The following is a 61,058-nucleotide window of genomic DNA, read 5'->3' as shown; positions in this document are numbered from 1 at the left end:
GATCCAGGTAGTAAGATCATGGACTTTTCTTCATCTTGAGTACTCTCAGAGGAGAATTTTTCATCCCCCCCAGCTCAAAATTAAGTAGAAATGGGTTTTTTATTTCTATAGGGTTGGATGGAGTAAGGATGTCAAGGCGTTTTCTTAGCATATCTCAACTGGACCTCCTCAGTCCTAGGCCAGAAGTATAAAAGCAAGGGGTGAAGTTGGATGTAGCATCAGGGCCAAAGCCTGGGTAGTAATGCCGGAAGGGAAGGGAAGTGTTGAGTGTTAATTGTAGTGGGAGATTGAAATTGAGACTGAAAAACAGCCCAGGAAGGTGCCTGATCTCTGAGACAGCTTCCTGGGCTACAAAGATCCTATGTTTGCAGGGAAGAATCATCAATTAATTGATTAATTACTACTACTGTTTGGCCTTTTCCATCCACTGAGCACGGTTGATCAGTTATAACTGGATTTTTGCTGTGTGATAATCAGCAATTGACAACTCGGGCTTTCCAGGATCTGGGACTCAGCATTTTCATAGGTGGATTATCACAGTCCAGACCCAGGGGCTCAGCTCATTAAGAGAATTCATTTCTCTTCCTTGTTATACCAGCCTCAGTCCTTAGGTAAGCTATTTACTGTGTTGGATGTGACCTGGTCCATCCACTTGCTCAGGCTCGAAATGATAATGGTCATTACTCGGTTCAATTTTCCTGTCCTAGTTCTGCAGGTATTTGTACTCTGTAAAAAAGTATGAAGTTGAGTCAAATGACCTGGGTTTGAGTTCTAGCTATTATGACCTGCCTGATAGTGGGCAAGTGGCTTGCAGTCTCTGTGTTTCAGTTTCTCTCTTACGTTAAATAAAAGGGATAGACTAGATCTTCCAAAGCTCCTTCTAGCTCTGAAATTGTTCGAAGGTTCTTTCCACATCTGACTTGCTCTGATCCTATATTTCATGGAAAGAACATTCACCACTGGATTTTCCTGAGGGAACCAAATCCTCTCCTCCCTATTTAGCACCTTAGGTGACTTCCTGGTATGGGCCACTGTCCTTCCCAGCTGCTTGTCTATGAGTCAGAAATCCAGACAGAGAAGTATCAATTTAAAGAAAAATTCAGACATTCAGTGGTAAACTCGTTACAACAACTTTGGCTTTACTGACCAAATTCATTATAATAATCAGTAGTTGGAGTAGGAGTCTTGTGGATATGACTAGAGCTTGGAAATTCTTGGCACTGTTTGACCTTGGGTGAATTCCCCTCTTTTCTTCTCTTAGAAATGGGTGAAATGGTCTCTGAGTCTCTTTGCAGTCTTAATGCTTTATAACTGAGTATCCTCTGTGTCCTTGGAATCACTGCTTATTAGAGCCAAGTTCACCAGGCTGACATCTTGCTTTCCTCTGTTGTGTTGGTCTTGCTAATTTTCTCTACGTAGGTTCTCAGAGAAGTTTTGCTGTTGGGATGGAGGACTTTACCACCCCTGGCAGGTAAGGTTCAGGATCTAAAATAATAGGGATGATCCTAAAGGACAATTCTGAGAATTCAGGAGAAGAGAGAGGTTTTCACCATAGGTGGGAGCCTTTCAGACCATGATGCAAGTCTATTTATTGTTCCATATTTAGTTCAAGACATAGACCATTGGTGGTTTATGAGAGGCATCATCATAGCATAATGGATTTAAGACTGGAAGGGACTTTAGAAATTATCTAATTATGGTGTAGTAGACCCGAGACTGGAGAGTTAGACTCAATTCCTGACTCTGCTATTTGCTGTTTATTGCTCTTTTATTTTTGCAAGTTACTTTTCCTCTGTTTGTTTCTTTCTCTGGAAAATGACACAATTAAACTAAAAGATCTCTAAGTTCCTGAATCGGCCACTTAAGATTTGAAACCTGAGCATATAATATTATTATAATAGTCATATGTTTAATTTTTAAAAATGTTTTAGTATCTTTTGTTTTTATACCACCTTCATTTTTGAAAATGTGCCTCCCCTACCTTTCCCAGTGGGCCATCCCTTGGAAGAAAGAATAACAGACAAAAAAAGCAAAACTAACCACACACCAACCAAGTCTGGCAGAGTATTCCATGTCTACAGTCTCCCACCTCTGCAAAGAAGGAAAGTGCAAAACATTTTTGATACATTTTGTTTTGACATATCACTTCTCAGCCATTCTGATCCAGTAGTTGTGTCATTTCAGTTTTGTTTGTGACCCCATTTGGGGTTTTCTTGGCAGAGATACTGGAGTGGTTTGTCATATCCTTCTCTAGCTCGATTTACAGATGAGGAAACTGAGCCAAACAGGGTAAAGTGACTTGCCCAGGGTCACACAGCTAGGAAGTTGTCTGAGGATGGATTTGAACTCAGGAAAATGAGTCTTCCTGATTCCAAGCCCAGCAGTGCTCTATCCACTGCACCACCCAGCTGCCCTTTTCTCTATTGCCTTTTCAGTTATTGCAAATTTAATACTTGAGAGATTATGCTATTCCATGATAGCCATATAACATTACAGAAAGATTTTTTCTTTGGAGGGGGAAGGATATACGCCTGTGACTTCACTGGTGTAAGGAATCCCTCAGGAGGAGCCTCCTTCGAACTCTGCAGAACAGTGACCCTTCTGAAATTTATAGTCTTTAGAGAGTTGTCTATAGACACAAAGGTTTAGTGACTTGTCCAGAATCACACAGCATGTGTTAGAGATGGGACTTGAACCTAGATCTTCCTGACTTTTCAGGTCAGCTTTTTTTCCACTAAACTGTGTTGCTTCCTTTTTGGGGGTGGGATGGATCTGGACCTATGATTTCATTGGTGGGGTGAATGCCTAGTGAGGAAACTTCCCCTTCTTTACCCATGAAGAGGCAGCTCTGGTGTTGTGAATAAATGGCCAGCTCTGGAGTCAGGAAAACTTCGGTTAAAGTTTTCTCTCTGACACATGATGTCTGTGTAACCCTAGGTAAGTCATTTAACATCTTAGTAACTCAGGCAACTATAAATTGTAGGTCTGCACCAAAATAATACTGATCTTAAAAAGTGGGACCACTTCAGAAGATGCTTGGGATTATTAAGAGCACTGTGCGGGGATGGGAGTGGGGGGCTGAGGTGGGGGTACAATGACTGTAGAAAACTGCATGCTCTGTTAGGCATAGTGCTGAACTACTTCTTTAAAAAAATCTTTGTTACAAGGAATTGGCCCAGAGCCATCCCTTTAGTCCTTTCTAGTCTTTTTGTCCTTCGTAAATGAATGTGCTATAAAAACAACAGGTATCCATACACTGTTTTGAAAGCACAGTGTAGTTTTCCAAAGGTAACCTAAGCCATTCTCTTCATCCTGTTCTCTCTGGGCCCATCTAAGACGTACATACTAAAAGACCAGCCCTATGAGCTCTCCACCCAACTGCATATAATCCTTGCCACACTATTTTCAGAACTTCCTGCAGTGTATTTGGTGTTTTATGCCTTCCACTTTATCAGCCTCTTACTCTGCCCTGCAGAATCCTCTCTCCAGGCTGACCTGGTGCACCAGCTCTAGGAGGTAAACGATCTGAGACAAAGCTTCCAGGCTTCATCTGCACCTGCTGATTCACTGCCAGTGTAGCCAGAGGCTGGTGGCTGTCTATGACCTGGCTCTCTAACAAGAGCTGCCAAAAAAAATTTCAGTTTGGTCTAAAACCAAGCTAATCAACTGGGTCAAGGGCACCTGTGTGTCCCCTGGGAGAAAAGCTTCAGCTGTAGTGCCAGTTGAGAAGCCCTTCTATCCACAGTGGAGCAAACATGTCATTGTCTTCTCCCATCTGCTGACCCACTAAGGTAGCTGTAAAGCAACCAGCCCTTATCCTACCTTGACACCATCCAGAACTTCAAAGTCAGTTTCAACCTGGCCACTCACAATCAAGGAGACCACAGATTGAGGAGGGAACTAAGTTAAGTACATAAACCAAGGTATCAGTACTTCTTGAAAGCACACATGGAGGGCTAAAAACAGTCCTCTTGGGCCATAGTGAACGGCTAATGAGCTGTGGGTTGGGGGTCCTTGGGGCAAGTGAGGGAAGGAATCCCTGCTACCTCAACTGAGACTGACTTTTGAGGTCAAGGGAATGAGCAGCATAGGCTAAAGAGAGAGGAAAAGACAGAATTTTCACCAAAATTCACTATCCTCAATAAGCAACATTCCCACAGTTGCTCTTTTGATTCAGTCACTCAAACTTGGTACCTAAGACTTGGCTAGGAAAGAGAAGGATAAGGAAAACATTAGCTGTAAAGCCATGGAGGCTGGAAAAAAGAGCAGGGTTGGATAGGGGAGAACAAGAGAGAGGGCCATTTTTGTTCTGGGACTGGGAGGCTGGTGCTATAGCATTTACTGAGCAAAACAGTGAGGGCATGTGTCACCAGGGTGAGGTGGGGTTGGTCTCTCTGACAATCTCCCTTCTCTAAACCTAGGTCTTCTTTGGCGTCCGATTTTCCTGAGGTGTTGGTAGACGTTCTAGATGGGCTAATGAGAGAGGAATCTGGCTTTGAATTTAAGAGTACTGCCCTCCTCCCCGGGCTATAACCTTGGCCTATTTCTGGGGGAATGGAGCTCAGGGTGTGTGAGATGGTTGTTTAAGCTATACAAGTATTGGGAGGGGGCTTATTACCCTCCATGACCTCTGTTGGTTTCTTTCCATTCATGAGCAAAGACACAGAGGGTGAATGTTGCTTTGGTTGGAAAGCATAAGGGACTAAGGTGAAGAAGTATCTACAAATGTACAGGACCTTGAATACCAGGGTGGGAAATTTGGGGTTTATCTCCTAATGGTTTCTCCTAGGCTCTCGAAGTTTTCTTCTCTTTCTACACTCTCCCTTGACGCCTTCATTTATTCCCAAAGGCGGGTGATTCCCAAATCTTCCTCATCATTCCTAATAAACTTTCCCCTGAACTCCACTCCCACATCACTATGTATCTAAAGGACACTTCCCTATTGGCACATCTAGCTCAGAATGTCAAACTAAAACAATCACCACCCCAACCAAAATCCAGGTTGAGTTCATAACTTGTGCCCCCTCTGACTCCTCAGGAAGTTGTCAGGGATAGCCCGGATAGCCCATAAGAGTGCTACCTTCTCCTAAATTAGGGGGTGCCTTTCGAGGCTCAGCTCAGATGCTACTGCCTTCACCAAACTTTCCTATCACTCCAGCCAAAGGTATTCTTGCCCTGCTTCTCTCCTTTGCCGTCGTCACTACCCACATTGTAAATACTTCTGGGCACACTTGTCAGGTTATCGCCAGCATCAAGCACAATTACTTGCACCTGGTGGGGCACCTCAGAAGAGTTACTGATTTCTGAGCATTTGAGTGGCCTGATCAGACCTTTGCCTTTCCAAGATTATTTGGGCAGCCCTGTGAGAGGGATAGAGACTAGAGGTGGGAAGGCCAACTAGGAGGCTCCTGTAATAGTCCAGTTGTGAGATGGGTTGGTTTAAGGTGGCTGCAGTGCAAACGAAAAGCATGAGGACATAGAATCAATATCTAGGGGAGAACAAGCCCGGAGACTCTGTTTAAGGGATCTGTCTAAAGCCACACTCGTTCTGCCTTTGTTAACTCTCATATTCCTAAGCTCTTGGTTCAGGACACTTTGCATAGACTAAGATGAAAAGAATTGGTTTGAGTTTGGAGAAGAGAAGGCTAAGGAGTCTCTAGGGCCCAAACAGCTTATGAAAATGATTCTATTTTTCCAAAACACAGAACTATATCTAGTATTTGAATTACTCACATCAATATGATCTCCAGGGAAAGGTTTAATGTTTATTCTTCACAACAAATATCAGCCATACAAGAAATCTAACACACAGGACATCTGGAACCAAGCATTATAGGACCTTGAAAAATGAATCTTGCCCCTCCTTGGTGATGAAGTCATGAGATAAGATGTTGGTGGGAGAGGTGTAGAGAGAAGAATGAGGATGGAAGTTGAACATGAGGAGGAATCAGATGGGACTCAGATATGAAAATTTGTTACTGGAAAATCTTTTCGGCTATGTTGTTGTTTTCCACCATAGTCGTCTCTTAATTTCTCTAGTTACTTCTTCTCTTCCTTCTAAGAACTAATCCCTGCTTCATTTGTAATCATCAGATGGAAGAAGTGGGCCTGGAGTAACTGGGGCTCTGAGATGAGGGGGCTCAGGGAAAGCCCGAGGGGCCAACTAAACCTAAAGCCTTGGTTCCATCTCTAGCATATGGGACTCCCAGATCCTGCAGGACAACCAAGAAGGCCAGAGCTGAAGGCTAGAGCTTTTGAAGGAGAGAGAAATGGGGTCTGGATAGCAAATGCACAGTGGACCAAAGCTCCTAGGCAGAGGATTTCTGGAAAATGCAGAGCAATGGGACACCTGACCCTTGTCACAAAGGGAGCAAAGGCTTTGCCGGGGGGGGGGGCAGTTTCAGTTGCACTGGATCCCGGAGACCCTCACCATTCTGAGAGAGATCCTCCTCCTGACCTGAGGATAGTCCCAGCCTCATCCAGTAATACTGGCCCCAGAGTGAAAAGACCCAAGTATACCAGGTTCAGAAGGATTTGGCAGCTCCTTACAAAGAAAAGAGACAGAAAGCAATAGAGAGAGAGAGAGAGAGTGAGAGTGAGTGACCCTTCATGGGTCACCCAACAGGGGAAAGATTTCCCTCTCAGACCTAAGAAGATGAGATGACTCCCCTTGGTGCCTGGCCCAGCTCCCCCAATAGTAGAGAAGGCACCTGGTGGGGCCAGCCCCTGATCCAGATGCAGCTACTACAAGTACTTTGGAGGGCTCCTCAAGGTGGAGGTTAATACGGGAAATCTTACTCTGGGAATGAGACTGAAGTTGTAATGCCTCCTGACGCACCCTGTTAGGCGAAAGGAAATTTCCTAGGAAGCCAGGCTGATTAATAAGGAGAACAGTCCCAAAGGGATGAATGCCAGAGAGCTTTTGGAAGTGAGGCAACAAGGGAAAGGGGATGAAGGGAGAAGAAAAAACTGTGGATGAGGCCTGGCTACAGACCAGAATCATAGAGAGCTTTCCCTGTGGACTGACATTAATGTGGCAGAAAATAACTCTCCTCCCCAAAATCAGCCTTCAGAGGGGCAAGTTCACCTAAGCTCAGGCAGACCAGACTACAGAATCACCTTCCCCTGCCAGGCTGGGTCCAGATAAGGCCAAATGGAGAAAGGCAACCTTTTCCAAAGTGAGCCACTTCCTGTGACACCAGAGCAGAGGGTGCTTTCACCAGGAGAGTCCAATCTTGGAGGTGAGTTGTGGGGCTCAGGATGCCTGGGTTCTGAACCAGAAAAATCAAGATCTGAGGGTATGGCTGGATAAACTCACACATGCCAAATGGGTGAAGTGTTTGAGGGCTGGATGGCCAAGGTCCGAAGCAAAAAGGAAGAGAGGCTTGGAGGCATGACTCCTGAGGTCTAGGCTCAGTTGACAGCACCATGGAAACCATGCAGGCCTTGGTCCTCCAACCCTGTAGCTCAACCAACAGACTGTAGAAGTTGAGGAATTTGGATGCAAGCTGCCTCTCAGCTAATATAGACACGGTGGAAGTCATGAGCCCCAAAAGCAGCATTACACTTTGGGCATTTTCTCTGGCGGGCCTCATAGCGGCCCCGTACACACTCAAAGCAGAAGACATGAAAGCACTTGGTGAGGACAGCATCTTTCTTCCGGGTGTTACAGCAGGGACAGGTCAACCGGGCCTGAGACACAGGGCATGAAGAAGGGATAGGTTCAGTCAGTCCATCACTCTATTTTAACCTTCCCTAGGCCCAAAGCCTCTCCTCCTCACCTAGTTAGAACTTTTGGACCCCGCCCTGTCTCATTCAATCCCACCCTGCATGCTCACCTTGTACTCCTTTATCTCCTCCTGTAGAATCTCATCAGCATCGGCATAGACCTCTACCTTCTTCTGCTTCTCCAGCTTCCGCCGGAGTCGAGAAATGTCCTCCTAGGTAAGATTCCTAAGGATTAGTACCTAGAACCCTTGCTCCTAACACCATCCGGCTGAGGCCCCTTCTCCTTCCTTAGCCCTGTCCTCACCTGGGCCCTCTTGAGGTTGAAGCTCTCCTTCTCTCGAGCTGCTCGGCTCTCGGCCAGGCAGGGCTGGATTTCCCGAAGCCGGCTTTGCACGTGTTCCAGCTGCACCTTGAGGTCCTCAGCCAGCTGTGCTGCTTCCACTGCCTAGAGGTCAGAGGGCAAATGATGAGTGAACTGGGGAGGCCTGGGAGAACTCTGGAATGTCTACTCACTCAGCCCATGTTCTCACCTTCCTCTTATTAAGCTCCAGGGCTTGGCTCCGTAGGGTCAGCTCCTTCTCTACGCTCGCTCCCCAGGCTGCCCTGAAGAACTCGTTCCTTCTCTTCCAGCTTCTGTACCACCAAGAGCTGAGCATCCACCTAGGGCATGAGGGGAGGGGATGGTACCTGAGGGTTTGGTGGCTTCTTTGTCTCACTTGTGGTCCCCCCTCCTTACCCCTTGCCAGTGTCTGCACCTGAGACTTGAGGCCCAGGACCTGCTCCCCCAGCTCATCTTTCTCTTCCCGGAGGAGCTTATGTATCTGGTTGGACTTGATTCTCTCTGACATTAGCTTGAAATTGGCATCATCCTTTTCCCTCAGCTGTTGTATAAGGCGACCATTTTGCTCCTGCATATCCTCAAAAGCCTGACCAGTCACGTCCATCTCTGAGAGCAGCGCTTCCTCCTCCTGGGGGAATATGTCTGTGGTTGGTGGGGGTAAGGAGGAGGTATGGGAAGGAGAGGAACAAAGGGACAGCTTGGCCTCACACCTGCTTGGTGGCCCCGAGCTTGCGCTGCAGGTGCTCAATCTGTTCCTCTGCCAGTCGGATCCTTCGAAGAGCATCCTCATCGGCCAACTTCTTACTTTCTTTCCTTTCCTTTTCCTCCAGATCCCGGATGCGGCCCCGAAGCTCATCCACCTGTGGCAGGCACAGGGACTAAGTCTGGGGGAAAGATCGTTGCTGGCCTGTCCCTTCCACCACCACTTGTGGAGCTTTCGGAACTCAGCCCAGCCCATGTCCCAGAAGTGGCTGTTACTCCTGACCCGAGTTATTCTTGCTCTTTTTCAGACATAATTCAGAACCCAGGTGAGACCATCTACTCTCAGGACAGTCCCATGACTGACCCTACTGTCCTTCTCTAGCTTGACCAGGAAAGCCTCAGCTGCTCACTCTAACCCCACTCAGAATCTGGAATCTAGTCAAAGCAGCTGCACCCCCTCCATCCCAGAAGCCATTCCTGTGCCCCTTGCTTCTCCAGCCCAAGCACAAAGCCCACCCCATCTACAAGTCTGTCTTTCTGCCTTCCTGGAGGCTAAAAAGGCCTTTCTCCCTTCAATCACTAGTCAGCACCTTTATCCTTTATCTCCTGCTGCTGCTACCACAACCTTCTTAGAATCATTACTCAAACTCAGAGCTGGAATAGGGCTCAGAGGTAGTCCAGTGTAGCCCTTGCCTGAAATCAAAATCCCTCTGCACAAGTGATTTATCTAGCCATTGACTGAAGACCTCAAGTGATACAAAACTCACAAGCTACCGTCCACTCCAATACTGTACTGCTCTAATTCGAAAAAGTTTGCAAAATATGTGAATATAATTTCTAATGAGTGTCCCATGAGGTCCAACAGAATAAGAATTCTCCCTCTTCTACATAACAGCCTTTTGACGATGTGAAGCCATTATCTGTCCTCTCTAAGTATTCAGTACTCCAGGTTAAACATCCATAATTCTTCCAACTGGTCCTTGTCTGCTACGGTTTTGAGTCTTATCACCATCCTGGCTGCTTGCCTATGGTATGGACACACCTCAGCTTGGGGCCCACAAATGAACACTGAGACTATGAAAGCCATGGTTCTCTATCCCATATTGCTACTCATACAGCCTGAGATCCCATGAGCTTTTTTGCCTGTCAAATCACAGTGCTTCTAAGCTCAAACAAGAAGGACTCACAAAATGATGCCTATGTAGCACTGATCCTGAACATGCCCCTATTCTCCCTTCCCAAAGGACAGAATGGCTTTACATCGATATCACCTCAGCCTTGGCCTTGCGTTCTGCAGCCATGAGCTGCACCTTGTCCCTCTGCTCCTTGGGGGCAGACTTGTACATGTCTAGCAGCAGTTTCATCTCCTTCTGACTTTCTTGGGCCTTCCTGGGCAGAGAAGAAGCCAAGTTGGAGAGCAAAGTAGATTTTGTGAGAAGGTTGGGGGAGCGGGGAAGAAGGGGTCAGAGGAAGAGACTGCAGTATGCTAAAGATTATAAGAAAGGGGAAAGGGGAGGTCATAAAGAAGGAGCAATCAATAGGTACAACACATGGCAAGCAGGAACTGAGGCCATCTTGGAATACTGTAGTGACTATGAGAGCTGGAAAAGATCATCTATTCCAACTCCCCCTCAGTTGGTAGATGTGGGAAATGTGGCCTGTAGTGGGCAGGTGACTTACTCAAAGTCATATAGTGAGTGATAGAATCAGAACTAGAACCTAGAAGAAGCCAGGGTTGACTCTGAGCACAATTCTTCAACTGTTGCACATTTATTTGCCTTTTAGCTGATAAGGGTGACAGAGCAAATGTAGAAGAAAATGGTAAGGAAGAGACCCAGAAAGAGGGAAAGGGATGAGAGGGAGAGGAGTTGGGATAAGGAAGTAAGGGGTCAAGGCTGGTTCTCACTTGAGCTCCCCTCGAAGTCCCTTGAGTAATTCTGATTCTTTCCTCTTGCTCTCCTCAGCCTTGGCCTTGTCTCGATCTCCCCTTGAGGAAGAGGATGTTGGGGTCCCAGAACCTGGCCCTTCCCGGTCTCGGGGCTCTCGTTTTCCTCGAGGCTCAGCCTCTCGGCTTCTGGAAGCAGGTGTTTGGGGTATAGTGTGTGGGGTTTGGGCCTGGGTAAGAGGCACCTCCTCTTCAAAAGGGGGCTCTTCTTTCTTCACCACGCTGGCCATGGAAGCTGTGGGGGTAACTGGGGCTGAGACTGACTCTTTTTTGATTTCCTGGAGGGCAGCTAGCCCTGACCCAGAACTCTCCTCTTCTTTCACTGGGGCCAATGTTCCTCCTCCTGATCCCTGATCCTCAGAGGCAGTTTGGGATGGGGCTGAAGGGCCTGAGCCGACAGTCTGTGCCCGGAGCTATGAGAACCCAGAAAGGAAAGAAGTGTCAGGGCTCTGAAGTCCCTGGCAGCACTGAACACTCTCATCAAAGCCTGGTTCATTTAAGACTTTCCAGCCCATCCTGCCACATGTTCCAGTCCACAGACTTCTAAGCAATACTCTGCTGGCCCCATCTACAAAATTATATGACACAATAAACGATTATTTAGTGTCTATGGTGTGCCAGGCTCTGTGCTACCCCACATCTCAATAACAAATCACATTTCCAAAGCTCTTTCCTCACTACCACCCTATGAGTAGTGAAAATATCATCCCTATTTTACAGACGATGAAAAAGTTTCAGAAAGGTTAAGTGACTTGCCCACTGACGTGGCCCCCTCCAAGCCCCTGACCTTGCCAATCTCTGCCTGCACCTCCCTCAGCTTCCGCTTATACCGCTGTGCGTCGCCCTTCAACTGATGGTTGTGGTTTTGCAGGCTGCTGATCAGGTGGCGCATCTCCCGGTTAATGGGCCCTAAGGGCAAAGGTAGGTGGAGGGAACTTCAGGGTGACAGCAGAAGCTCACTTGGATCACACCCTCAGGTCTTCACTTCCCCTCAAAGGGGAGAAGGAGAAGGAGGAGGAGGAGTCACAACAGTACAGAAAGCTGGGAAACTACTACCAGACATTTGTATGCACTTTATAGTTCTTAAAACACTGTCATACACATTTGTATTAACTCATTCTCAAAAACCTCTGAGGGGAAGCGAGAGCCTTACTTTGTCACCATTTCAGGAGAGGAAATGGAGCCCCAGATGGTGAAATGACTTACAGGATTCACAGACGGCAACAGAGCTGGAACTAGAAAAACCAGGCTTCTTGACTTTAAGTCCACTGGCCTTTACAGTACACACTGTCTCAAGCCCTAGGTTAGCCCCGATGACAACCTCCAGCATCCCTTACCTGCCTGCTCGTTGGCTGCCAGGTTCTGCTCAAATTCGATTCGCAGCATCTCATACTCTTTGCGCACCTGGGCTAATGTGTCCTCTAGCTGAATCACTTCAGTTCGAAGCTTCTTTTGCAGGCTTAGCTCATCACTCTGCCCATAATCAAGAGCACAGAAATTGGGAGGTAGAGGCCAAAGAAGGGACACCTCTCTCATATCTTCATACCCAATGCTGGGAAACCAAGTTTCCTACCTCTGAATCCACTGCTCTTTACAATACATATTGGCCTAGGCCTAGACTTAGGCTAAGCCCTAAAGATATCATGACCCCATTCCCTCTCTTCCCTTCAAAAGATAGTATGATCAGAGCAGCTAGGTGGCGCAGTGGATAGAGCACCAGCCCTAGAGTCAGGAGGACCTGAGTTCAAATCCATTCTCAGACACTTGACACTTACAAGCTATGTGTGACCCTGGACAAGTCACTTAACCCCACTGCCTAGCACCCCCCCAAAAAAGATGCCCCCCCCCCCCAGATAGTACAGTCACAATCCTTGCTATGCTACAGAGTTTAGGCAGAGTGCAATTTAACTTCTTTCCCAGTAGGAAAAGAAGAATTAAAGATATCTCTTGTTGTACAATGGTATTGTTCCACCCACAAATGAGAAATAAAATAAAAATAAACCACAACTGTACTTTACTTCACCTTGCCCTCTCCACGCATCCCCACTCCTCCCTGAGGAAAGAGATGTGTCTATGTTTAAGAAAAATACACTGAATTAAAAGCAGCACCTCAGAGATAGAAAACCACTGATGCCTAATTAAAAACTTATAACAACTATACAAACTCCCTGTTCACAGCTAGTCTTTTTTCCCCCCTTTATTTAGAATGGAACGAGGTGATATGCATTAGAATACTGGCTCTGCTTCTTTCTTTTCCCCTTCCCACTCCCCTAAATGCTATGGTACATCAAAGGACTCTGAGTCCCTATCTCCACTGTAAATGGTGCGGTGGGCCTTTCCTGGGGGATAGCAGAAGGAAGATAAAATGATTTAGGACTTGGAAGCAGATGATGGGCCTATCATGACTGTTGGCCCTTACCTCCATGTGCTCAATGTGCCTGAGATGGGAGTTCTTGGTAGCCAGAAGTAGCCCCCGTGCCTCATCTAGCTGGGTCTTCACTTGCAAGGATTCATTGTAGAGCAGAGAGAACTGAGCCTGGAGCAGTCGGTACTCACCAGTCTCTCTTACCACTTCTTCAGGCAGGCTCCGAAGAGCCACCTGGGAGTTGAAAAGGTAACAGAATAATAAAGTCCTGGATCATTTGGTCCATATCCTTCCACACTTTTAAAGACGCTCTCTGAAGCGATGTCTTCTCCTGAACTATTCTCTCCTCCCCGGCCCAGGCCTCACCTTCAGCCGCTCATTGCTCCGCACAGCACCCTGCAGCTCCGCCTGAAGCTTTTCCAACTCTGCCATGCGGCTATTGGCCAGCTCTTGGTTCTCTTCTAGCTCAGCATTCAGCATCTCAAACTGGGCCAGGGCAGCAAGATAAAGAAAGGGACAGAGATATGTGAGCAAAATAGACAACCAAAATGGGACCTCAGAAGGGGAGAGGGATTTCAAGGGCCTTAAGACAGTGCGACTCTAAGGAAGTGATGGGGAACAGAACACTAGTAGCTCACCTTTTGCATACTGAGTGTGATCTGGCCTCCTTGGAAACTCCCTGAGCTCCCTGATACATAGTAGCCTGAGTTGAGCTAGAACAGAATAAAAAAAACCAGAATCACGGGAGTCCAGAAACCAACTCACTGACCTTCCCTTTATCTTCTCCCAGTCCCTACCTGCTCCAGAGCTTCAGCTAGGTGCTTATTGAGCTTCTGCTCCCGTTTGCGCAGTTTCTCAATGTCCCACTGAAGATCCTCCACTGAAGTCTCCATCTCCAGCACCTTGGTCTCTGCTGATGTCACCTTGTCTTGCAGTTCTGAGTACTGTGGAGGTGAAGTAGTGAGGTGTGGGCTGAGTGTTCTCCTATTTCCTCCCCACGTTCATCAAAGTGCCCCATATCAGCAGTCTTACTTCCAGAGAGATTCGGTGGTGCTTCTCCTGCAGCTGTGTGGTCAAGTCCTGTAGTCGCCTGTTGTCTTGTCCAAGCTCCCTGGTTAAAGTCCTAAGGCCTTCCCCGAGAGATTCACACTCTCCTGGAAAAGGAGGGACTGATAAGAGGGCAGTGGCAACCACAAGAAAAAGCTATCAGCAGGAAACTGAGACTGTGTGACAGAGAAAAGGTTCCTAGAAGGAACTGAGGAAATGTGCAATAGGCCTGCTATAGGCAGGCAGCATACGGGCATCTGCAGTCAAATAAAAACTGATATGCCTCAATTCTGAACAGGGAAGGGGGCTGAGTGCTCCTGGATTCACCTCTGCTTTGGACTCGATGACACAGTTCTTCTACTCGCCGATGAAGTCGGTCTGAGGCCTCTACTACTCTGGACACTGCTGCCTTGGAGAACTCCATGCGGCCCTGGAGCTGAAGTTCTACCTCTTCGCTACTGCTGGCACCCAGGGCTGCCACAAAAGCCAAAGCTGGCTCGCTCAGTGGGGGCCGAAGCTGAAGAGTGGGCAGATCTGTAACAGAGATCCAAATATGACTGTCATATTTGACATGGGCATACTATAGAGTGTGAAGGGCAATAATTAAAAGGAGAAATGAAAAGCAGCGTCCTGCATAACGTGTGGTGTAGGCCCTTTATTAATAACTAACATTTATATGTCACTTAAAAACGTGTATTGTCTCCACTCTGCTCATCACTTTCCCCATGCTTTTTGATCTCTCTCCACCACTGGTCTTACCTCTTCTTTCTGTGTTTCCCAGTTCAGGCAGAGGGGCCCCATCAGGTTCAGTGCCATCTTGAGCTCCCGGTTCCTCTGTCCTAGATAGCAATTCTCCCCGTCCCTCATGTCGTCGGAGTAGGACCTCTACAGTTTCATCCAGCTGTGAGGGAGCAATAGGAGAACAAGACTTTTCTGGAGACTTCAGTGGCAAAAATATCTCTCTCCGAAAGGGGAATATGAAAACTCAGAAATGGAAGTTGAAACAAGATCTCAAAGAAGAGAAAACTGGGGACTGATACAGGGTCTGAGATAAAAGGAACAAGAAAATGAAGATGCATGGCCTAAAAGAAGCAAGGGGATTCTAGAGCTCCAGACTAGATAAACTCAGGCAAATGGCAGGAATCATGGCTGGTGGAGACGTACCTGGGCCCAATAGCGGTTGACAATGAGCAGTGTAGCATCATCAGTGGCCTGGCGCTTTTCTAGCTTTTCAATCCGCTCCCTTAGTTCATCTTCACAGGCCTGTCGTTGTTCCAGTCGCTCAGCCAATTTTTTATTCTTGAACTGTAGCACCTTCAGGTCCATCTCCTCCTGTAGAAGGCAGAGTGAGTAAAAGAACATGTGAGTCAGGAGGGCTGTAATAAAATGTCAAGAAAAAGAGAAATGGAAAGCAGAGTCCTGAAGAAGGTAATGGTGAATCAAAATCTCACTGTAACTTCTAACAAGGGGACCCCTAATAATGTCAAGTGAATTTAAATAGCACTTTAAAGTTCGTAAAGTACTTTGCATATGATCTCCTTTAAACCACACAACAATCCTGCAAAATGGGCATTACAAATTTCCCACAAGGGGAAACTGAGCCTAGAGAAGTTATGACTTGTCTTCCTGACTCCAAGTCTAGCATTCTATCCACCATGTCACAAAGCATTAAAAACATTAATGAAGACATGTTAACGAAACACATGTAGCCATAAACGTGAATTAATCTGTACTGAATTGGAAGGATGACAGAGGGACAGCTTGAATGCTACAGTGGTTCTCCCCAAATACTTAAGGAACCAGAAGACCTTCAGTGTTCCGGGTAGGTTTCCTGCAGAATATTTACATAAAGGCAGAGACAAGAATTAGAAGAGAGAGGAGTAGACAGATGTAATCTCTTCTCAGGAGGATGAGATCAGATTTGGATCGATCCCACTACCTAAGAGATAACAAAGTGGGGGGCTTTGAGGTTTACATAGTTGGATGCTTGTGGGTTAACCTCGTTTTACACGGAAACCTGAAGCTCCTAGGGCAGATAACTGACTTGGCCACGGCCAGGCTTCCGGACCCGAGTTTCATTCCTTTAGATTCCAGTTAAGGGGCTCTTTCCAATACACAGGGTCCGACTGTTGTGTCGGGGATGAGCGGTAGGGACGGGGGTGAGGTGTGGGGAAGGGGGGGAGGATGGGGAGCAGGGGGAGAAGGGGAAGGGGCTGCACTGACCGTGGAGGAGATGCCTCCCAGGCGGATGGGCTCGATAAGGGTAGTCGTGGTCTTCTCCTCTCGATTCTGCTTCTTCTCCGAGGGGCCCGAGCCCCCATCCCCGGCTGCGCGCTTGTTGCCGGCCCCCGACATGGCTGCAGAGAAGGTGGGCGACCAGAGGCGGCCCTTCCTTTACCTGCGGGAGAGGCGGGGCCCGGGGAGACTCAGGGTCCCAACGGGGGCGGGGAGGCCTCGCTCCTCCTTTCCCTCTCCTTCCTTCTTATCTTCTCCCAGGGAGGCTTCAGTTTCTTCGAACAGCTCCCCAGCTGACCAGCGGCCTTCCCTGGGTCCTGGCCCCCAGGGGATCCCTCACCTGTGTCAGGCTCCGCCAAACGCCGCCACGATGTACGTCACCGGATGTCGCACTGAATTCCTCCAAAGCGCGCAGGCGCGGAGGAGTGGGCGGGCACGTAACTAAATTGGTCAGTTTTCTTTTCCTATTGGTCAGAGCCTGGAGTTTAGAACCGCCTCTTGCCTCCGTAATGCTTTCTCAGCCAGGAGCCCATCCTCTTCCCCTTGATTGGTGAAATGACAAAGTACCATAGCAACCGTCTCCATACCACACTTCCTCTGTCCCAGGAACTCCACCCTCTTCCTTATTGGTAGTTTCAGAGGACAGCATATATTCGCGGCGGAAAATACTGCGCCGCGCAGCATTTTCTCATTTATTGGTCCGCTCTTCACTCCTGTTGCGCCTTTACCCCGCCCTCATAAGTCACCTTAGCAACCGCTAACCCAAGCAACGACGCTTCTGACGGATTGGCTGAACCAAGACTATTTCTTGGTCCCGATTGGCTGACGAGTTACCACAGGGGGCAGGCCTCAATGCTCTGACCCGTAGCCGAGGCCTGAAGGCACACAAGGCGGAGGCACAGAGCCACAGAGACTGGGGCAGCGGCAGCGGGTGGTGCGATGGAACGAAGAAAATCAAGTGCAGTTTCCGGACTGAGCTCTGTTGTGGGATTGGGCTTCAACCCAAGCTCCGAGGAGCGGCTGGATGCGACCCTGGGCCTGAACCAGGAAGCAGAACTGAATTTAGAGACGGCGAAAGAGCTAAATCAAGAGCTAGAGCCCGAACCTGGGGGAGAAAGCAAAGAGGAGGAGCTGGGAGCCAACCTGTTGCCGGTGAGCGCGGGACAAGTTTGTTCACTCGTGGGTAGTCATCAGGGACGTTTATTTACCCCTAGCTTCCCCAGTTTCGGTACCGCAAGAGGAGCGGGTCGGGTCAGCTTTTAGGACTCCAGGCCGCTTAACGTTCCTAGCCTGGCTAGTCTTTGCAAGGCTGCAGCCGCTGACGTCTCTGCGAAGAACTGCTGAAGCCCGGGCAGGAATGCACATATTTTTCTTCGTGATATTTTCGCTGCATCCCTGGGAATGGGTGGGGCGTGCCTGGCTGGTGAATTCTCATGAACACACGAACGTTCACGCGCCGGGACTGTCTAACCGAGCGAGCCGCAGGGAAGCTCGCCTGCTTCGCCCCCTCGTATTTCCCTAGAGAAAGCCCGAGGGCAGAGATTCCCGAGGGCCCCGCTAACCCAGCCGCATTGTCACACAACCCTCTTTCTCCGCAGCCGCCACTTCCCGCGCCCCGGATCTGCTTGTGGTGAGCTCGGGGCTGGGACTGGGGCGGCGGATGGGCTGGGATAGATCCGGGAAGGGTGTGAGCAGAGTGCAAGGGAATGTTTTAGAATCAGACAGCAGGAAAAGGGCATTCACCTAGTCAGAGATAAGGAAACTGGCCCTGAGAGGGCCAAGCAGAGAAGTGACAAAACTTCAGACTAGAATTCAGGTCTCATGACTCGCAATCCAGCTGGCATGTGCTGGATTCCTCTTCCTAGCACCTGTATCCAACCGCCTCTCTTTTCAAATTGCAGGAAATACCTGGATGTACATTCCATGGACCTACTGGAGAAAACCACCACCTTGGAAGAGATGCAGGAGTACGGGCTAAGTGAATTAAGAGGGTTCGAATAGATTACCTTAAAGGTTCTCCCCCCCACCCCAATAGTCTGTTTTTTTGAATGGATGAGGCAAACAAGGAGGGAGGGAGCTCACACCAGGAGGAAAGATAGACCTTCCCAGGAATCCAGGATGGGGTGACTCAAAAGGATCTTTTACTCCTGAACTGGTTGCTCTCTACCCTCACCTTAATCCACCCCAAGGTTGTTGGCAGAACTGCTAGGCCTGGGGAAGACCGAGAGGAGCCCTAGGGAGGCAGTGATACTGGATATGTTTTGCCACACCTTGATCTTCTGCCGGCAGCAGCACTTCTCTCAGGAGCAGACCTCGGCTACTTGTGCTCTGCTTCAGGACCTCCACAAGGCCTGCATTGGTGAGTCGAGGTGTTAGAGCCCCAGGGAGAAGGGCCTTGCAGAGATTCTTCAGATCCAGGCTGAGAAGGGTGGGTGGGAGGGGCTGGTTGGGCAGGGGTGATAATGAGCATCAGATAGTGCTTGCTTGGTACTGGCTGGGCAGCTGTAGGAGTAAGGGTGAGGGTGAGTTTCTCTGGGTTCAGAAGTGAAATGAACAGTAACCCAGGAGCCACATCTCTAATTTATTCTGTACTCATCATTTGTACATAGTTTTTTTTGTTTGTTTTGTTTTTTGCATTTGTCTCCATTAGGTTGTGAGCTTCTTGAGGGCAGAGACTGTTTTTACCTTTATATCCTCAGTGCTTTGCATGGTGCCTGGCACAAAGTAGGCACTTAATGCTTGTTGATTTGACTTGTACAGAACCTGAAGGCTATCAGAAATAAGGTTCACAGCAGAATATTGGGAGGGACCTCAAGAGTTTTACTTCGGCCTTTTGTGGAAGAGCAAATAGGCTGAGGGAGGGGAAATCAGTTATTCCAGGTGACAATGATGGGTACTAGTGAACAGAAATAGCCTTGGAACCAGGAAGCCCTGCATCCAGGTATTACCTCTGATATATACCAGCTGTGTGATACTGAGCAAATAACCCAAGTTATAACTTCTCAGTTTCTGGGCAACTCTTTTAAGAAGTTGCAGAGAAGGTGCCATCTTGCATTAGCAGAGGGAGTAACCTCATTCCAGAGTTCTGTATATCACTACAGTTAGAGACCCAATCCCTATTCCTAGACCTAGGTCATTCCACTCCTTTTATTCCATATGGCTGAGGGGAGTTATAACTGTCACTTATTCTTCCTTCTCCACAGCAACCCCCTTGGGCAACGTGGAAGAATGTTTCCAATTTTTCACCAACCTCCTCTTCTGCCATGGAGTCAGGGTCAGTCCCATCACAGTGGAAATGAGAACTCTAACAAATTTAGAACACCCTCATCCCAGTGCTGCAGAATTTTTTTATTTCCCTCCTTTACCTCAAGTCCTAGGAGGCCAAAGCTATAGTACTTTCTCCCTTTCTTTGCTCTGAAGGTTCTGTAGGAAAAAGAACCAAGCTATATATTCTTACCCTTTCCCACAGCGACCCCCCTTCAGCATTGACTTATTTGGGGAAGAGCAGCTGCTGAGCCTATCAGATTACATTGTCAACACCTACTTCCGTCATTTTAAGCTCTACAAGTATGTCTTCACTCCCCAGGTACTGGTCCCACAGGATACAAGTAACCTCCCAGTCTATTCCTTCTCCCATTTCCCTATCTTAATATAGTTGTCATTCCTCTCTTCCTCTTCCAAAATTCCCTCTGCTCTCCCAGGTGCGGTTAGACTTGTCTTTGAGATATGTAGGTCTGCCTGAAGTAAAGCCCCCAGCAGATGGTAAGTGGGTAGAGATTAAAGTGGGCCTGGGAAGAGGATTGGGAAGCATGCTCTGGGGCTCATGGCTACTCCCTTTCGTTTTGTAGTACAAGAGGAAGAAAGGGTAGTGGAGACAGCATCTCCTGTTCTAGAAAAGCCAGCACCAGAAATCAAAACTGAACAAGAACCAAGTAAAGAATCAAGGGGTACCTGTTTCCCTAAGTCTTCCCTGGGAAGCTGTTCTCTTTCTTATCCTATAGAGAAAAAAATTCTGCTGCTCACAGTCTTCCTTGGAGGGCTTCCTTCTAGCCAAAGGGAGCTCCTTAAGGACTAAATTGAGAATAGTGTATTTCCTACCTCCCATGACACTCATTGGTCATGTCACCATGACACCATGAATCCTCTCTCCTCACAACTTGGGACTGAGGTTCTCTTATTTAAAGGTTCCTTCAGCTCAAGTATGAACCACTTTTTCAACAACCCAGATCCGGGCGATATCCTCCGAGATTTCATCTCAGCCCAGCTTACCCAGGAGCTGGGGCAACTCAGGCAGTTGGTGGAGGAGCGACTGAAGGCTGGCGAGGAGCAGCTCAATAGCAGGCTGGTTGCCCTTGAAAATCCTACCTTAGTCTCCAAGAGCAAAAACAAAGCCAAGTCACCCCTGGAGCATTTACCCAAATAAAAGCCTGGGCCAGACAAGTGCCCTGTCCCTTCCCCCGGGTCCTCTTCTGAGCACCTTCTCACTCCACCTTGAGACACCACTTGTTTCCCAGTGTGCAGGATGATTTATTTCACATGAAAAATGGACAGCAACAGCAAAGATGTGAATATCATTCTCAGCTGGTCCCTTTTCCTTCCATTCAAGTCCTGTAGTCCTGAGCAGCAGGGATGGGGGCATAGCACTGGTCCCCTTTACAGTAGCATCATCATCACAGAGCACGAGAAGGGAAGAATGCCTTCAGCGAGAGTCCAAGGTGACTGAGTGGACTGAAGCCCTCAGATGGAGAAACCAGGACTTCCCAAGGCTCTTGGGCTGGGAAGCAGACTTCTGGGGGCTCCAGGATAGAGGTCTGAACTATGCAACAATAGATTCATCATCAGTGTTGGCTGGATCTCCCTCCTCTTCTGGATTGTAGCCCAGGTATGGGCCAGGAGGCCGGTGTTGGAAGAGGGCAGCCCTGTTCTGTTGCTCACCCTTCTTTACCCAGTGTCCATAGAGGCGGAAGGCACAACTGTCAATGAGTTGTCTCACTGGTCGAAGCCCATACGGGTCTCCTAATAGAGCTCCCTTGGTCATGGGCTTTACCCGGCGAGCGCTCAGGGCTATTCGGCCTGCAGCCAACACTGTCCATACTGCTACCTGAGAGGGAAAAAAAAAACACAAGAAAAACAAGATCATGGACACACTAAAAGTATGAGTTGACACCTGTGAAGGATAGTTGGGTCCCAGGGAGATAATATCTTCTCTTATCACCTAGGTCCAAGGGAAGGGTAAAGTGAGGTAGATGTGTGGTAGTGGTGGGTTTTGTTTTCCCAGGACCCTCTGTCTTGTAATGTTTTCTCTCTGTTCCTTACCCTGAATCGCTGAAGGGGAGAAAGGCTCCAGGCTTGGCTACCCTCACAGCGTTGGAAGAAGGGATGCTGCAGGGCCTGCTCTGCAGTCAGTCTTTCCTCAGGATCCACCTGGAGCAGCCTGGAGATCTAAGAGAGGGCAGGGGCCATGAGACACTTCTCTTTACTCCTGGACTACTTCAACTCCCCCCCCACTTTCAGCCTTTGATCTACTCACCAGGTCTTTGACAGTTGCTGATCGGTCATCCCATTCTGGTGACCTGAACTGGTATCGGCCCTCCATGATGATTCTTAGCATCAGAATCTGGCGTCGATGCCAGAATGGGGGAGAGCCAGCCAGGAGTGTGAACAAGATAACCCCACAGGCCCAGCTGTGAAGGGAAGAAGAACAGGTTTAGGAGCAGGGGAATGAAATGGGAGAAAGAAGACCAACCAAGTAACTAGTGACTCACAGGTCAACTTCCTTGCCATAGCCAGAGTGGGTTTCATCCATGGAGCACTTCAGAATCTCTGGGGCTAAGTATCCTGGGGTCCCACACAATTCTGAAGAGAGAAGGACACGTTAGGGATTCTGCTAACATCCTACTGCTGGCCCCTGGAGCCTTGATTACTGCAACTCCTAGCTAGTTTCCCTACCTCTAGGCTTTCCCTCTCCTCCAATCCATTATGTTTAGCTACTGGGAGGAGTCTCAGATATTATTTTCCTTTTTTCACCCTCCCAGCTGAAAATGCCTGCCTGGCCTCCTATTCACGTATTTGATCAAATCCACAATTTCTTTGACTACATCAAGGCTTTCTCCAATCTTACCTTCTTATTCACCAATACAACTCTACTACTTCAGTCAACTAAATCTGTTTATAATCCCACACATAATTTGCTCATTCCTAACCTGGAATACATTTTTTCTTGGAAAATCTATTTCCTCTGTGAAGGTTTCCCCAGTTACCAACACAATTCCACACACTCAATATCTTAAGGACACAATATGTATAAGTCACTAATGTTAAAACAGGAATGTTCAGGGAATGTGGTATAATGATTAAATCATTTTTCTCAGCCAATAAAAGCTCTTTGTTTTAAACCCTGTTACCGAAAATCCTTTCAATAATATACTATAGTTCAAGGAACTAACAATCTTTTGTTAGTAGGAATCTTGTAGAGCTTCATGGAAGTACTTGCTAAAAATCAATGATATTTGTCTAATACTGTAGACAAAGGAAACTAGACAGGATCTGTAATGACCCCAGGTCATATAACCTTTAAGAAGGTACTTTGAATAAATTGCTATTAGTTTATTTTAAAGTGATTTATCTGTTTCACTCAGAAATTGAGACTATCTCACAGTCTAACTGGGGCTTCCTACTTGTTGCTGGATTCCAGTTAACCGAGGTTCCATCTCTTTTTCTGTACTTTTTTTTGACAAGTTGTGACTATTTCTAAAGTTACCTCACAAAGATCTCTACCCACCTAGAATGAGTTCCCTGAACATTGGCTTCTATACATCCTTAATGACTTCTCCTTTCTTCTGTACCTAAGGTATGTGTTTCCCAGTCACCTTCTTCATCAGGTCTTTGACCCCTTCCCAGCCAAGATTCAGCTGCTCAGGATGGCTGACTCCCCTACCTCGAAGTTTCTCGCCAGGTTCCAAGTGGCAGGAAAAACCAAAATCCGAAAGGCGAATCTGCAAACTGTCATCTAGAAGAATATTCTCAGGCTTCAGGTCACGGTGCACGATGTTGTTGGCATGAAGAAAACTCACAGCCTCCAGCAGAGACCGCATGATAGACCTGGGGGGAGAGCCTTCTCCTCTGCAGTCCCAGAGCCAGCACCTTTCAAACCTAGCAGTTCTTTCCTCATCCCCTCCTTTTTGTGGGGACACAGAAAGCCTTTTCCCTTTTAGTTCCCTCACTCCCTGGGTACCAGGGCCTTTGCCCTTCTCTTCCCTTTGGTTTTCATCCCCTGGGTCTCCTTTTTACCTGGCCTCCTTCTCTGTGAGAGCAACCTTCTCTGTGAGGTAGTCAAACAGCTCTCCTTTCCGCATTCTAAAAGATGAAAAATCAATGGGAAAAAGATGCATTTGATATGGGGAGCTAACGGGAACCAGTCATTGTCTTCCTTAAATTTAGTTAAACAAATACTTATTAAATGTCCACTATATGCAAGGTCATCACAGTACTAAGTATACAAAGACAAGAAAGAAACAGTCTCTTAACTGTTTCTTCTCTTGGAAGAAGCCAAAGGGCCTATAATATATTCTACAACTGACAAACCTAAGTTTAAAAAACTGAGGGAATCCCTCAGGCTCATCAAACAGGGCCTACTTCTTACGGATTGTCAAAGCCCCAGAGAAATGGATGGCTATCACTTATGCGGTCACACAGGCTATAAACCCAGTGAAGTATTCGAGGGTCTGGTTTTAGCTCGGTGATATATCTCGGTGATATGCCTTCCTGGTTAAAGATGTTACCTTAGAGCTGATTAGTCATTTTCACTCTTAGGAAAGGAGGCAGAGAAGGCAAAAGAAAAAGGGAGGGAAGCCTGGGAAATGGGGTCCAGAGCCAAAGAGAAGGAACTGAGAAAGATGTGGGGAGCAGGCTGTCACATCTACAGAGGGATGAAGTTAGGGAAGTGGGCCAGGCACAAGGCTATGGAAAGTTTTCAAACCTGGGTAGGGAGATACTCACAGGTCAAACACCAGGAACATGAAGCTAGAAGACTCGTAGGAATCGATGAGGGTGACTGGGGAAAGAGGGAAAAAGAGAAGGAAAGACAGAGAAATAGAAAGGAGGAGACACATTAAGGGTGCTTTTTTCACTGTTAGAGATGGGAGCTATTATAGGGAAAGGAAAAAGAGGTAAGATGGGGAGTTATGGGGTCCAAGGGTTATGAATTTGTAATGGCACACAGCCAGAAGGGGATGACTAGGCAATGTTGGGGTAGAAGGGAGAATCTTTTCGGGGACAATTAGGGGTTAGTCAGGGTAACTGAGTTATCAAAGAAAGGAGGTATAGCCTCACTGATGTGGGGGTGGCCAGCAACCTGGCGCAGGATCTGGGTTTCTCTTCGGGTTGCTTCTCGCACCTCCTCCAGTTGCTGAGGACTCAACCTTTCAGCAGTAACCTCCATGATCTTCACTGCAAACTCCTGGCCAGTAGCACGGTGAACACAGCGCCTGACCACAGAACTTATGCCCCTGATTGAAGGTGGGGTGGGGGAAAGGACCAAAAAAAAAAAAGGGATGGTGAGAGGGCCAAACTTTTCTTCTGCCTACCATTTGCACATTCTGCCACCCCCTACCCACCTGATAACCTTCCTTGGACTTTATCCTTGGTTCAGATCACCTTATGGCCTCTTCCCAACCCTCTATCTCTTATCCCCTCCTCTTTTTCCAGCTGCCTGCTTAGATAGACCTTATCTATAGGAAATAAATCAAGAAGGATTTGTTGATTGATTAAAAGAATATAAAGATTGGGAGGCAGCTTTGCTACTAACATCATAATACGCAAAGTTATACAGAAGCAATCTGTTTCTTTACATTTATGATAGTGATTTAAGGTTTGTAAACACTTGTCTCAATACCCCTATGAAACAGGGAGTGCAAACATCTCCATTTTATAGGTGAAGAAGCTAAGAAGCAGAGAGATTAAATGACTTGTTGAGGGTCATTATGTCTATTAAGTCTCAGTGTCAAGATTCAAACCCAGGTGTCTCCTGGCTACATGTCCACTAAACAATGAAGCCTGTGTCTCTCTTCAATTTCATATGAAGACAGTAAAACCTTGTGGTTTTGGGAAGCATCAAATAGTCCTTCATATTTGTACAATGCTTAGATAGAAGCATTTTTTTTGTGGGGGGGAGACAATTGGGGTTAAGTGACTTGCTCTAGATTACGCAGCTAGTAAGTGTTTGAGGCTGTTTGAACTCAGTTCGTCCCGACTCCAGCCAGTGCTTTATATACACTGTGCCACCTAGCTGCCCCGATAGATTCTTGCAAAGTAACTACCCATCCACAACAATTACAGTATCTCATTTTAGAAGGGACATAAGATCCTACATATGCTATAATATTTATAGCAGCATTTTTTGTAGTTGCAAAGAATGAAAACCAAAATAGAAGCCAACCGACTGGGAAATGACTAAACAAGTGGTGGTATATGAATGTAATGAATTATTGCTGCTCTGTAAGAAATAACTGATATAAAGAATATAGAGAAGCACGGGAAGCCTCATTCAAACTGATTCAAAATAAAGTAAGCAGAACAAGGAAAACAAAACTATGTAAATGGAAAATATAAACAACAAAAACTTGAAACGATAATGACCAAACTTCTGGCCCCCAGAAGAGAGAGGAAAGTGTACCTTCCCCCTCATTTGCAGAGGTAGGGCATCGTACAGAATGTGGGACTTAGCTGACATGTTGGTTTAGTTTTGCTAAAGTTTTCCTCTTTCTATTCCCTGTTATAAAAAATTGCTTGGATGGGGAAGAGAGATATATTGGGAAATGAAAAGGATGTGAAACAAATGCTAGCAATAAAACTTCAAATTTTAAAAGACCTCAGGGGTCACTTATACAAACTACACCTAAACATAAGCACCACATGTGCTATCCCTGGTTGAATGAATGACCCTCTGAGCAACTGTCAAGCCTATACATAAAGATATCCTGCAACCAGGAGGTGACAGGCTCTTCCACTTCTATACAGCTATAGTACTCACAAATGTTTTGCTCATTTTAGACAGAAATATGCTCATCTGAAACTTTTTTACCCATGGCTTTTAGGTGTTTTCTGGGAGCAAGCAAAACAATAGATCTGTTCAAATCCTATCTCTGTCGCTTCCTCTGTGACCTTAGCAAGACATTTTCACCTCTCTGGGCCTCAAGTCTTCCCTCTATAAAATAAGGCATGGGGACTAGGTGACCTTTTTTTGCTATAAATCTATGATCCTAAATCGAATCCCTCTTCCATATGACAACAACCCTGGGCCTTGGTTACTTTAGCTGTAAAAGGAAGAGGACTGGACTAGATAACTTCTTTTTTAAAAAAAAAATTTTTTTTTTTTTGCTTTCTGGCTAGGCAATGGGGTTAAGTGACTTGCCCATAGTTACACATAGTAAGTGTTATGTGTCTGAGGCAAGATTTGAACTCAGGTCTTCCTGACTCCAAGGCTGCAGCTCTATCCATTGCGCCACCTAGCTGCCCCTACATGACTTCTAAAGTTCATTCTGGCTCTAAATTTAAGATGCTAGGACCCTGGCTGTGTCTTCTCTTCTCCAGATTTAATAGCCTTTAACAAGTTTCCTATGGCGTAGTACTTGCTCTCAACTAGAAACAGGGAGGCAAGCCGGAGGTTTTTTTTGTTTGTTTGTAAACCTCTAAATTATAGATGAGGAAACCAGCGCCTAGAGAGATGATTGGACTTGCCCGTACACACAACTGAGTCAGTGTCAAAGCCAAAGCCTGGAATTCTGGTCTCCAAATGCTCTTTCTGCTGCAGTGGGGTACTCTCTTTCCTCTCAAATTAAGTAACAGCTCTGAAAGCATTTCCACTTATTATTGGAGGGTGGGGGCGAGGACAGGTGGCAAGGACCCAGTCTAGGCCCAGGCCCCAGCTCTGACAGTCAGCACAGGTGGGCCCTTTGGCCAGTCACTGCCTCCAGGTCTGTGGGGCTCCCTCACCTGTCCGATGGGGGTGGGTAAGGGGTCCCTCTTGCCCGCAGGACGCCCGTGAAAGCCAGCCGCCTCTCCCGAGGATCCTACCTGCCAATGACATCCTTGGGGTCGTACTTCTGGTAGAACTCCTTGGCTGCCGCCCAATCGGGGAGCTCATCCTCCGGCCCCACGTCCAGAGTCATCTTGAAAGACTGCGGAGCCTGCGAGGACACGAGGGGAGGGCGGCAAGGGAGGGGAAGGAGGGCAGTGAGGCCCACCAGCCCGAGCTGCGGGGCTGAGACTGGGGGGACACGCATCGGGAGTCCCTGAGGCGCCGAGCGAGCGGCTGAAGAGCCAGGGTCCTAAGAGAGGGGCAGGGGACGGGGGAGGGGGAGGGGGGAGGAGGGGACTAGGGAAGACACTGAGGGCCTGAGCTTGGGGGAGGTGCCCTAAGAGAAGCTGGGGTCCGGGGAAGGGCTGGGGGGGAGGGAAGAGGGAGAGGAGGGATGGGGGGACGGGTGCGGAGGGAAGGGGAAAAGGGGAAACCGCGGTGGCGGGGAGGAAGAATGGGACCGTTGGCACGCAGGCGCACTGGGAAAGCGGGGTGGGGGCGGGAGGGTTGAAGCCGTGGGGTCTCGCTCGGTCTCACCCACCGGGCGGATGGGGAGGGGGATGGGGGGTGTTCTTGGAGGTTCGGGGTCTCCACGAGGCGGCTCACTCCAGGATTCCGGGCGAGCTGTTCCAAGTCAATCTCCGGAGGCCTCGGCCCCCTCAACCAATCAGACGCCGCTCCCTCGCTTCCGCTCCACCCCCCTGCGCAGTTCGTCAATCTCCCTGTCGAGGGCCCGCGAGCACTAGCCAGTAGGAAGCCGACCCCGGACCCAGAGGGAGGGGGCGGACCTCGCCCTTTCAGGACGGGAAAAGTGAACGTTTTGCCCAATCGGCGCGCAGCAAAAGCAGGTAAGTGGGCGGGACACACTTGACTAGGGAACCCTGCTTAAGGGACCCCGGAAGTGATCGAGTTCATCAGTGGATACTGACTTCTTTCTGAAGTGGGGTCTCCACTGGCGGGGTTATGGAGAGTGGCACTTGGTACCTGGACCGCCCCTGGATTATTCATGCCCCGAGGCATGGTTTAACCTGGACCATCATTGAATAAAAGAGAGAGCCAGCCAGATTCATCTACTAGGAGGAGGAATCCAGACCCGCTTTCACTTTTCTCCTCTTCGAAGCCAAGCTCCCTTCGGGAAGCCAATATGTTGTCTCCATCTGCTGGCAACGGGAAAAAAGAGCTAAGTCTTATCCCAGACCCTCTATCCATTTTGCAGCAGGTTTCTTCCCTAATCTGCTGCAGCAAGGTCTCGAGTTTGGGGGAATGGTGAAAAGCTTTCACTTCCGACTAACCGTTTCCAACTCCTCCGCCTCCAACCACCTTTTTCTTTCTTTAGCCCAGTAAATACAATGCTAGTTACATAACATGTTGCAAGGGTCTGGGAGACAGATGAGTTCTAGTTCTGGCTTACTAGCTGGATGACCTTGGACACGTCACTTAACTTTGCTGAGACTCTGCTTTCTTATTTGTAAAGTCGAGGTGGGGGGAGTGCCAGGTGAGAATAAGGATTTGTAAAGTCAAGAGGTGTCAGGTGAGAAAGACTCTAAATAGTCACTGCATATTTGTCAAACTGAAAAAGGTTCAGTACTCTGAGGTTGTCTTTCTCACCCTCTGAAATTGAACAAACGGCTATCATCAGGATCAGGGGACAGAAAAGACAGTGTAGACCAGCATACAGGGGCATTTCCTTCCACCTAAAAATTTTTTTTAATTACAAAATTAATTGTAATGGAATCAGGAGTGCCTGTTCTCCAACCCCACGTCTGTGTGAAGGTCCCATGGGCAGGAGTGAGTCCATTCAAGTCCAAACCTTTTATTATATTGATCAGCTCTCTGTTGTCTGCATGCTGGGGAGACAGCCTCTGGAAACCACTTTTTGAAAGGTGTTTAAATACCCTCCAGGACCTGGAGGACCTTGTTGTTCTTCTGGTCGGGATGATGGACCTTGCTGTAGGTGAGGTCCACCTATCATGCCACAGGGCAACTTCATGTCCAAGTTTGTCACAGTAGGGTCACTCTGCTTGGGCAATGGCATATGACAGAAGCCAGAGGAGCAGGGGTCCCAGTATAAGTACTCCAAGCCACACTGCAATACTAGCCAGGGCAAGACGCCTGGCTCGATTCCCCAAGAACAATGCTTCCTCTGGTTTCCCAGCCTTACGTCGTTCCTCAGCCTGTGAAGTCAGGACCCCAGATCAGTCAGCACTTTCCTTTCTCATCCTTCACTTAACTGGCTCAAAACACAAATTCTAAGTGTCTAATTTATTAGTTTCTGAGAGGTGCCTCATCTCTGGTTCTTCTCAGTTAATTATAAAATGGGCATAATTTATATTTAACTCAATCCCTAGGGTTACTGTAAATAGTAAATGAGGTAATAGTATGAAAACACTTTTAGCTTTATCTAAGTGTGGGACAGTACCATTAGGTGCTCCTCCATTTTTCCTCCTTTTCTACCAAATCCACAGGATTTGAAGGGTTTTTTATATAGCAAAGGTCAATGAATAAAACATTTATTAAATTGTTTATTAATGTGCAAAGCACTCAGAGTGCTGAGTATATAGATAGTCCCTGGTCTCAAAGAGCTTAAAAAAACCTGGTTTGTGGTCCAGGTTGTAGGTTGTCTTACTTTTGCCCAACTGCATGCTGCCATCCATTTCACCCTTTTATCCCACTCCTTTAACCCCCTACCACCTTGTCCATCCCTGCCCTTTCCCGAGTCCCACATCCCTCACCTGCACAGCAAATGCAAGAGCCATGATTCCAAGACAGGAGCAGCCAAAGACGACACTAGTGGCTGCAAGACACCGGAGCGAGTACCAATTGCAGCCAACAGGAGGTGAGGCTGGAGGAGGGTCAGTCTCTATGCTCACCAAGGTCTCCAGGGCCTTTTGTTCTTCTCCCATCACCTGTAGAGGACAGTCTGTCAGGGTATTTGGGATCCCAAGCACTAGCTCTCCTTTCTAGATATCAAATCCCTTTAAGAACATCAAGTGGCATAGCCCATTTCTCAGGAATGTTGTCTGACCAGGAATTTTCTTAACAAGTTTTTGCAATGACTCATGCATGAGGTGGTTTACCGGCTAAATTCTTTCCCTAGGACTTCCTTTTTCTTACCTTTTCTCCATCACAGGAAATAAACTGGTATGAAATTAGCATTGTCCAAATTAATCAGTGTTTGGGGAGACACTTGGTAGATAAAAGGGGAGGAAGATTGCAGGAAAAACAGGAAAAAAATAGGTGAGGAAGTGGGAGGAAAAAAGCAAAGGAGGGCAATGAATGTGAATGAAGGGACTGAGTATGTGGGAGAATTGAGCTTAAGTCAGTTTAGGGTTAAAGTGATATAGTTACAGTTTATGGGAAACGAACAAAGATACAAGAAGTTTGTGATAAAGCCAGGGGAAGTCAAAGAGGAAGAGAGATTCTTACCTGGCAGTAGGTCCCTGAATTTCAGCTCCCAGCCTCTTGGTTTGGGTTTGGCTTGGGTGGAGGTATCTCCTTCTGACTCAGGGATCTGGGCCTAGGGGTGGGGCATGGCTCCCTATCTACCCACCCTAAGAGCTAAAGCTACAGGAGTGGGGTGGGGCCACCTCAAACCTGTTTGAGCAGCAGGGCCAGTCTGGAAAATGGAAAGCTGAAGCCAGAGGGAGGGAGATGCAAGACGTTAAAGCTAGGCTATACCAGACTTCAGGGAAGAGAAGGCAAGAATGACTCGTTGGCAAAGTATACTAATTCCTAGGTGTACAAATCTGAGCTTGGGGGGGCAGGAGGTGGTGCTGGAGTCAAGAACTACCGGGAGATGGAAGGCGATGAGATAATTTGATCGGACAGCGTAATGTTCTTAGAAGCTTGTGTTAAAGCCTTCATTCAAAAGTCTTCTAACCACCTCAGGTCACAGAAGGGTAATAGATGGTTCGGGCAAGACTGAAGAAATGGATGAAGCCCAAGTCCCATCCCACCCTCCAGCATCCCAGGAAATCAGAAGCCTCCTTACGCTGATGCTCATACGGAAACTAAGTTTATTATTTTTCTTTTTTTTTCTTCTTTAAAAAAAAAAACTCATCGCGGAGAGAAAGGAGTCCCTCCCCCTCCCCCTGGGGGTGGGGACCTGTGAAAGACAGTCAGGATGGGGAATCAAGTATAGGAGAGTGGGGACAGTGGCCATCTTGCCACCCTTAACACTGCCCAGCCAAGGGATGGGGGTGGGGAGGGTAAAGAGAGCCCTGTTTCCATGACAACCAGTTCCCCCACACACACTTTGGTAGGGGGAGGGGGGAAGGTCCCCTGTATTCCCCTGAAGGCCTCCCCCCCAAGACTTCAAGTAGTGGTTTAACAGTCAGGACTGGCTGTGGGGATGGAGGGGCAGAGCTGGCCAGCCAGAGCGGAGGGAGGACCTGGTCACGTCTTAGCCTTCCGACCTCTGTGGCTGAGGGAAGGGCCAACTGTATTCATAGGGGCACTGCTTCGCAGGACACGTTGGTCCCCAGGGGTGGCCACAACTGGGCGTCGGGGGAGAAGCCGGCGGCGTGGGACACCATCACCCTCGGCTTCCTCCTCGCCTGAGGCCTCAGCCTCTGATTCCTCTGTTGACACCTCAGCCCCCAAAGGGCTTCGAGGTCGTGGGTACCTCCTCTTGGCTGGGACAGGGCCACCAACAGCTGGTGTCACTGCCCGTTTTCGGGGCACCTTCTCACTCTCCAGTGGGGGGACTAGGGAGCCCGGACGCAGCCGGGTTGAACGGGGAACTGGAAGCAGTGGTACAGGGGGTGTTGTTGAATCAGTGCCACCAGTGCCACTTTCTGCTGACTCTGTCTCATCCCTATTAGGGATGGCTGCCACAGATCCCTCTGCCTTCCGAACCCGGGGACCCTCTGCTTCTAAGCGGAGGCGGGCTAGGCGAGTAAGAGGGCGACCCCCATCCTCATCAGAGGAGCTACTCTCACTCTCAACAGGCTTCTGTTGCTGTTTTCCCCCTCCACCAGCTTCAAGACCCAAAGAACTGTCATGCTCAAAAGCTGGTGGCTGACTAGGTCGGGGTGATGGTGGGTTTTTGGGGGGTCGGCCCCGCTTCCGTTTGGGTGGCGAAGGTGAGACAGCTGTAGGGCAGGCAGTGACAGGAGAAGGGACGAGAGGAAGGGGAGGGGGAGGTGGCAAGGGGGGTGGCGGTGTCCGGCTCTCAGTGCCACCACCTCCCTGAATGGGCAGCGTTCCTGGGGTAGGTGGTTCTCGTGCCTTAGGGGGCCGCCCCCGCTTTCGCTTTTCCACAGGTGATGCCACTAACTCAGCCCCATTGGCCTTGTCCTTAGGTACAGGTTGGAGCAACTCATGTAGTTCACGCCCTGAATCCCCAGGGGACCTGTTTTTGGGTGGTCGGCCACGTTTGCGCTTCATAACAGGTAAACCTAGCTGTCCCTGTTCTCCATTCTCTGGGCTGTCCCCACCAGAACTGCCTAGGTCAATGCGGCGGCGAGCAGGCAAAGGCCGCCGGGCTTGGGGAGGCAGAGTGGTAAGGGGCACAGAATCACAGGAGCCTCCCAGAGGAGGGGAGGACTCAGGCTCAGAGTTGCTCCGGGTGGAAGAGCTTCCAGGGCTGACCCCAATCTCCGAGGCCCCTGTTGCTGGCGGCGTTGAAGCTGGACGCTGCTGTCGTCGCCTCCGCACGAGCTCCTTCTCTTCTACCACAGTGACCAACCTGCCTGGCAGCTTTCTCAGTACCTTGGGACCTGGGGGCTGTCCAGTCCGTCCCGTCCCTTGTCCCCGGATTTCCACATCAGCACTGGTGCGACGCCTGGGAGGACGAGCTGGTGAAGGACTCTCAGGAGAAGAGGCAGCTGAAGAAGAAGCTGATGGACCTGTAACCTCTGATGAAGCAAGGACTTCAAACTTCTCAGGGCTGGGTAACGGGACTCGAACCTCCACTGGTTGTTGACTGTCTGGTGGCTCCTGAGAAAGCTCTGCAGGGGCCCCAGAAAATGGGGACCCAAGGTCATTGTCCTCACTTAGGGCTAAAGTTAACTCTTCATCACTAGGTGGAATTGGTGTGGTCTCCTCAACATGCTCTGGAGGATCCAGCTCGTGGCCATTGGAAACAGACTCTGTCTTAGGGTTTGGGCTTGGGGCAAGTATACTAGGGAAGAGACTCTCCTCTGGTATAGGGGGCTCAGTGGTACTTGATGGCAGGTCTTTTGTGGAGGGAGGGGTTAGTGGAGGGGTCTTGGGGCCAGCCACTACTGCCTCCTCATACTTAGGCTCCAGTAACTGAGGGAGTGGCTCCAACTGAGTTGATGGTTCTACCTCAGGTCTCAAGGTTGGTGGTAGGCTGGAGACTGGTGGAGAGGTGGAAACTGGTAGGGTACTAAGTACTGGTGGAGTGGCAGGAACTAGCGTGGAGACAGGAGCTGGAAGTGAAACAAGCCGGGGCCGTGATGTAGCCCGTGGGGTTCTCTCATTGGCAGGGCTTCGGCTATGACGAGGGGCAGTAGAGTTACTACGTGTATGATGAGCTGGTGGGGTACCAGTAGTATTTGCCACTGGTGTCTCAGGCCGGGCTCCACGAAGCCTTTCGCTGACTCTAGTTCCTGGACGCTCAGGGGCCTTGGCTTTCTTACTACGGCGATGGCTGCCTCCACTAATCCCACAGGCTGTTTCATCCCCAGCTGCAGCCCCCAGCTCCTCCTCGTGGGGTAGACGAAATACTTCTTCCTTAGCCTGGTCTAGGTCTTTTCGTGCAGCCTCTACTTGTTCCTACCAGAAACAACGATGAAGTGGGGAGAGAGTTCAGAAACGGGGTTCAGTGGTATGGGAAAGGCCAAGGGAGTAACAACTCCAAGACCTATACATCTAGCCCAGGCCCAGGTAGATACTCACTTCGGCTTGCTTCAACTCCTCACGGCTCACATCCTCCAGCGATGCCTCCAAAAAGTTCATGGCATAGCGCTCAATAGGGGTCAGCTTGAAGGGAGAGATAGACATGAACACAGGGAACATGGTACCCCACCATTATGCTTATTTATTGTAAAGGAAGGCAGAAGGAATAGAAAGAAAGGAAGAACGAACGAGGAACAATAAAAGAAAATGAGATGGACTGAGATAAAGTAGACTCCAATAACTGAAACTATCAAGTCTGGATGGGAAGAAACCAAGGAAAGAAAGAGATTAAAAAGTGAATTAAAGGGTAGTTAGGGAGGGCAGGGTGAAGACAGGGAAAAAGAAGAGGCCAGGGGAGGGTTATAAGGACTAGGAAGATGAAGCAAGGGGAGAAAAAAAGATGAGACAGAGACTAACCTGCTCCACAAGGGCAGCAATCTCTTGCTCAGCTCGGGATACCTCTTCATCTTCAGCCCCTGGCCGCCCACTCTCCTCTCCCTCCCCAGTGGGGAAACCTTCACTCTCATTGAACTCTGCAAGCTCTGCCACCTGCTCTGCCTTGGCTTGGGTGGCTGCCCGGATATCCTCTTCATCCTCTGCCCGGCATAGTGCCTAGGAAGTAGAAAGGGGCAAGGGATGTAGTTGTTACAACCGTCCTTAAAGAACCCTATGCTTTTTTTTTTTTAAAAAGCTCTCACCAACCACCACTATCCCACCCTTCAAATCCATATTCAAAAGCAATTGTTCAGGTTGGTGTACATCCACAGCCCATAACTTGCTGAAACAAAACAAATTCTAAGCCAAATCAATCCTAAAGCTCCCAAGTACCTTCTGGGTTCCCAAAATTACCAATATAGTATTATTCTTTATATAGGAGACAAGTTTGGCCCATGGGAACCCACCAAACTAGAACAAACTAATTCAGACTGTTTTGTAGGACTCTTAACTCATTTCTTTCTGGACCAGGCAGAAAGTCCCCTGCAACATGCTAACAGGTAAGAAGTAGCACAAACAATTAAAAATACTATCTAACCAATTTTTCTTTGGATTTGGAAGGCATTATGGGTCTAAAATTGTTTCCCTTAAGTTCCTTAATTGCACAATGACAAAATGACAGGGCCTGGTGGCTTAAAGTAATTCACAAAATGAATGATGGATAATCTATATATGACTATTAAAAGCACGAGTTGACCAGTGTCTGGGAAGCATGGACAGTATTAATCACTCTTCTTTCAACACATCCAAAAGTTTGATGGGGACACAGCCCCAGCTTTACGTGCTGTCTTTCACCTGTTCCAAAATGTGGGTCTGCTTGTTGGCCACAGCTTCTTCCTCTTCCTCAGGGGCAGAAGACAGAGCTGGGACAGGGACAGCTGGCTCTTCCAAGGGCATGTCAAACAGCTCACGAATTGTCTGCTGTTGATGAGAAAGATGGAGAAGGGCCAGGATCAATAAATAAGTCTACGAAGGTGGAGAGTCTTAGAGTAGGGAATGTGTTAGGATTCCATCAGCTGGTGCATTCTGGTAGGAAAAAAGAGTTTGGAGACTTAAAAGATTAATCTCTGATGCCTCTAAGGTATAAAAAGGCTGTTAAGGTATTTAGGAGGCTTATAGCAGGGCTGATCTAGATGGATACCTGTTTAAAATAGGCTGTGGTGAAGTTGCCGCCCTCTATGGCCATATCCCCCAGCATTCGCTTCTGATTGGCCTTCTTCAGGATGTTCTCCTCCACGGTCCGTTCACTGATAAGCCTGAGGATTGGGGGAGAACTGTTTCCGTAACAAAGCCAAGGAGGGTGAGAAGCCTGTCTAGCCATGGATGGGACAGCTCACAAAGTGGACTGTGGGGGTGCAGGAGACAGTACCTGTAGATGTGCACATCTCGGGTCTGGCCAATGCGGTGGCAGCGGTCTTGTGCTTGTGCATCCATGGTGGGGTTCCAATCGCTGTCATAGAAGATGACCGTGTCTGCTCCAGTTAGGTTCACACCCACACCCCCACTTCGTGTTGACAGTATGAAGCAGAAGATTCGTTTGTCTGCATTGAAACGCTCCATCAAAGCCTGGGGGAAAGGGTGTAGAATCAGAGTCAAGAGGAAGAGCCAGTGGCTCGTAAGACAAGCAGTGGGGAGGTAGGAGCCTGTCTTTTCTGGGAGTCAAAGGGTCTAGGAAGGGAGGAAATGGGAGGCAGGGAAGAAGGCCACAAAGACCTAAGAGAAACGAGGGGCTTTAGGATCACAAGGAAATGGAGAGGAGATTTCAAAGATGCAAGGCACTTCAGGGCTGAAGGATGACAGGGACCCCTGGGTCACCTGTCTTTGCTCAACACGGGTAGAACCATCCAGCCGTAGGTAGAGGTGGCCATGGTAGGTAAGGAACTGCTCCAATACGTCCAACATTCGAGTCATCTGGGTGAAGATGAGCACTCGGTGTGCCCCAGCCTTGAGCCGCCTTAGCAACACTGCAAGTGTCTGCAGCTTTCCTGAGGAAACACGAGGGCAGGAGCATAGTAAGCAGAAGTTGGGGCTGGGCATGGGAAAGACCTATATTCTAGGAGAGCAACAAGATGGTGGGTTGAAAGTACAGTGGACTAAGGTCATAAATCAGGCTTTAGGGGTAAAGTCCCCCCTCTCTGCCACGGTTTCTCCAAAGGGAGATCAAGAATTGTCCAAGAGCAGAAGACAGAAATTACCAGTCTCCTTTCTTCAAGAGCTTCACTAATCTGCTCCCTCCCTGAGCAATACACTATTAGCACTCTGGTTTTAATTTTACCTAAATGCCCACCAGGCAACAGGGGATAAAGGATATAGAGGATGTCACGGGAAGTGTCGGGGGGGTGTGCACATGCGTGTGTGCATGACAGACCAAAAATCTTTCACCATGTATTGATTTGCTGACTATACTTCTTGGTTATAAAGAAGGCTTTTTACATATGTCTGAGGTGGGAGAGAGGGAGAGGGAAAGGAAGAGGTTGTAGGGTAATGAGAGTGATATGAAAAAGAAAATAGCACTAAAAATACAGAAGGAAGCTCAGAAGGGACACAGACAATCAGGGCAATTTCATTACTATCATGTTAAATTTAATGTACACTTTAAAAATCAACTGCATGTAAAAAAAAGTTTGTAGTTTCACAGTTTGCTGTGCTTACTGGTGGCTGTTAATCGCACTTTTAATTAAAAAAAATTTCACAAATATAGTTCTCGGTATATATTCAGTGATAGAGCTTTCAAGATAACCCATTACATTTTTTATCAAGTCTAATTATTAGAAAAGTTATTGCTATTCTAATTGCACTGAAATTTGTCTCCTAACTTCCATCAATTGATCCTTGTCCCTAAAAATGCTCTTCAAATATGTGACAACATCCACATACCCAATCTTCTCCTTTTACAGGCTAAAGGTTCCTAGTTCAACAATTTTTGCATACTGTTGGGTTGACCTTATCTGCATGTGTTTCTTTTTAAAACACCACAAAATACTTCTGGTGAGGTCTGAGACAGAATACAGTTGGACTACCGCCTCACTTGGTTGGGGCACTATAACTTTAATAACTGCATTAATTTTACTGAAATCCACAACATAGTGTTGAATGATATTGAGTTTCTGGGTGACTTAAAATCCTCAGATTTTTTTCATATTAACTGCCATTAAGCCTGGCATCCCCTCAGCCTGTACTTGAGTGGCTGATCTGTTTAAAAGCAAAAACCCAGGGCTCTACACTGTTCAGTATTAAATATCATTTTTCCCTTCAATTTTCAGAAACCTAGAATGGTCATTCAATCAGCTATCCCTCCCAGTTTTGTGCGATTTAAAAATATGATAAGCATACCTTCTATTCATATTTTCATTCAATTCAATATGGCCTCAAGGCATACAACTAAAGACTGTCTTCTACGTTGACATCAATCATTTATTCAAAAATTTTAAGGGTTCTTTGATCACTTATGAATCAATCCAGCTAGCTCATATTTCTTTATCCTGTCCATAATACAAGTGAAACACCTAATGGGAAATTCAGATATACCATGTCACACAGAATGTCCTACATTGACCAGGAGGCTTTAGTAATTCTATCAAAAAAGGAAATAAAAGTTTATCACGACTCATTTTTCATACACTCATCCTAGTTCATACACATACCACAGTCATACTGGATAAGCCGCAGGTCAGGGAACTGGGTTCTCATGTTGCAGACTATTCGGTGCAGGGGCCGAGCCCGGGGCCAAAGTTCACAAGCCAGGTGATCCTTGAAGGCTGCCTGGCGTGGAGCCAGCCAAGGAGGTGGGTGGCAGGCATGCAGGGATGGGGCAGGAGCCTCCACAGGAGGCATGACAAAGATGAACCTGTAGGGGAGAGACATCGTGAAAAGACCAGGAACTGGACCTCCCACAGGTCTTCTCCTTTACCTTGCCTTCCCCCAATCCACACAATCGTAAGATTATGTCACAGAACCAGGCCTCTCAATCTCATACCACTGACTTTCTCCTCCATACACCAGTATCAAATCTTGCTAACCTCTCAATGATTTCTGCCAGTTGGTCTAGACGCTGCTGGGGAAACAACACAGCCTGGTGGGCAGCCTCAGTATAAGTCCAAAAGGCAGGATGGCTGGGGCCAGGGACAGGGGGTCCAACTGGGCTGGCAAGGGGTTGGTGCAAGGAACAGAACTGTAACACTTCAGTCCCATACACAGGTGCTAGTGCTCCATGGGCCTCACTCAGCTGAAAGAGACGTTCTAGGCGTTCTGCCCGTTGTCGCTTCCGTTTTTCCTCCAGAGAATCCTGGCGATGGGATAAACAGAGAGAAACCAATGAGTATCTTGAGATCGTAAGACTCTTTGTGGCAAACCTTATTTTAAATAAGCAGACACTGCTAATATGCTAAATAAATGTAACTCTCACTGGAAGAATACCAATTCCACTAGAACACAGAGGAAATACACACAGAAATCAAAACAAAAAAATAATAAAAATTTTAAAAAGGGACCCCAAATAACTCCTCCCCCAATGCATATCCTAGAAAGGGACACTTTTAAAAGGGTTTCCTGCTAAGACTTGGACCTCCAGGATATCTCTGGATGGGCTGATTATCTCCTCAGAAGATCCAACACTCCTTCAAGCAAGTGAATTCAGTACAAAGATAGCTAATCAAATCTGAAGCTGGGTTTTTGCTAAGGGAAAGGATGGGATAAAGTAGCTGGACACAAATCCAGGTTATAAAATCTAAGGAAAGAATGTAGCCCTTTGAAATCTTTACCCTTGTTCCAGGATTGATGAAGTTCTTAAGGTCATCTCATCCCAATTCCTTGCCTTCAGGCAAAACTTGTTTGTTCATTGGGGAGGAAAGAAGGAAAGGAGTAGTCCAGTCTCTCTCTCCTATTCCTATCTTACCATTTTCAACCTAACTTTCTAATTGCTATCCCTTCCAACTCTTTCAATGTTTAACTCAGAACAAGTGGCTTCTGGTAAAAGGATCTGGAGGCCATAGGAATAAGAAAGGAATAGACAATGAGGGGATGGGATAGGGGAAGAAAAAAGCAATAGTCAGAAACCTTGTCAAAATGACATTCCAAGATTCTGCCCTGTTTCTCTCCTTCTAGTCTAGAAGCTTAAGGGAAATGGGAAGAAGGGAAAGGATAAGATTATATGGCAAGTGGCAGGAAGGGGACATAGTAGCAGAAAGTCAGCAGTCTGCATGCCAATGAAATTCAGGTTCCATGTTAACTTTGATGTGCCAGTTGCTAAATCCAAACCTCCATTTATGTTCCTTTCAAAATTCTTTAGGGGTAGAGAGTAAGGGGTGGTTCAGGGCGGCCTGGGTCAAGAAGGGCAATGTCAACTTGGCAGCATTTGAAGATGTGGAAGCTACAGGGACATGAGGGGTAAAGACTGAAGGATTAGGGGAGGAGAGGGGAAGGAGGAACGTCTCTCTGAGAGGTTTGGGTCTATTAGGGACTTTTTCACCCCAGGCTATGGATTCCATTCAACTGGATATATGTGGGACATGTAAATTCCACAGAATTTCAGTATACTCACACAGTATCATATACCCTGTGAATGATCTATTAAAGCTGGTCAGTCTCTAGACCATGCTACCCAGTTTTGTAAGGAATAACTAGAAAGAACAGATGGTTGTCCATTCTTTCCTTAAATGATTGAGACACCAAAAATTCCTTATAACTATTCAAATGTCTCATCACTTTCTTATAAGGCTGAATACTTGATGTTTGTTCACATGTTCAGCAACAGAGGCAACTCTCCCTGCATCTTCCTCAAGGGACTTACCAAATGAGCGAGCCACTGTCCCACTTCAAACTAGTCCTCTTTCTGTGGAATTAAAAGACTTACCAGATAGAAGGGAGAGCGGGGTGGTGGAGGTGGCTGGCGTCGGGGCCGGGCTCCACAGAACGAGGTAGCCGGAAGGGGAGGGCTAGGGGGGCCTGAACGCAGTGTCAGAGTTTCAGACTCATCCTTAGGAACAGGCAGCCGAGAAACCATGGTGACTTGTGAGGGAGGTGGGCCTGAAACTGGAGCCAGGAGGGAAGATGGTAGAGGGGCTGAAGATATTGTCTGTGCTGGAGCCAGCGTCAGCGTCTGTGCTGGAGTTGGGCCCAGAGGGGGCACTGGAACTTGGGCTGGGGTCAGGTTCAGTGTCTGAGCTGGAGCCAAAGTCAGTGCATGAGTTGGAGCTGATCCCAGTGGGGAAGCTGGAGCCAGAGACAGAGTCTGAGCTGGAGTTGGACCCAAAGGTGGAGTGGGAGCCAGAGAGAGTGCCTGAGCTGGACTCAATGAAGGTACTGGGGCCACAGAAAGTGTCTGAGTCGGACCCAAGGGGGAAGTTGGAGCCAAAGCAAGTGTCTGAGCTGGAGATGGACCCAGAGAAGCTGCAGGAGCCAATGAAAGTGTCTGAGCTGGAGATGGACCCAGAGGAGTTGTAGGAGCCAAAGAGAGGGTCTGAACTGGAGCTGGACCCAGGGGAGACACTGGAGCCAATGAGAGGGTCTGAGCTGGAGAAGGACCCAGAGGCGGCACTGGACCCAGAGAGAGTGTCTGAGCAGAAGAACTAAGAGGTGATGCTAAAGCTGGGGCTAGGGTTAGAGTCTGGGTAGAAGGTAGGCCTATGGAAGGTGCTGGGACTATAGCTGGTACCAAAGTCTGAGTTGATGATGGAGCCAGGACTGGAGTTGGGGCTGGCACCAATGATGGAGTTGAAGTTAAGGTAGATACTGGAACTGATGATGAAGCCAAGACTGGAACTGGAGTCGGTGATGGAACCAGGACAGGAGTAGGACTTGGTGATGGAGCCAGGACTGGAATGGGAACTGGTGATGGAAGTGGAGATGAAGCCAGGATTGCTGTTGGTGGAACTGGCCCTGGAGTCAGTGAAGAATTCAGAGCCTGAGGTGCTGTAGATGATGGAGGCAGGATGGGAGCCTGAGTTGAAGCTGGGGCTGATACTGATGGAACAGGGGAGGCCAAAGCTGAAGCAGAAACCAGGACTGGTGTAGGTGCTGGAGCTCCAGTCTGGTTAGGACTTTGAACATTTGTAGAAGCTGATGCTAGAGTTGGAGGGAGGACTGGAGCCTGGACTGGTGCAGGTGAAGAAGTTGTACTCAGGCCCAGTGTCAAGGCTGGAGCTGATGAGGCAACTCCTAATTGTGACTGGGCTAAAGAAGCAGGTGTTGAGACAGCAGAAGCCACAGTAGGCAAGAGAGCTGGAGTTGACACTGAAACAGGAAGTGGAGCTAAGACAGGGAGTGGAGATGAGTTAGGGTTGGAAAGTGGAGCTGAGATTGGAAGAGGGAGTGACGTGGAACTTGAAATGGGAAGGGGAGATGAGACAGGACCAGTAAGTGGTGACGACACTGGGTTGGGAAGTGGAGACAAGATAGGACTAGAGAGAGGAGATGAGCTTGAGCCAGGAAGTGAGGTGGAGACTGGAAGGGAAGATGATGAGATGGGGACAGGAGTAGAGGCAGGAACTGAGGCTGTGGAGAAAAAGTGAAAGAGTTAGTACAGAAGTCTACTCTCTCATTCTACCCCCAGTCCCCTGCTATTTCCGAATAACATTCTAACTACTTGTTTTCCAGGAAGGATTCATAATCCTGCCTTATCAGTATCAGCAACCCATTATAGTTAAAAATCACAGAATGTTAGAACTGAAAGGGATTTTTAATATCACCTAGTTCAGCCTATTTATTATACTGAAAACTGAAGCCTAGAGAGGGCTGATGACTTGCCCAAGGTTACAGTTAGCTAATGACAGAAGAAAAAAGTAGAACACTCAGGATTCCTGACTCCTAGTCCAGTGCTCTTCCAACTAACTTTACAGATTGCTCTTCTTAAACGCTGTTTGACGTTCTTAACTCCCAAAATGCTAGCCAAATATCTTGGGATCTGGACAGGTGTAAAACCAAGACCCTCTTGCTTCCAGGAAGATTCAGTTTAAAGGCTCCAGTATGAGTTTAATCACTACCTGCTGGGTAGAGGAGGGGCTTGGACTGTTTACTATTTCCAAGGCAACCCAAAATCTGACCAACTGATAGAACTGGCTTGGTGTAATGGTAAGACCACAGGAATAGAAAAAGGACCTGGGTTCAATCTTAGACCTTAACACTTAGCCATGTGTGATCCTGGGCAAGTCCTTTAACAAGCTCTCTAGGCCTTAGTCTCATCTGTAAAAGAGAATAATACTTGCACTACTTATCTCACAGGACTGTTGTAAGGAAAAACTTACTACAAACCCTAACGGCTGTGCAAATATGAAATGTGTTAAAACACTAATCAGATTCAATGAATTCACTCACCATGGTACTTTTTAACATAGCATACCCTGTATATTCGGCTACCCTGTACTCTTTCTGGACTCAGTTGTATCTCAGCAAAGATCCTAGATATTCTGGCTTTTGAGACTTACCAGTTGTCTCTGGTGGGGGACTATGCAGTAGCCTGAGCAGGGGCCTGACCAGTGTGGGCAGGGGGCCACGGGTAGGGCCCAGTGAAGGGGTAGGTAGCCGGCCGGAGGGCAGTGCAGGTCGTGGGGTTAGTAGCGCTGGAAGTCCAGAGCTGGAAGGCCGGGGTGGAGGGGCCAGCTGGGGTGAAGGACCCAATCCATCCCTAGGGGCCTGGCGCACTACAATCTTCACCACTCCTGAGCTGTTCACCATGGCTGGGGGCACTGCAAGAGGAAGATATATTGAGAAGAAACCAGAAAATGAACAGAGTACTGAGTGAACAGAAGTACTGATGATAAGACATCAGAGCTACTGCAAGGGGAAGCAGCATTATGGTATGGACAAACTCAAGGATTGGGAACTGGACAGACAAAAGCTTAGGGGATACCTGAAAGGACCAAGGCTGGCATGGGGATGAAGATGAAGCTAAGAGCCTCACCCTGGTTGGCAGCAAGCGGGAGGCTGAGACCAGAAGGGGCAGGGGTGGTGCTGGGGGTCGAAGAAGGCAGCACAGAGACAGGGGTGGGGCCAGGGGTTGGGGCCACTGCCTGGATGAGAGCCACATGGGCGGGCTGGTTGATGATTTGGTGCTGCCCCCCTGCTGACACCAGGTGCACCACGTTCCCTGGGTTAGGTAAAGAGAGAAAGAAAGAGAAAAGAGAAAAACAGGGAGAGAAGGAGAAAAGGAAAGAGGGGAAGAAGAGGAAAGGAGATAGGAGAATGGAGAAAGATAAGAGGGGGGAAGGAGAGAGGGAGGGGGAGAGAGACAGAAAGGGAGAGAGAGAGAAAGAGGAGAAAGCAAGAGAGCAAGAGAGAAACAGGGTGGGGGCAGCTGTCAACTGGGGAAGGTGGGGGTGATGGTGAGAATAAGGGGAAAAAAAATAGAAAAAGAGGGCATACCTCCCCATATCAAGAGCTTCTTTCTTCTTCCTTTTATTAAGACCTAATAAAAATCTATTCCCCTCAGTGCCACCCACCCTAGGCTGCCTACTATATGTGGAACGAGACACAATGAGGTTGAAATTCAAAAAGGAAGAAAAGCAGAGACGAGGTGAGTAAAAGGAGGCAGAGGGCAGGGCAGGACAGGGGGTGGGTTTTACCTACTTTGCAGCGGGCGGGGCTGCCCCACAGCAAGTTGGCGCACCTGGGCACCAGTCAAAGTCAATTTGTTGCCCTGGATCTGGAAGGTGAGGGGTTTACTGCCCCCTGAACTGGCCACCGGCCGCTGTGCTAAGGAGGCCAATTGCCCAATGCTCACCACCTCGCCAGCTGTGAGACAGAGAGAGAGAAGCTTATTGCTTCTTGGCCCTCATTCCTCTAGTCACATCCCCTTGCCCATGAGACACACATTCTGTGTGCTTTAGGTCCTCTCCAAGGTTCTGTGTTATTTTTTGACATGAACCCACTGAAAACTCACCTTATCCTAACAAATTCCATTCTCCCTCCTTGCCTCCCATTTCCCCCTTTCCAGCCTTCTTGAATTCATATTCCTCTGTCTCTCTGGGACTAAATAAGGTCTTCCCTCTGCAGTCCTTTCCTCCTCCCCCATCCCTAAGTTACTCCAAACTGTTCAAGACTCACAGGGCAGGCGTGCCTGCATGTCAGGGGAGAGGATGAGGCGCTGAGGCCCCGGGGTTGGAGGAGCTGCAGCCGGGAAGGCATAGCCAGGTGGCACTGTCAGGGGCTTTAACAGGCTGGATGAGCCAGGTGGAGCAGAGGGGCTCAGGCGCACTGGGGCAGGTGGAGATGGCTTCAAAGGCAAGGCCGGAGTAGGGGGCCGTGGGGTTCCGCCCAGCACCCCCAGAGGGGGTGGCAGCACTGTGGACACAAAGTAGGGGACTATCAACACCTTGTGTGGCCTATAGGCTTATGCTGGTCCCAGAACCTCCATGGTCTCTTCCACCCCAACCAAACCACTCCTCATTCCCTTTCCCTGACCATTTCCTCAAGCCCCTTTCACTCTCTCTTTCTTCTCAGACCCAAGGAGAACTTCTGAACTATCCCAGTACCTTGGCTTCTTTGCAACTCACCCTGGGGAAGGGAACCACTGTTTGGCTGCAGAGGGGGTAGCAGGACTGGGCCAGGGGGTCGGGTTGCTGGGCTAAGCGGAGCCCCAGGGGATGAGGATGACACCAGTAGTGGGGCTGGCAGCACTGGAGGGGTTGGGCCAGGGGTGAGCTGAGCTGAGTGCTCAGGGCCTGGAGGAGGTCGGGCTGAGGCAGGGCTCAAGGGTGTCCGTGGGCTGTTCACCACAACAACTGTCCGGCCTTCTGGCTTTGGCACTGGCTGAAGCATCCTATCATAGAAAAAAACCAAAGAGAGCAAAGAAATGTGAGGCTAAAAATAAGAGAAATTATACATACAAAGAGGAGGAAAAAAGAGACAAAAATGCAGAACAGATATGAGGAAATCCAGACAAGACTCAGAAAAGCAGATAAAGTGAGAAAAGAAAAAAAATCTTAGACAAAATCAAACCATAATTACTTTTCAGGTCCCTCTTTTAAATTCTCTACATCCCATTCTCTATCAGTGTTCAGAATAACACTTTAAACATCCATTGTTTATTTCTTCTCCCATTATCATTCCTCCATCCACCGCTGATACCTACCCCATTTCCCTTCTAATTTCCCACCCACTTACGCATCAGCCCTAGTACCTGTTAACCTTCATCTTGACAGGCTTGGGACGAGGAGGAGGGTCTGGAGCAGTGGCCACCTCTAGAAGTACCCGGCGAGAGAGGCGATGCCGGGGCAGAAATGTGTCAGCCTCATAGCGAGATACTCGGCCTTCCAGCCCAATCAGGTCAAACCGGCCCATGTCCACCCGCTGTCATCAGAAAGACAAGTCAAGTCAAAAGCCAATCAAAGTGACCAGAAGTTGGCAGGCAGAGATGAAGTAGGGCAGTCAGCACAGGAAGGGAGGAGAGAGGTTCAAGGGTCAGAAGTCAGTCACTAACTCAGAAAAGTGAGTATTGGGCTGTGGGGTATGGTGAGGTGACTACTAATGGCTAAAAAAAAAATCAGAGAGAGGTCACTTACTTGCAGGGGATGAGTATCCGTGGCCTGAAGTACCAATGAAGCTGTGCTAAAGCAGATGCCAGGAGTGATGAAAGGAGAAGTCACAGGCCGTGGGTCAAACAAGTTAGGGTGGTTGCAGACCTTACGCAGCTGCATCAGAATGTTGATGACACTCATGAAGTGACCAGTAGCAAGTGTCTCCTTGGTACTGTCAGGAAAAAGAGAAAAACATGGGTAAGGTTCCAGAAATTTCTTCCTACTGCCACTTGGACAAAAACTCATTATGTGGAAGTCTGGCACCTATGCTTATGACCTTGGAGAGAGACTCACGTAGCCTGTGCCATGAAGTCATCATAAAGACAGCGCTGTCGCTTTGATAGACGGCAACGGATTACATGTTCATACTTCTTGGGCATCTGCTTTTCAACATCCACTTTAACCCGGCGCAGTAAGAAGGGCCGAAGGACCTAGGGCCCAAAAAGCAGGGGTTAGGAGTGTGAAAAACAACCATGGCCAAAACCTGGAAACCACTGTTAACACCAATAAGCTCATTTTGGCCAGGTTCCACCTAATATCATCATGTCTTCTCCATATTACAACCCATGTCCTCCTGCCAAATCAAGGAGGGGAAAAATGCTTCTAGTTAGTAGCTATCTTCCTTTTCTTAGAGGCCTTTTGTGTATGTTTCCAACCCTTGGGAATCCTTGGGGTCCTAACGTTTCCAGCATCCTGAAATATTTTTTTTTGGTTTTGTTTGAAATATTTCTGAATAAAAATGTTAAGAATATAAAGAATACTAGATATCATCTAATTCAACTCTTTCGTTTTGTGAAAGAAGTTAATGCCCAGAAAATTCAAATGACTTGTTTGAAGTTATCACTAGTTTATTATTTTTGTTTGTTTGTTTGTTTATTTATTGCTTTTTGGTGAGGCAATAGGGGTTAAATGACTTGCCTATGGTCACAAAGCTAGTAAGTGTCAAGGTCTGGCCAGATTTGAACTGAGGTCCTCCTCACTCCAAGGCTGGAGCTCTATCCACTGTGCCACCTCGCTGCCCCTGAAGTTATCATTAGTAAGTGGCAGACTGGAACTTGACCTCAAATCTTCTATCAAGTTCAGTGCTCTTTTACTCCATTTTATTCTACCTCCAGTTGTGATCTTTATGTGAATCTTTTCTTTTAAAATCTGCTATGTTTTGTTTGGATACAACAGAAACTTTCCAACAAATCCCCAAAACAATCCTTCTTACAAAGTACATTCCCTGAAAAGGTTGGTCCATTCATAACACAAAAAAGAGATGTGCTCTTTGACTTTTTCAGTATGGTATAAACACTGACTGTTCTACTTAAGCAAATCACTATGGTCTTTCCACACTTACTTTATATTTTAATTTATTCTTCCTTCCTCTTACCTTGTGTAGCCGTTTGACTAGCCCCTCATTGTACTCCTGACTGCCTTCAATCATGCCAGTCAAGGGATTAGAAAACCATTCCTTGAACTCTCGGTGAGACTGGAAGACATGGGGCATCAGGAAGTGCATCAGGGACCACAATTCCATTAGGCTGTTCTGCAACGGTGTCCCCGTCAAGAGCAGACGGCGCTGACTACAGGAAAGCAACAGAACAGAGAGCAAAAGGGTCATGGCAAAGCTTTGGAGGTTCAACTGATTTTCTTGGGACTTTCTCCCAAAATTCAGGCAAATGGTTAGGCTGTTTCTGCCAGATTGAGACTTTCCCCAAATATTCCCATCTTCACCTGTTGAAGTTAAGTAAAGACTGCCATCGCTGAGACTTGAAGTTTTTGATATTCTGTGCCTCATCTAAGATGAGGTATCTCCAGTTCTTTCGGCGGAAGGCCTGGTGGTCTTGCAGCACCAGCTTGTAAGATGTGATACAAACATGGAAGGCATTGGGCTTAGTCCAGCCCTATGAGACCAGAAAAGAAAAGAAGAAAAATTAAAGGGAGAAATGAATAAGGAATAAGAGAGTGAAATAAGAAATAGTAGGAGGGGAGGAACGAAAGAAAGGGATACAAAGATAAATTAGAAGAAAAAATTTTTTTGACATATGAAAAGAGAAAGAAAAAAAGATCCATAGAAGAAAGACAGCAAGAAGAGGTCATCAAGGAAGACAGAATCAACAGATCAGAAGTGATCAAATAAGTGGCAAAAGTCTAACCTGCCGCTTGAGTTTCCTTTCTTTTTGAGCTCCATAGTAAGTGAGGATTTTAAAGCTGGGGCACCAACGCTTCAGTTCCATCTCCCAGTTCAACATCACACTGGTGGGGACAATGATCAAGTGGGGCCCCCAGTTACCTATTCAACAATAAGGGGAGAGGATTAGCGATGAGGCAATGGAGCTTTGAAGTCCCAGAATATTCCAGTCTTCCCCAGTGGGGTCCTCAGTCAACCCTATTGTCTTTCTGTCCAAAGCCTGGTAGGTACACAACCTCCCAGTTCCTGTCCTCCTTTCCAGATATCAGTCTTTCCAGATATCAGTCTCACAGTAATTGGTTTTGGCTTCCAGGCACCCAACATCAATCCCACTACTCGTGTGGTTTCTATTCTTTGGTCAGATGGGTAACCAGGTTACAGGTTAAATACTCTGAATACTCATCATCTACATTCAAACTTTTAAAATTTCCCAACCCCACCTTTCCCACCTAATGACACAAGGAATGCTCCCAAGGAAGCTATGTGGAGCCTGAAGGGAAACAGCATCCCCCTATGGCATCAAGGCAAAGTCTCCAGATGTAGACTCTTTCTAGGGTTACCCTTTTCGCAGGCCAGGTGGGCCAGCAAGGAGATAGTCTGGATAGTCTTCCCCAGCCCCATCTCATCAGCAAGGATGCCATTGAGCTTCTTCTCATACATAGTGACCAGCCAGTCCAGCCCAATATGCTGGTATTCACGGAGCTGGCCCCGAAGCAGAAGGGGGATTGGAGTCTTCACCTGGTAGGGAAAGAAAAGAGACAAGTGATAATTTTGGAGAATGGAGAGAGCAAGTGTTTGAGTAGGAACAGAAGCAGGTATGGCTGGGGGACACAGAGAACAAAGATAGAATTAGCTGGTACCTGGGTGGTGGCCAGGGTGTAGCCCTTGGGTTGGAGGCTCTCAGCAGCAGCAGCAATATCAGTTATTTCCTTCTTAGGTCCTAGTGATGGAGGGGGACCTGGGGCAGCAGGAACACTGTCTCCCTTAACTTCACTCAGTTCTTCATCCTGGGCCAGAAGATACTCTACTCCAAAGTCATCATCTTCCTCTTCTTCCTCATCTGCTGGGTTTCTAGGCTGGGCCTCCTCAGACTGCTCAGACACTTCTGACTCTGATTCTTCTGAGTCTGAATTCTCACTTGCCTCTTCCTCCTCTGAAACATTCTCCTCTTCCTCCTCAACTGCTTCCTCAGCTGACTCTGTGTAGACAGGGACACGGGTCAGAGCTACCTACACCTAATCCTCAATTACTATTTCTACTTCTTTAAGATCCTTTCCCATCTCTAAAGTCCAGGATTCCTCAATCCCCACATACCAGATTGACTGCTACTATCCTCATTGGGATGCTCTTCCTCTTCCTGATCTTGTTCAGATTCAGAGCTGGTAGCATCATCTTCAACTTCCTCATCTTCACTACTTCCTGAGCCCGGGACTGAAGCATCTGAAGCATAGGCCCCTGCATACTGCTGTAGCAACTCCTCTACCGAAAGTTCTCCTAGAGGACATACTAGGATCAGCCTTCTATTTCCTCTCCAATATTCCTACTGTCTCAGCCTATTTTCCCCCACAAATGCTACAGCCACTGATTTAGACTGGGCAGAGTTGGGGGGCTGAAGAGTTTATTTTCAGCACCAGCTACCAAATCCTAGCCCCACAGCTGGGGTGGACCTGTGAAAGTGCTATATTCCTAGGAGTAAGCTCATCAATTTCTACAACATCTCATCCTTAGCTCCCTTACCTTCTCGGGCCAATTCACTGAGCTCCGTAGCATGGTCTACCTCCCCTGCCAGCTGTTCCTCAGCTGCTATTGTATCCTCTTCATCCTCCGCTAGGGAAGAGAGCAAACAAAGTCAGTGGTGGAGAGAAGTTATATACACTCCTAAGGAGGAGAAAAAGAGCAATTTGAAGGACTAACCTTCATCCTCGTCAGCTCTGAACTCCTCATCCTCTTCATCTGGATGCCACAGCTGTTTGTTTCGATGGGTGACAGGTGCTGGGTGCTTTCTCTAAGTGCAGAATGAAGAGAGCGAGGAAATCAGTTTAGGAGCACAGAAGATAGATAATATTAGCTCAGACACCACAGAATGACCCCTAATTCTACTGTCCCCTAAGTCACTGCTGCCACAGGCATGGCCAGGGCAAGAGAGTAACCAAGGGATTTTACTCTTAGCACCAGCTACCAAGTCTTAGCCCCACTGCCTGGGAGTAGACCTGTGGAAGTGCTGAACCTTAGAAGACCACCCCATGCTAACACCAAAACACCTTCAATGAAGACCCTAACCTTCTCCAAATTCAGATACCAGAATTGGAATCACAGATTTCCAGTTGGAAGAAATTCCAGTGGGCATCTACTCCAACTCATATCAGAAAATGAATTCTGAAACATACATGACAAATAAGCATCCAGCCTTTGAATAACTCCAGTGAGCACCTCCACTATTTCCTGAGGCTAACTACCGGGAAGCTCTTCTTTTATGAAACCTAAAATTGCAACTTCCACCAAGTCACCTAGGGGCTACAAAGAAAAACTATTTCTTCTTCCAATCGATAGCTCTTCAAATACATTAAGACAGCTGTCATAGCCCCTTTAAGTTTTCTATTCTCCATGATAAACACCCCAAGTTTCTCCAACCTTACAGGAATCAATCCTTTATGAATTTGAGGCCCTGCTCCATCCTGGCTGCCCTCCTCTGGAAACTTTACATTTCATCAATAGCACTCTTAAAGTGTAGGACCCAAGACTGAACCTAATATTCTAAATGTGGTCTAATTAACCAAGACAGAGTATTGCAAGAACCTCCAGTTACTCCACTTATTACAAAACAGGGTCTAGAGCTGGACTCAGGCTCTACTAGTCAAATACAAATGTACACTGACTAATCTCATTTTTAGGCTCTGATATGAAGTCTCTAATACTTTCCAAGCAGACCTAAAATTCATTTCTCTTCTCTACCCTGCCCTTTCTCTTGCACCTTTGAGCCCTGGTGAGGTTCCTCTTCTTCACCATCCTCTTCTAGGACCTCCTGGGAGTCAGCATCACTTGATGAAGGGACCTGGGTGGGACTGGAGGATGCAACCAGAAGCTGAGGGGGCAAAGAACGTAGTAGCTCTTCCAACGGCAGCTCTCCCTCACGACGAAGCAGTTCAATCTCACGCCTCTGGGTCTCTGCATCATTGCCCTCTTGCTGTTCCTCTACTTCAATTGTCTCTTCATCATCTTCTTCTTCTTCTTGTGGCTGAAAGTCCCCATCTAGAACATGAAAAACAAGCTCAGAACTATGAAACTAATGAAATTAATCACAGGTTTGGGCTATTCTGAGTCGAGAAGGACAATAAATTGATCCAAGAGCACCCACCTTCATCATCAAGCTGGGGGAGGACAGGAGGTGGGGGACTAGAAGCAGCTGAACCAGTGTGAGAAGAACCAAGGCCAGGAGAAGAGCCAGCTTTGCTTGGGGTTGGGGCGAGGGGCTGATTGAGACTCTGGCTCAGTAAATCGGAATACTTCTCTGTTTGGCCCACAATGAAGTCAAGTTGAAGGTCTAGGGCTTTTTTTCGCTTTTCCTCTAGTCGAGACTGCTGTTTGAACTGAACCACCTATGAAAAACAGGGAAGAAAAAATCTAGGTCAGAGCTACATGATATGATACCCTGAAGATAGGGCCTGTGTTTTCTCCACAGGTTGTCTACCTTTTGCCTATGTCACTCAGTACCAGCTTAAACCCACATGCATCACAAAAATGAAATTGAGGCACTCTAACGTTATGGTCGCCCTCCTTGCCAAGGCCAATCTCTCTATATGCGGCCTTGATCTGACAGTCCCAATTCCAACCTGGCCCTACAGCCACCATCCAAGGAAGCAATTCCTATAGAGAAGGGTCCACTTAACCCCACCAGTTGAAATCCAACTGTCAAATACAGGGCAGGCAAGCCACCCTGTCTGAAGCATTGGGACACATGGGAGAGAGGAAGGAGGTAGCATGTGCTAGGCAAATCAGACCACCACCACCTGGAATACCATCTCCCCTCAGACCCTGATGGAGACAGCTGAGGACCCTAGACCTTAGACAGTCCAAGAACCTTGGAATGGCACCTCCTCCAGCTTAGGAACCTCACTCATCATCCCTATGGAGATGCAGTCTGCCAACTGCTCTTGCAGGTGCTACAGCCACAGCTACCAAAGACCCAGAAAGGAAAGCTCTTGGCACTATCAAATAGTTTAACACTAGAAACTGATGTGATTTTGCCAGTGGAAATGACAGCAAAAGAAGAGTATTAACATCTGCTCTGCTATGGCACCCTAAGGACCATGGGATTTTTCCCATTTGAGCTACAGTAGAAATCTTCAACGTGTAAGAATGTGAGCTCTTTGAGAGCAGGGACTCTCTTGCTTTTCTATTGGTAATGCTTAGCACAGTGCTTGGTACACAGCAAATGCTAAATAAATGCTTTCATTCACGTTCAAATTCCCTCCTGCCTACTTTGGCAGATTGTTCTCCTCTCCCCATCTCCTGGCAATCTTTAATCCCTCTCTATCCATACCTTATATGCAGCCTATAAACATACCCAAGTCTCCTCATCTTTTAAAATCATCTCTGGACTGTAACCACCCTTCATAGGGTGATAATCCTATATTTCTCAAGCCAAACTCCTAGAAACAGCTGTCTATACTTGCTGCTACTTCCTCTTCTCTCAGTCCCCTCTCAATTTCAGTCTGAATATTTAGCTGAAATTCTCTCCCCAAAGTTACCAATGATTTCCAAAACGACAAATATAATGGCATTTTTTCAGTTTACATTCTTCATGACTTGTGGTACTGACACTGTAGATCACCCTCTTTTCTAGTATATACTTTCTCATCTCTAGTTTTGTGACAGTACTCTCTTAGCTCTCCTTATAACTTTCTGACCATTTCTTAATCTCCTTTAATCAAAGATTTATCAGGTCTTCTAATGGTGGGTGTACCCCAGGGCTCTATCATGAGCATCTTTTCTATCTACTGGAATTTCTAAATTGGATGTCCTGTAGGCATTTCAAAATCAACAGGTCCAAAAAGAACCATGATCATCTTTCCCACCAAATCCACCCTTCTTCACAAGTTCCCTATTACTAGGTGAGGGTACCACCATCCCATTCTACTTATTCAGGCTCTCATCTTTGGTGTTATCTTTGATTCCTTACTTTCACCACAGCTACGAAATCTTTTTAGTTTCTACCCTATCTGTCCCTTTCACTATATTCACAGTCACCACCCTAGTGAGGTCTTTGTCACCTCTTACCCTGGATTACTGCACTACGCTTCTAGTTTCCCTGCCTATTTCTCCTCGTTCTAATCAAACCTCCAAACAGTTGCCAAAGTGATTTTTTAAAAGTACCGGTATGATGACCACAGAGTTCCACTACTCAGTAAATTCCAATGGCTTCAAGTCTTCCATTAGGTAAAGTTCTTCACAGATTGGCTCAACATATCTTTCCAGACTTTACACATAATTCTTTTTTACACACTCTATGGTATAATCCTCATATACTAAAATCTATTTTCCATCCCTCTGCCTTTGCTCTAGTAGTCCCCCACGGCTGATATGCATTGCCCCCTTACTGCTACCTCTTTTAATACCTGGTTTCCTTCAAGAATCACTTCAAGAACCATCTTATAAATAAACCTTTTCTTTTTCTTTTTTGGTGAGGCAATGGGGTTAAGTGACTTGCCTAATGTCACACAGCTAGTTAAGTGTCAAGTGTCTGAGGCTGGATTTGAACTCAGATCCTCCTGACTCCAAGGCCGGAGCTCTATCCACTGTACCACCTAGCTGCCCCCCAATAAAACCTTTTCTGATCCCCACAGCTAGCTAGCACCTATTCCCAACCCCAACTCCCAATTACCTTGTATTTATTTTGTATACACCTACATATGCTCATCTCCCAATAAAATGTAAGCTTCCTGAAAGGAGAAACAGTTTCAATTTTGTCTTTACATTTTCAGTGTCTGGTAGATACTGAAATAAATATTTGTTGATTGACAGGAATCTTAAAAATGGACTGGGGTAGGTAGACAGATCTCACCCATATATATGTAGGTAGATGTTTTCTGATCATTGAAGTACACAACCAAGTCTAAATACATTCCCATCTCCCCAAACTCTTACCTTCTCCACGTTGCTCCAGAATTGCTTGACTTCCTTGGCAATGGATGAAGCAATTCGTCGTAACTTGGCTTGCTCTTCCCGCTTGGCCCGTTCTTCCTTTTGCCGCTGTTCCTCATGATGACGAATTACCATCCGTACTACCTAGTGGAAGAAAATTGAGAATGACACTAGAAACCTATCCCTCATGTTTCCTCATCTTCCTCCCCACAGGAGAAATTTGTAAAAGTAAGAGACTTTGGTAGCTAGAATATGTCTGAATATCTATAGGCATCAGAGCTTACCTCCCCAACATTCCCTTCCATCCCCAGCAGCTCTATGATCCCAATATGTTTCTTTCCGATGCCATAAGTGGCCTTATAGGCTTCTTCTACTTAAATAAAACATTTTCAGAGCATGGGATTCAGCCTAAGGAATGGGAGAAAAGAGTGCCTACCTTACGAGCCACACCTCGTTTCCAGCGTCGTTCCTGAGCAAAGTCAGCTGAAAGCCACTGCATTTCCTCACACAGGTAGTCCCAGTGACCCTTTGGTCGGGCTGGCTCAGGAACTTTGGGCAGTCTCCTTAGTGACCAGAAGCCCTCTTTCCGAAGCTCTGCAATTCGTGTTTCTATCTCTGCTTCCTGGTAGAGTAAAGAAGCAGAGGCCAATAGCTCCCAACAATAATCATTTCAAAGAAATGCACAAGAGATGAGTAAATGTATCAAAAGAATGTGTTCCCAGAGACACATGGATAGGGACTTATTCTTACTCTGTCCTTGCTCTAAAGAACTCGAAAATACTGCCCTGGGTTTCCCTCCTTGTTGCCTACTCCTTTCCTGAGAAAAATTACCTCAGGAAGTCTTAGCTCAGAAGAGAAGACACCTAGTGATAGAAAAGAGAACTTAAGATGGAGAAAGAAACACCAAGAAGAAATGCAGAAAGCAAAAGCTAGAGGCTGACAGTGATGATGAGAAAAGACAAATAGATCCTGGAAGTATATGAGAAAGGAAATGGGTAAATAGGACAGATGTGGCTATGTCTATGGTAAGAAGGTTCCCAAAGGAGATTTGCTGACCCTCAAGGAATGGTGGGGGTGGGGAAAGGGTGGGCCTGAAAATACATACATGCTTGGCCTGCTCAGCAATCTCAGCGTGACTTTTCTCCCACTTAGGACCCTTACTGGCTGGGTCAGCAGGCTGGGGTAAGCCAAGTCCAACCAGTGGCACAGAGGAGACATCAGGGGGTCCAGGAGGCCCATCCAAGGAAGAGTCCTGGGCTAGATGTTGGGGAGAGATGCCACCTGCCCCACTGGAGGCTGGAGAGTCAGTTGAGGCTGGGGATACAGGATTGCTTCCTGTCATGCTGTCTGATACCATCTGCTAGGGAAGAGGAAGACAAATGAGTAGATTCTTATAGGTACCATAAACAGCCATGGACACATTAGATTTCTCGTTTTTTACCCCAGGAAGTACTATACAACTTACCAGAGAATAATGTCTTACTTCGACAAACATGTATCATGCTTATACTTTATGCAAAGGACTGCATCAGGCAATGGGGACAGGCAAAAACAAAATCATTTCTATTCTCAAGGAACTTACATTCTACTGGGGGATAGGACATATAGAGAAGTATTACAAGGCAATTTGAAGAGAGCCATTCTCAGCATTTATTTTCTTCTCAAAGCAAAACCCTTCTATCCTAACTCCCATTTTCCCCTACCTCAGAACCGTATTTCCTGACAGGAGAAAAATCTCTCCCTTTCATACCTCTGTCTGGAGAACTGGAAGTTGAGGGTGGGCAGGAGAGGGGCTACTTTGCATTGTCCCACTCCTGGGCTCCACGTAGGGTGCCTGGAGGATGACGGTATCGTCGTCACCGCTGCTGCTAGCCGAGGGGCTGGCGTCCGGCTGCTGGGCATGCTGGGAGCTGGCCTCATTCTGGGCCACCGGCCACCGGGACCCACTGTCCAGGGCCCGGGGCCCCCCAGGGCGTCCCAGCCTCCGTTCGGGTCCACTGGCCTCTGGAGTACCTGTTTCAAAAGAGTGGGAAAGAAGATAGGCACAGCCATCCCCAGGAACAGAAGCAGTATAAGGAAACTCCATTACTTCCAATTTCTAAACACTAGAGTGGAAACTCATTTTATTCACTAATGTTTCCGTTTGGAGTACTAGAGTTAACATTGCCCCCTTAGCAGTGAAGCCAATCTCTCCTCACAAAAAGCACATTCAAGTATGTCAGCATTCAATATAAGAGCTCAGAAATGCTGCCCCCAACCACTGTTTATAGATGCCTTCAACTCCTCCCCATTAATACTATCTTTTTTTTAAAAAAGGACTCTCTCTCACCTGTGTGAGCTGAGACCACACCCGCCGTGAAAGTCTGCACTTCCACGGTGCCGCTGTACCAAAGGAGAGCACACCTAAAATGAGGGTGAGGGAAAGGGGTCATTAGTTTTGAGGAACTACTTCCTTATAAATTCATATATTTATTCTACCCTTCCTACTTTTGAGTTTTTCAATGTATTTAAATTTAATAGAATAGAAAAAGATTCCAGTAAGAGCTTTGGGGAAGAAAGTTCTCATGTTTTAGAGAAGAGTAAGCAAAACCATGCATATGAAAAGAGAATGCATTCATGGAACAGGAACAAGTTCCTGCCACCCAAGGGAGAGGGGAAGAGCTGGGGAAAAAAAGATACTGTAGTAAAAGAAAGCTTAAAAAATCCTGTACTGTCTGTTTAGGGCAAAAAAGAGCATCAGTGGATCCTATGAAAGAAAAAGTTATTACATAAAGGAATGGTAAAAAGATGACTTTTCTGATTTCTACAGTCAAGGAAGACCTCTGGATTTCTCAGGCTTGTTTATAACAGAAACTACCAGTTTTAATGACTGGGCCCCATGAATCCTTGACCGGCTGGTTACACAAATACACTTTCTTTGCAGAAATAATTCCAGTGCCAGAGGTCAGATTACAGTATGATTCAAATATGAAAAAGGTATCTAACAGGAAAAACCGTGTACCTGAAGTTGTGAAGGGTTAACCTGTAAATGCCAGGAAACATTTCACCACATTTTAAGCCATTCCTGTTTTGATCCACTCCCCCTACCTCACCTCACCCCGAATCTTGGCCACTGGGTCCTGGCTGACCCCTTCACCCCGACATACTGCAGTGTCTCTCTAACCCGAGAAACAGATCCCTGTAACACCCCCCCCCCCCCCGTCTCCAACTCTAACCCTTTTTGACCTCTGACTCCTTTAACCCACATTACCATCCAGCTCCTCCCACTTACTCGCCCCTCCCCAACTCCGCCTTTCCATCCAAGGTGCGCGCACACGGGTCCGCGGAAGAAGAGGAGGGGTTCGGGGAAGGCGCGCACAAACACACACAAACACACACTACACACACACACGACTCCCCCCATATACACACCCCAAGTTAGAACAAGCAGCGCGTGCGCGGCAGGGGGTGGGCAGACCTGGCAGGGCTGCCCAAACCCAAGGGCTCCCGCCCAAATCAATCTTCGCACGGAGGGGAAGGGAAGAGGCGGGTGGGGGCGGGAGGAACACAGGGTCGGCGAAAACAGGACTTCGTGCCTGGCCTAGCCCATCACTCTATTACACCGTGAGGAAATGAGAGGGTGGGGGGAAGGACAGGTGAGCTTTAGTAAGCGCCCCCCATCCACCCACCCAAGTGAAGAAACGGAGATGGGCACGCACAAACATTGCCCGACCCACGCTACCCTACCCACTCCCTTCCTGCGCGCTCTGAAGGGAAAGAACAGGGAGACAGGGCGCCAGGAGGGGTCACGGACACGCGCGGCCAAGAGCGCACCTGGATCTCGCGCTCGCCTCTCAGACTCGTTCGCTCGTGCACGCGCGCGGAGGGCGGGAAAGAGGGGAGAGGAGAAAACGCCGGTTCCCCGTTTGGCCCGTGTGGCCTCTCTGTCCCTCTCTATGGGCGCGCGCCGGCAGTCTCGCGCACTGGCCCCGGGGCCCGGCCGAAGATGCGCGCGCAGCAACCCGGGAAGGGGAGGGCAGGGAGGAGAGCGACGATGCGCGCGCAATCATTCGTCGTCGGGAGGTGGGAGGTGGGAGGGGGGAGGAGGGAGGGAGGGACGAGGGGAATCAGCCATCTTGTCTCCCTCTTCTTACCTGCGTCCTCGGGGGCGCGCGCGCCACCCCCCCCCCGCCGGGAAAGGGGGGAGGGTTTCTCTCTAATCGCCGCGGCCGCTCGAGGTCTCACAGGGTCTGCCGGTACTCCCGCTGTCCCGTCTCTACCTCCAACTCTCTAGGCGCACGGATGTAGGAGGGCGGTGTGGGGGGGAGGGGAGATGCCACTCCCCGCGAACCGCCGCCGCCGCCAGCGCCGCTCCAGAGGCCTCACCAAAATGGCCGCCGCCGCCTTCGGCCGCCACCACCACCACCACCACCACCACCACCACAGATCACTGCCACTACAGCCGCCGCGGCCCGTCCTCTCGCGATAGATAGTGTAGCGGGTGCGAGAGCTAAGGGGGAGGGAAAGGGAGGAGACGCGCGTGCCAGAAGGAGGTGTTGGCCTGTTGGCGCGCTAGGCGTCTTGGGAAGTGTAGTTTCCCCACTGCGTGTGTCAAACCGTACCTACTATTTCTTAAGCTTCCTGGACACAGAAACGAAAAGGTTAACTAAACTTTCTAGGCAATCTTGGATAATACCTTCAACTTTCGAGACTATTTCTAATTAACCATACTCGAGGCCCTCAATAGCTTTCCTGAACTGTTGCTGTAGTCTCCCGGTGATAACTTACATGTAAAACCCTATGTGAACACTTCAGAAAGGGGGACAAAGAATGCAAAAAATACATAATCATAAATGCCATGTGCATTCCCAGCTTTGCTCACGATTTCCTTGCATAAATTGTCTTTCAACTCCTCCCTATCGCACATCTTTCAAGTCTAGCTCAACTCTTAACCTTCTCCATGAAGACTTCTCTGACAGCGTTGAATCATGTGGTCTTTGCTGTAGACTTTCTTGAGTTACTGCTTTATTTTCTTAATTTTTAAATTAACAAGCGTTTACTTTCTTTATCATTACCCCAAGTTATTTATTTCTCTTATAAATTTTTGATATCCTTTGTTTTTTGTATCTCCTTGTTTTCCCCAGTATCTATCCCTCTCTACTAACAAATAGTATTTTTAAATTAAAAAAAAAACCTTGTAATAAATATGTATGATTAGAACAAATCCCCACATTATCCACATCCAAAAATGTATGTGTCATTCTACATCTTGAACCTATCAGCTTCTGTCAGTAGCTTAGTGGCACAAATCATCAGTACTCTAAACTCATGGTTTGGTCATTAAATTAATCAGAGATCTTGACTTTTTTAAACCTGGTTTTTTTTTGTTATTGTCAATATTGCTATACAAATTATTTACTGGTTCTGCTCACTTCACTCTACATCAGCTGCACTTCACATAACTCTTTTCAGATTTCTCTGAACCCATCACTTTTATCATTTCTTATGGCACTATATTTAATGTATTTCATTAAATTCATACACCAAAATTTATTTAGCCATTCCCCAATTGATGGGCACCTCCCTCAGTTCCAGTTCTTTGAAGCTACAAAAATTGCTACTGTGACTATTTTTGTGCATATGGTTCTTTTTCCTCTTTCTTTGATCTCTTTTGGTTATACTGCTATACTTTTTATATCTTGTACAACAGCATAAAGATCTTGAGGACAAAGGCCATATTTTGTGCTCCATTGTATTCAGTTCCATTCAACAAGTTCTTATTAACTGCCTACTACTTGTTAGGCAATATACTAGGCACTGGGAGTATACAAAAAAAAAAAGGAAAAGAAAACAATTCTTGTCAACACTTCTTCCTGAGAATAGGAAAGTGTACTTTATCAACTATTCTTCAAGATCAGGATTGGTCATTACAACTAATCTGAGTTTGACTGCTTTTCAGTGTTGTTTTCATTTATATTTTATATTCATTGTGTATATTGTTCTCCTAGTTCTGTTTATTTTGGGTTGCATCAGTTGATAGAAATTCTAATATGTTTCTCTGAATTCCTCCTATTTGTGATTTCTTATGGCACAATAGTATTGTTACATTCATTTACCTTAATTTATTCTGCCATTCCTCAAATGGTAGAGACCCATTTTTTTTTTTGTCACTGTCATAAAATATTCTGCCTGATTTTTCCCCCTGATAAATATGACAGAGACAGAAACAGCAGTACCATGTAGTCACAATCTTGTGGTGACCCAAATGGGGAGATAAATTTAGTACTGCTATCTCAATCTCCACCCAAAAAATTACAGGAGTTTTTGTTCCTCCTCACTTGAAAGTAGCTAGGGAAGAATGAGGTATTTCATCTGTTCATGCCTTTTACATGTAACTAAGAACCTCTGCCTGACTTTGGAATTTTTTTCTTTTTTTTTTAGTTATGAAGTTGAT

General features: G+C 47.4%; 5 protein-coding genes and 1 long non-coding RNA gene across 13 annotated transcripts; 2 read left to right on the top strand and 4 right to left on the bottom strand.

The window, feature by feature from the left end:
- Positions 1–5,740: 5,740 nt before the first annotated feature.
- Positions 5,741–16,770, bottom strand: RNF40 (ring finger protein 40). The gene is given in 20 exon segments (XM_021008599.2): positions 5,741–7,692; positions 7,839–7,940; positions 8,033–8,173; positions 8,259–8,318; positions 8,320–8,388; positions 8,484–8,696; positions 8,779–8,928; positions 10,042–10,159; positions 10,677–11,128; positions 11,503–11,624; positions 12,053–12,188; positions 13,135–13,314; positions 13,447–13,566; positions 13,719–13,793; positions 13,878–14,024; positions 14,113–14,234; positions 14,455–14,661; positions 14,887–15,028; positions 15,292–15,459; positions 16,351–16,770. Coding segments are annotated over 20 exon segments (3,033 nt in total). The 5' UTR covers positions 16,483–16,770; the 3' UTR covers positions 5,741–7,515.
- Positions 16,771–16,916: 146 nt separating this feature from the next.
- Positions 16,917–22,757, top strand: CFAP119 (cilia and flagella associated protein 119). 4 transcript variants are annotated; one of them, XM_021008609.2, is made up of 9 exons: positions 16,919–17,514; positions 17,961–17,992; positions 18,264–18,329; positions 18,552–18,721; positions 19,566–19,636; positions 19,832–19,948; positions 20,064–20,124; positions 20,211–20,309; positions 20,589–22,757. In XM_021008609.2, the coding sequence occupies exons 1-9, from the start codon at positions 17,302–17,304 to the stop codon at positions 20,783–20,785; spliced, it is 1,026 nt and encodes a 341-aa protein (XP_020864268.1). In that variant the 5' UTR covers positions 16,919–17,301; the 3' UTR covers positions 20,786–22,757. The 4 variants fall into 4 exon arrangements, with proteins under 4 accessions (XP_020864274.1, XP_020864270.1, XP_020864268.1 ...); XM_021008615.2 differs by lacking the exon at positions 19,566–19,636 and having other exon boundaries at positions 16,917–17,514; positions 18,655–18,721; XM_021008611.2 differs by lacking the exon at positions 20,211–20,309 and having other exon boundaries at positions 16,917–17,514.
- PHKG2 (phosphorylase kinase catalytic subunit gamma 2) lies at positions 20,866–28,090 on the bottom strand. Of its 3 annotated transcripts, XM_021008608.2 has the most exons (11): positions 27,981–28,090; positions 27,436–27,548; positions 24,758–24,869; positions 24,361–24,415; positions 24,005–24,122; positions 23,653–23,718; positions 23,300–23,463; positions 22,128–22,218; positions 21,893–22,046; positions 21,679–21,804; positions 20,866–21,463 (listed from the first exon to the last, which is right to left on the bottom strand). In XM_021008608.2, the coding sequence occupies exons 2-11, from the start codon at positions 27,528–27,530 to the stop codon at positions 21,179–21,181; spliced, it is 1,266 nt and encodes a 421-aa protein (XP_020864267.1). In that variant the 5' UTR covers positions 27,531–27,548; positions 27,981–28,090; the 3' UTR covers positions 20,866–21,178. The 3 variants fall into 3 exon arrangements, with proteins under 3 accessions (XP_020864267.1, XP_020864265.1, XP_020864266.1); XM_021008606.2 differs by lacking the exon at positions 27,981–28,090 and having other exon boundaries at positions 27,436–27,965; XM_021008607.2 differs by lacking the exons at positions 24,005–24,122; positions 27,981–28,090 and having other exon boundaries at positions 24,694–24,869; positions 27,436–27,962.
- A 1,021-nt stretch (positions 28,091–29,111) lies between these two features.
- Positions 29,112–30,953, bottom strand: TMEM265 (transmembrane protein 265). Its single transcript, XM_021008617.2, has 3 exons — positions 30,866–30,953; positions 30,172–30,345; positions 29,112–29,613 (listed from the first exon to the last, which is right to left on the bottom strand). Exons 2-3 carry the CDS (start codon positions 30,340–30,342, stop codon positions 29,452–29,454), a joined length of 333 nt encoding a protein of 110 aa, XP_020864276.1. The 5' UTR covers positions 30,343–30,345; positions 30,866–30,953; the 3' UTR covers positions 29,112–29,451.
- Positions 30,954–31,438: 485 nt separating this feature from the next.
- SRCAP (Snf2 related CREBBP activator protein) lies at positions 31,439–59,056 on the bottom strand. 3 transcript variants are annotated; one of them, XM_021008595.2, is made up of 33 exons: positions 58,759–59,056; positions 56,955–57,028; positions 56,376–56,638; positions 55,731–55,985; positions 55,062–55,247; positions 54,629–54,769; positions 51,840–52,080; positions 51,456–51,733; positions 50,399–50,489; positions 50,222–50,311; positions 49,799–49,978; positions 49,345–49,682; positions 49,045–49,222; positions 48,450–48,586; positions 48,028–48,197; positions 47,684–47,876; positions 46,603–46,739; positions 46,294–46,480; positions 45,912–46,081; positions 45,286–45,551; positions 44,837–45,073; positions 44,360–44,524; positions 43,219–43,479; positions 40,650–42,289; positions 38,818–39,083; positions 38,443–38,645; positions 36,614–36,783; positions 36,168–36,364; positions 35,940–36,054; positions 35,594–35,719; positions 34,721–34,915; positions 34,304–34,387; positions 31,439–34,180 (listed from the first exon to the last, which is right to left on the bottom strand). In XM_021008595.2, exons 3-33 carry the CDS (start codon positions 56,427–56,429, stop codon positions 31,835–31,837), a joined length of 9,297 nt encoding a protein of 3,098 aa, XP_020864254.1. In that variant the 5' UTR covers positions 56,430–56,638; positions 56,955–57,028; positions 58,759–59,056; the 3' UTR covers positions 31,439–31,834. The 3 variants fall into 3 exon arrangements, with proteins under 3 accessions (XP_020864254.1, XP_020864256.1, XP_020864255.1); XM_021008597.2 differs by having other exon boundaries at positions 55,731–55,982; XM_021008596.2 differs by lacking the exon at positions 58,759–59,056 and adding an exon at positions 58,439–58,592.
- LOC144456869 (uncharacterized) lies at positions 32,742–37,494 on the top strand. Its single transcript, XR_013486054.1, has 2 exons — positions 32,742–32,832; positions 33,121–37,494. It is a non-coding gene; the product is annotated as an uncharacterized LOC144456869 (long non-coding RNA).
- Positions 59,057–61,058: the final 2,002 nt, after the last annotated feature.

Source organism: Phascolarctos cinereus, unplaced genomic scaffold (genome assembly GCF_003287225.1).
Source record: "Phascolarctos cinereus isolate Bilbo 61053 unplaced genomic scaffold, phaCin_HiC Scaffold_4;HRSCAF=312, whole genome shotgun sequence".
Lineage (NCBI taxonomy): Eukaryota > Metazoa > Chordata > Mammalia > Diprotodontia > Phascolarctidae > Phascolarctos > Phascolarctos cinereus.
This window is presented reverse-complemented; position numbering and strand designations above follow the sequence as displayed.

Coding starts and splice junctions, on each gene's coding strand:
- CFAP119 (XM_021008609.2), top strand. CDS start 17,302: ATGGAACGAAGAAAATCAAGTGCAGTTTCCGGACTGAGCTCTGTTGTG. Junction 18,330..18,551: donor ACCTTGGAAGAGATGCAGGA/GTACGGGCTAAG, acceptor ATCCACCCCAAG/GTTGTTGGCAGAACTGCTAG. Junction 19,637..19,831: donor TCTTCTGCCATGGAGTCAGG/GTCAGTCCCATC, acceptor CCTTTCCCACAG/CGACCCCCCTTCAGCATTGA.
- PHKG2 (XM_021008606.2), bottom strand. CDS start 27,644: ATGCGTGTCCCCCCAGTCTCAGCCCCGCAGCTCGGGCTGGTGGGCCTC. Junction 24,123..24,360: donor ATGTTCCTGGTGTTTGACCT/GTGAGTATCTCC, acceptor TTAACCAGGAAG/GCATATCACCGAGATATATC. Junction 23,719..24,004: donor CTCTGGGGCTTTGACAATCC/GTAAGAAGTAGG, acceptor TTCATCTTTTAG/AATGCGGAAAGGAGAGCTGT.
- TMEM265 (XM_021008617.2), bottom strand. CDS start 30,342: ATGGGAGAAGAACAAAAGGCCCTGGAGACCTTGGTGAGCATAGAGACT. Junction 29,614..30,171: donor CTCTTGCATTTGCTGTGCAG/GTGAGGGATGTG, acceptor CTGACTTCACAG/GCTGAGGAACGACGTAAGGC.
- SRCAP (XM_021008595.2), bottom strand. CDS start 56,429: ATGCAAAGTAGCCCCTCTCCTGCCCACCCTCAACTTCCAGTTCTCCAG. Junction 36,784..38,442: donor GCTTATCCAGTATGACTGTG/GTATGTGTATGA, acceptor GTGTTTCCTCAG/GAAAGCTGCAGACACTTGCA. Junction 34,181..34,303: donor AGGAGTTGAAGCAAGCCGAA/GTGAGTATCTAC, acceptor TGTTTCTGGTAG/GAACAAGTAGAGGCTGCACG.